Consider the following 58,151-nt stretch of genomic DNA (forward strand, 5'->3'; position numbering starts at 1 on the left):
ATGTCCCCTGCATCGGCAGGCGGACTCTCAACCACTGTGCCACCAGAGAAGCCCTAAAATGTGGGGATTATTTTAGATTATACTTGGATATATTCCACAGGAATAACGTCATGATGGTCATGGCTGAAAATATGAGCACCAGTGGGAAAACAAGGTTGTTTTAGATCAGCAAGTATGTATTCTGAAGATATTTGTTCCATGAACATCAAGTATGATCAGTCCTGTCAACAAATCCTTGTCTCTGAAGCTGGAAAACTGGTTGACAGAATCAAAAAAAGCAGCTTCTCTTATAGCAAAAATGAACAATGTCTACACTGATTTGGAAACTCACCATTTTACATAACAAGAATACAAGTAAATGCAGCATACGTCTATGAAAAAATCACAGGGCAAGTGACTACAGGGTTAAAGCTGAGTTTGTGGGCAGATAAAGTACATGCCACTTTGGAGAATAAAAATAGTGTGTACCTATTAAAAGCCACCTGACAGGGTCAGCAGCCTAGTCACAGAATACTTACCAAGAGCAATTTCAATTTTAATAGTTTTTACTATGTATTTCATAAGCATGCCCATTGAAATTGAGTCATCAAAGCCTCCCAGTTCCTCCAAGACAGATTTTAGCCTGAGAGCTTGGAGTAATTATCCCACTGGATGTTAGCCTGTGTAGCTATTTCAGCCTCGTTCATCATTTCAAACAGCTACATACTCTGCTTGCTAATTTCTTCTGATGGATTAGCTGCTCTCACTTGTCTATATTTTTTATTTCTGGGGGTGAAATATTGCCTTCTTCCCATGTTTTAATAAGCTGAGCAGGCATGCACCACTGCACGGCTCCTGACTCCTATTTCTTTCAGCTCAAAGAATGATCTTCTGGGGGAAGAGCTGGGTGTAAATGTGAAGGTGAAAACTTGGCCATTCCTACCTGCAGCCTGAAACCGGTTGCTTCCAAAAGGACTGAAAACACAGTTTGGAGCTGAGCTGGTCTGCACTGACCTGTGTAGAGTACATTCTAGGCTGCTCTCCCATCACTGAATGACTGTATCACTTACCTTCTGCTTCTTTGGGGCCTGATCATTATTCCCACCCCCCAGCCCCTGTATCTCACCTCTGCTCTGCCTGTGTGCTTTCCATTAGAAAATCACAATGCACAGAACTATTCACTGCAGGATATAACTTCCTCCGTTCTTCACAATAATGACCCTGCTGGAGCTTTTGAATCCTGGGGTTCAATGATTTCTTTATTCTCTGACCTCCCAGGGAGAACACACAATTTCACATGCTGGGATATCACTCCTTCTTAGGGAGGTGGTTTAAAAAAATAGAAAAAGCAGGGGTCCTGGTAACAAATCAACCCAGGTTTTAATCCTGTCTCTGCCACTCAGAGGCTGTGTGACCTGGAGTAAGACAGTCAATCTCTCTGAGCTTCAGTTTTCTCATCTTCATAATAGGGATAAATGCATTTTTCATTCTAGGATATGGTAGCAGAAATTAACAAGTGAGGCCTCCTACCTTATAGGAGGCATCTCAGCACATGGAACTTACTATACTTCCTTTATCCTAGTAATTTAACAAATGGGCTTTTCCCCCTTGCACTTGGTGTTATTGTCAATTAGGGCTGTGACAGCTTTGCAGTGGATCCTAAAACACCAGATGGAATGAAGGCAGAAGCAGACGAGGCCTGCTTGTGAAATTCACAAGCCTCGTCTCACGATTGCCCATCTTCACTGAGAGGGCATCTGAAGCTCTGCAGTGTGTATAGTCTAGGAGACTCCACTAAACACCCTCCCATTATCCCATTTGGGTATCTTGACATCAGTTTGAAAGACACCTATTTTCCCTGGATTGAAAACAGTTAGCTGACCCTGTAACCCAAGGTAAAGAGGACAGCAGATGGACTGCTTCTTCAGATAAAGTCTTCAAACTGACAAAGGCCATGGTAATGGGGGCTCAGCCTTCCAACCTTTAGGAAAGGTCAATTTTCCGAGGGCTGCCAATTTAAGGAAAAGCTTCCTTTACTCTCGGCCCCAGAACTATCCTGTATTTGCTGATAAATTTGAGATGGATACTTTTTATCCAGCTCAGGAGGAAGTGTGAAAGACAGTAATTGGTAATTCTTAGAGACAGTGGTGCAGCTCTCAAGTCCCTCTCAAGAGATTTTTTGGGAAATGTGATATCATTTGGAATTATTTTAATAAGAGCACTACCTGGCATCAGAAACTTGGAACTGGTAGAAGTTTTTTTTTTTTTTTTCTTTCAGAAACATAAAGTATCCGTATTCTTCATTTACACATAAATTATGTAAGTGAGTAAAATCCTCATCATTAGAGAATGACCTTGATGTTAGGAGACATTGATATTATAGGTGATATTCTTCTTTGAAATTCTGCAAATTTTTGACATTAGTTATGGTTCAGTGCCAGAATCAAGGTCATTAGTGTGGAGTCAAATACATTTGTATTCACGAGGTAGTAATTAAAATGAAGTTTCCAACTATTTATATATTTCATCCAATGAGATTACATATATATGTGTGTATTTCTTTTTCAATGTGTCATTATCTCCTTTCCCCACTTTTTGACACTGGGTAAAGTGAAATGGAGAATGTGTATCAGTACTGGCAAAGAAAGGACACAGTCCAAAGACCATATGCTAGGGAAACTCACCCAACCCATGGAGCCTTTGTTCACTTCCTTGAGGAAAATTCCCATAATATGTGTTTGCTCTTTACTTTTATTTTCTTTCTCAACCTAACCACCCACCCTCCACCGATGAAACAAACAATTTCAAAACAATTTTATTATCTTAAGTGAAGAAATAAAACTTAGTGTCAGACAAAATCTTTCCAAAAGGAAGTCACCTTACTTATTCTATAGAGCCTGAATTTCATAGCAGAGAAAAATGGTTAGTACATATGTTTCCCTTTATTGTGAAGGCTGGTGGTTTAATAACTTAAATGAGAACCTATCAGAAGTAGAAAACTATCTCATAAAATATTGAAGCTGTGTCTCATCATCTTAACATATATGAGGTGCTGTTATAAAAGATTGAGATTTTTAAAGCAAATTTATCTGATCCTACATAACCCAATGTGTGTCATCCTTAAAAGTGGCAATTCCACCATCTCTGTCTCCTGTGACTCTTCCTCAGATGCTGCTTGACCAGCTAGCTTGAGTAAGAACCCAGTCTGGCTTTTCTGTCCAGAGAAACTGTGATTTAACACTGCTTCTCATTCCCTTTTCTCTGCCCTCATTGTTAACTTTATAGGAATATAAATAGATATTTTTCTTTTTACAAATAAGCCAATGGAGATAGTTTAGCATTACTAACATAATATTTATAAGCTTAAAACAAATGTACTCGTGGGTGATTAAATGTCATTACTGTTACAGACTTTACAAAACCACAGTGGTTCTCAGGCAATACAAAGTAGAGAAGGAATTGTTTGTTTGTTTGTTTGTTTAAACTGTCAAAAAGGAAACTGAGAGTCATCCTAGACTCAACTTGTGTCCTCAACTCCTGCTTTTCTTCCCACCCCACCTCTCATTTTTAGTCTACTTAATAAATGGCATTTAAAAAAAAAGTGCTCTCTGATTCTGAGGATGCCTACAAAAGGCAAACATCACAAACATGTGGAGTACCTGCATCCTTGACCCAAAAGGACAAGTAAACATTAGAAGGATGCTCTTCATGTATACATCCTGAAATGTGAAGTAAATGAGTCACATTAACTCAATACCTTATAAACTCAGTATTAAAGTCCATAAAGCTTCACTGACAAACACTAATGCTTAATATGAGGCTGAAAGATGCAAGTTCATACAAATGGTTAGAAATTAAGGAAGAAGATTAAACAGAATTGGAATGAATGACTGTACTATTGTTCTTCTCTGATTCAGACATTATGGTTTGTGTTATAAATCGGTTTTATCATAAAGGAGGAAATAGGCATATTACAGAAAAGCTTGAAAAGAAAAGTAAATTAAATGTTCACTCACTGGGGAACCCAGATATAGCATAATAACTATGAGAGTTTGCAAGTTTTCTTTCAGTGTTTTATGTGCACGTATATTTGTTTTTATTCAACAATTTAAATGAAACTTTGCATACCATTCGATGACTTTGTTTTTTCATTTAAGCATTCTCCTTGTTTTTACACAATCATCCTAGTCATTGGTATAAATTAATGTGGTACACTCTTTGGAGAGATGTTGCACAAGTTAGTTATCCTTTCTATTAATGGGCATTACAGGTTTTTTTTCAGTTTTTAAGATTATGAATACTTCTGTGATAAATTCCTTTGTGGATAGTTTTCCCCCAAATTGAATATTATTTCTTAAAATAAATTTTGAGAAAGGGTGTTTCTTTCCTAAATGATAAAGCAGAGAGATTTTTAACCCATTCAAGTTGTAGAAAATCTTGAAAAAGAAAGGTATGAAGATGAAAATAATTATGTACAATCCTACAAACTAGAAACATAAACACTAGTAGCATTGTAGTATGTTTACTCCAATGGTCTTTTGCCTATGTGAGTCCCCTCCCCCCATACATGGTTTGTAAAATTGAAACTTTATCGTGTATAAGAATCGAGTTCTGCTTTTCTTCATTTCACATTGAGTAATCATTTTTTCAGGACATTAGTCTCCTAAATATGATTTTTAATGGATATACAATTATTCATTAGTCATTTCCTTATTGTTGAATTTTTAGTTGTTTCCAAAATTTTGCTGTTATGAATAATATGTCTTTGTATCTTTGTATGTATCTCTGATTTTATTTTTTCCTTTAGGATAGGATACAAGAAGTCATACTGTTGGGCCAAAGGCTGTGCCCTTTTAGAAATTCATATTGCACACTTGCTTTTCAGATAAGTCATATCAAAGTACACTCTTACTGGCAGTGTATGAAGATACATGTCTCATTGAACCTTCCTTAACATTTAATAATATTATCAGATTTTACTTTTTTTTTTTTTTTTTGAGGTACATGGGCCTCCCACTGTTGTGGCCTCTCCCGTTGCGGAGCATAGGCTCTGGACACGCTGGCCCAGCGGCCATGGCTCACGGGCCCAGCCGCTCCCCGGCATGTGGGATCTTCCCAGACTGGGGCACGAACCCATGTCCCCTGCATCGGCAGGCGGATTCTCAACCACTGCACCACCAGGGAAGCCCCAGATTTTACTATTTTTAATTATAGAAGTGCAGAATAACAGCTCATTTTAAAAGTTTTCACTCATTTTATTACTAGTGAAGCTTTCTTTTACCATGTACTTATTTTCCCAAATTGTTTTGCAGAATAAGGATTTTTTCAAAAAAATATACATGCCTAGTATAAGAAACCCAGTTACAAAGGTAAAAATAATTATTGCTAAAAAATGTCTCACCACTCAGATATAATAATCAGATTATATTAAGTGATCATCATTCCAGACAACCCAACGCAAGTATACATTTCTTTAAAAAAAACCATTTTATAGAGTTATGATTAACATATAAAACACTATATATATCCAATGTCTAAACTTGATGGTTAAACACAAGAATCCATCACCACCATCAAGGCCACAGACGTATTCATCATCTCCCAAAGTTTCCTCCTGCCCTTTATGATTAGTGTGTGTGGGGTGGGGTGCTGTGTGTTGTAAGAACACTTAACATAAGATTTACCTCCTTAGATTTTAAACATAGGATAAGCATTGTTAGCTATATAAGCTCTATGCTGTATAGTACATCTCCAGAACCCATTTATTGTGTAACTGAAACTTCATACCCTTTGACCATCACCTCCCTATTTCTCCCTCCCTTTATCCCCTCATAACCACCAACTTACTCTCTGCTCTTATGAGTTTGATTTATATTCTCTTCTACATCTTAATTGACTAAATATCATTGTCCAAAAGTGTTTGTTTGTTTTAAAGTCATAGGCAAGGGTGGCCCCTGAAATTGGAACAATGAGGCAGCAAAAACTTGGGTAACAAACCGCCACCTCTCATTCATAAACGTGACTTCTCTCATTTCCAGGATCCCCAGTTTCCTCTGTGGTTGGTCCTTTTATTCTCATGCTGGAGACCTTGCCTTGAAAGCATGGGATATTCCTAAGCATGTACATTAAGCATGTAATTTACTAGGTCTAAAGCATTGTAATGTCACCCTATGAAAACTTGTCCACCTGAAACAGAGTTGTATCATTTCCCTATATCCCATCCTTTCAAAACATGGAGTAGTTCAACATATAGGTTTTTCTCTGTGTTCATATTAATTTATATAATTACAATAATATCTGCCATTTGTATAGAAGTTTCAAATGATTTCACTTCTGTTCTCATTTTTGATTCCTAATATACTATCATTTACATGATATCATTACATACATAATTTACGATGGCTGAATCAATTGTCCAAGGTCCCATAAACCTACCTCTTTTGCCCTAAATTTGATCTTGTGCTACAACACATCAACCTATTTGGATTTGAAGAGTATTTATTTTCCATATAACTTTAAGATGGATTGCAGACTCCTCACAGATTTTGTCTGCTGTGTTAGTTTTATATCGCACCTTGGACAGTTTATAAAAATTTATACATAGGGCTTCCCTGGTGGCGCAGTGGTTGAGAGTCCGCCTGTCGATGCAGGGGACACGGGTTCATGCCCCAGTCCGGGAAGATCCCACATGCTGCAGAGCAGCTGGGCCCGTGAGACATGGCCACTGAGCCTGCGCGTCCGGAGCCTGTGCTTTGCAACGGGAGAGGCCACAACAGAGAGAGGCCCGCGTACCGCAAAAAAAAAAAAAAAAAAAAAAAAAAAAAAAAAAAAAATCAAGTAATCAGCTCAATAGATGCAGGAAAAGCATTTGAAAAAAGATCAATCATCCTTCACGATAAAAATACCCAGAAAACTAAGAATAGAAATGAACTTCTTAAACTTGACAAAGGGCAATTCTGAAATAAAACTACAGCTAACAACACACTTTATGGTGAAAGATTGAATGATTTCCCCTGAGAGAGGGAACAATGAAAAGAAAACTACTCTTAACCCATCTATTAAATGAGCAGGAGTGTGTGTGTGTGTGTGTGTGTGTGTGTGTGTGTGATTGTGATAAAATTCACCACTGTAATTTTAGAGTGTTCAATTCAGTGGCATTCAGTACATTCACAATACTGTGTAAGCATCACCACTGTCTAGTTCCAGAATTTTTCATCACCACAAAAGGAAATCCTGTACTCCCCATTCTCTGCCCCCTCCAGCCCTAGGCAACCACTAATCTAATATCTGTCTCTATGGATTTGCCTCTTCTGGGTATTTCCTATAAATAGAATCATACAATATGTGGCTCCTTTCACTGAGTCTAATGTTTTCAAAGTTCATCCACATTGTCACATACATCAGTACTTCATTCCTTTTTAGGGCTGAATAATATTTCACTGTATGGAGAGACCACATTTTGCTTATCCAGGCATCTGTTGAGGAACAGCTGTGTGCATTTTAACAGAAAGATAGCCTTTACCCTCAAGGAATGAATCTCTATGGTGGGATTTCAAGCATAACATCAAACTGGAGAAAAGAGAGTTGGGAGCAAGGGCCTTTCTCAGGACTTTCAAGTCACAATTTAGAAATCACTTATGCTGTGACTAGCTCTGTGGGAGTGACAATGAGGCAGGATGTCTAATGGTACATGCTCCCCACAGGTGTCAAGACTTCCAATCCACTTCCGCCTGGTAGGGAGGTTACTACAGGACAGCATCTGGAAGGCTCTTGGAATCAGAGCTTACATCTCAGGCTACTCACCCCCCATTTCACTGGGGGAGGATATGTCATAAGAATAACTAGGTTTCCACACACAGGCTGTTTGCACAAGCATAAAGGAAGGATCTGAGTGATCCCCTGGATAATTTAATCCCCACATAAGCCCAATTGCTGTCTTGGGTTCTCTCCATAACATATATACACACATTAAAATTAATTATGCAACTGCTCATAATGCACCAAATAGGTCTTCTTAAAGGTAGTTAAATCAGTCCAGTTTGAAAACATTTGGCTTGGCAAAGCTTTCTTTGTGAGGCTAAGAAATGTAGTGGTTCAGAACAAAGGTTTTAAAATCAGGTAGACCTACATTCAAATAGTGCCTCTGCTACCATTAGCTCTGGGAATTTAAACAGGAGTTACAACCTCAATTTCTTCACCTATAAGCTGGAAACAATAGCTAACAGTACCAAACTCAGTGGATTCTTACCACCATATGTGAAGAATGCAGCATGGTGCCTAGCAGAAGCAAATTTTAATGTTTTTATTAAAAATCACCATCGTCCACGTTTCCTGAGATTTTATGAAAGGACACACTAAGGATCGCCACTGCCAACTCTGCCTTATTCAATACAATTAAACCATGAGCTGAAATGGTTCCAATTGAGCCCAGCGTCTTACATTCCTATCGATTCCACCCAGTAGCTGAATTTGGGGGAGGCAAAGAAAAAGGACCCACACAAAACTTTCCCAGTTGAAGACATTTTTATTTTGGTAACGCACCTGAGTCCCTGGCAGGATGGGCCTGTCCTCCGCGGGGGCAATGGGGTGTTTGGGAGAGGATGGGGGCCCTGCCCTGAGGGGGCAGCTGGGGGATGAGGCAAAGGGCTTTGCGACCGTGATACGTCACAAAGGGCTTTGGGACCGTGATACGTCACAAAGGGCATCAGAGGATAAATAGGCTGTGCCAGGGGGTTAGGCTGAGAAAGTGGTTACTTCTCTCACTAGGACGGAAGTTCACCACAGCCTCTTGGGGAGATAAAAACCCAGAAGCAGAAGTGAGGTGAGGCGGAGGGCAGCCTACCATAGCTCTCGACACACTTGAAGAGATTCAGCCTGGGCTCCAGGCGCCCTGCAGCGTCCCCGCTGGGATCATCTGTGCCCCTACCCACACCCCTGCCTCTGGGAGACCCTGAGGCAAACGTGGGGGCCTGTGGGGCGGGCTTGGAAGACCTGCCGTGGGGCCGCCTGTGTGCCGCAGGAGCGTCGCAGCTCGCTCTTCTGCCCGTGAGGCCGAGGGAGGGAGGAGCCAGGGACCCGCCTTCACCGCGCTGCCTGTCGGGATCAAAGACAGCCATGAGTGGGGACTCTCTGCTCCCGTATCACACGGCCCGGAGCAGCACCTGGGTGGACCTGTTCCACACCACCACGGGGAAGCTGCAGCGGCAACTGCACAAGGGCGAATACGACATATTCAAGTGCGCAGCCGTATTCGAGAGCGACTTTATCCAGGTCACGAAGAGGGGAGACGCGATTGACGTGCACAACTGGGGCGGCATGGTGACCATGGGCATCACATCCAGCAGCCCCGTCCTCCCACTCCCAGACATCATGCTGCTGGCCCGACGGGCCACCGGCTGTGAAAAGCACGCCGAGCGCAGCCAGGCCACCAAGGGGAAGAGCCACAAGGCTGCAAAGACCTTAGAGCTCACCAGGCTCCTTCCCTTGGACTTCGTGAGGATCTCCACTCACAATCGTGAGAAGCAACAGCTGCGCGTGAAGCTTGCCACTGGCCGCTGCTTCTACCTGCAGCTGTGTCCCCCGCTGGACGCGCGGGAAGACCTCTTCGCCGAGTGGGAACAGCTCATTGACCTCCTGCGACCACCAGTGGACAGCGAAAGCCACACCTATGCCGTTCCCGTCTGGGACATGACCTGCATGCCTGTGCTCGAGGAGGAGCAGGACGGGAGGAGCCCGGCTGTGGAGGATTTCCAAGGAAAGGGGCATCGGGACCAGGTGAGCGTCAGCAGCTTCCACACGTGCCCTGAGGTGGCCGGGGCCACGCCTGCAGCTTCTGCTGGGGGGCACGGAATCCAACTGGACTCCCACCAGCCCGACACCATGCCCGATGTGGCCACTGCGAAAGCACAGCCTACTACACGGCTTGACAAAGCGTCAGCATCGCAGTCAACGACAAAGGTGGAGACAGCACGGGTGGCAGGAGGCACCGCAGCGGGTGCTTTGAGCACGGCAGTGATCAAGTCTCCTGCCGCTGAAGAGCGGAGCACGGCCATAGCAGCCACAGCCAGCGACGGGCCCGGAGGAAGCGAAACCACCATAGCCACTGGGGACACTGCCAGAACATCCCTGAGGAGCGGGAAAACGGCCTTGGCAGGTGCTGAGAACAATTCACAGTATGCTTCCAGCACGTCCACCAGCCTCTCCGCAGGGGCCGGCATGACTGTGGTCGGAGCAGAACCTACCAGCAAGACTGTCAAAGGAAGAGCCGACAGGGAGGATGAGGGGACCCTCGTCTCAAGCTTGCCACAGGAAGGCAAAGTGAGCGAACAGGATGGCAGCTCACAGAGAGTGTCCCAGGCCCGCAAGGGAAGAAGGGAGAGGAGGGAGCACTGGGGAGAGGACAGAGCTCTTACGAGCCCCTCGCTCTGCAGTTCCGTGGAAAGCCACCAGGAGGCAGCGGGGAGCAAGACCATCCCCAAAGCAGCTGGCCCGTGCTCAGGCGGCCGCAGAGCCACTAGAGATGACCAAAAGGCCAAAGGCCACGGCAGCCCGGGGGGCAGCGAGCAGGGCACTGCTCCCAAAGGCATCAACCGTGCTCCCATCACCAGTGAGTCCAAGACCTCGCACAAATCGGGCAGGAGCACATCTCCAGCGCGTTCAGGTCCCACCAGCAAGAGACTCAGCAGGATCAGCGCTTTCTTCAGGAACATGAGAGCCAGACTTACCAGAAAGACAGTGGCCTCATCATGAAATAAACATGGGAGCATCCTGGCGAAGCCAGTGCAAGGGACCCGAATGGAGGCCATCCCAGAGACAGCAGAGAGTGGCCAGGGGCTGGATATCGCTGGTGTGACATCTTAGACCATGGAGCCAGTGACCGTTGAAGGCCATCAATAGGACCTAGAGCTGGGAGCTGCAAAGGGGACCAGGGCTCTGGGAAATACCCCTGGAGAGCCCATTTCAGCTTCCTTACTGCAATTTAAATAAAAAACCATACACTCTGAGAATGCATGCAGTGTTTTGTCTGAATTTCTAGGTCCCGAAGCCCAGCCGTAGCCTCACAGTGGATTCTGTGATGTCAGCTGTGCCACAGTCTGAGACCCAGTGTCCAGGCAAGGGCAGCCCCACCTCACACACATGCTCAGCGCCAACAGCAGTGCTCCATCTGGCTTCGACTCCTTTGTGGCTTTGCCCCTCAGAGCCATGGCTCAAAGTCAGACTATGGTCTGGGAAGCTCTCTTTCACTATCCCCCTATTCTTTTTTTTTTTTTTTTTTTTTTTTTTTTGCGGTACACGGGCCACTCACTGTTGTGGCCTCTCCCATCGCGGAGCACAGGCTCCGGACGCGCAGGCCCAGCGGCCATGGCTCACGGGCCCAGCCGCTGCGCGGCATGTGGGATCTTCCAGGACCGGGGCACGAACTCATGTTCCCTGCATCGGCAGGTGGACTCTCAACCACTGCGCCGCCAGGGAATCCCCCCCCCCCATTCTTTGTATAAACGCTTATTCCCCCGGAAGGTCTGTAAACAGAGCCAGAACAGGACTCACGGCCCCTCGGGCTATTCAGTGGACAGAAATAAGGGTGGCAGTATTAGCTAGCAGTCAGAACAGCAAGCACTCTCATCTAGACTTAGCCGTTCCCTGCCCAGGTATATACCCTGGAGAAACACACATGTTCTAAGAAACAACTCTGAGAATGTTTAGGGCAAAAATAACTTAACAGCAAAACACGGGAAACAGCCCAAATTTCCATCAGCAGAATTAATACAGCAGGATATGAAGAGACTGGAATATTCAATAGTGAAACATAAATGAGCTACACCCATTAGCATAGATCAACTTCTCATGATTTTTAAAAACATCCAAAGAATGGGATACAGTTCCACTCATGGAACCATTCTGAAACAAGCTCAAACAATGGATTGCATAGGGTACATGTTTAAAAACAACGGTAGCTAAAAATGAGGGAAGAGTAAACACAAACTTGAGGACAGTTTTCTCTAGGGTGGAAAGGCTAGGTCAAGGAGGTTGACACAAGGCTGTTAGTGCTGCTGGGAATTGTTCTGTCTCTTAAGCAAGATGGTAGGTACACAGGTGTTGTATTTTTCACATTTTACTCACTCTGAAATCAGGATGGTCCTACGATCACCGTGGCAGTTGTGAGGAAGTTATTGCCAATGCCTCTCTCTTTTCATCACTTGTATTTATGCACAAAAATGATGTCAGAAAGGCTTGGCATCTTTAAATTACATTGATTTCAGGTAAAGTACAAGAACACTTGTTTGGTTATTAGGAAAAGAAGGAACGATATGCCTATTTTACAGATGAGAACACTGAGGCTCAGAGAAGGTAATGGGATCCGCACATTGTCCTTCGCACAATGGGATCTTTGCAGAACAGTGATCCACCAGCCCACTTCTCTATGCAAAGCCCTGTCTGTAGTGTGCGAAGGAAGCAAGCAGACAAGCCTGAGATAGGACCAGCACAGGAACCCGAGGCACCAGCATTCTTACCATCATGTTCCAAAGCTACAGAGATGAGCATCCATTTTTACTAGATTGAGGGGAGGGAGGGGTGGGGGCTGGGAGCCGGCTTTCGAACTTCAGTGAGCTCACAGCTCTTAGCTGGCCTTATCTGGAGAGCATCCATTCCACCCTTGAGCTGTGTCTGGCTCCCAGGCTTCTACCTCTAGCCTCTGGCATGACCCGGGCTGCAGCCAGAAACAGGCTCCCACCTGAAATTCCAGCGTTCACTCCTGGAACGTCCAGCATCCAGTCCTCCTCCGGACACTAATTAAACTTTTGAATGCCCTGCTCAGAAGGGTTTCTCCACACCAAATCTGCAGGAACTTTTTTCTTCTGGGGCTCCAAAACCAAATCCTTAAAGCTCACATGAGGGAGAGTATTTGTTAGGTCAGAGCATCCTTGTTGATTGGACCTTCAGTTTGTGACTTCCACAGACCTCATCACGGGAGGGTGGGGAGAGGTCTCTTCTGTTGGTGGACGGAATGATGGGCACTTGGTGGGGAGCACTGATGAGAAATGGAGACAGCCCAGGACCTACACATCTGCACTCTTTCCCCTGGCCAAACAAGGTTCCTGACCCCAGAATTAACCCAGAGTTTCCGACAAGACTAGGAGCTGCAGGGAGACACAATTAACGGTTTACTCTCCACCAGCTTTTCCTTGGACCCAAGGAGGAGAAATTACAAAAAGATCACATCACACTCCTTTGATCTTATGATTTCCACACAGGCAAGTGCAGGGAAACACTAGTCTGAAGGAAGAAAATGCATTACAAACACGTGCATAGGGACTGCCCTGGTGGCGCAGTGGTTAAGAATCCGCCTGCCGACGCAGGGGACACGGGTTCGAGCCCTGGTCCAGGAAGATCCCACATGCCACGGAGCAACTAAGCCCGTGCGCCACAACTACTGAGCCTGTGCTCTAGAGCCCGCGAGCCACAACCGCCGAAGCCCGCACGCCTAGAGCCCGTGCTCCCCAACAAGAGAAGCCAAAAATAAATAATAAAATAAATTTACAGGAAAAAAAAAAAAAACAAAACACGTGCATAGCCCCTAGCTGTTTATAAAGTTCTTGAATATGTGTGCCCCCTTCCGATTCTCACGTCTTTCCGTTTTGCAGATAAGCAAACGGAAGTTCAGAGCATTTAAAGGACTTGCTCAAGCTGGGAGGTGATGGTGCAGAGAGGGAGCTACCTCAGTGCAACAACTTTCAGACAGTGTGCCACCCCGGTCCCGCACAGAGGTGCACAGATGGTGGAGGAGACAGGCCAGCACGAGTAATGATCACAACTCTGAGGGACAGATACAATGAGAGACGTGTGTTTGGGGACGGGATCTATTCAGAGGAGGGCTTCTGGGGCATGGGAAGGAGTTATGGGTTAGGGAAGGCTTCACAGGGGAATTGGCACTCACCATCGTCCACGTTTCCTGAGATTTTATGAAAGGACACACTAAGGATCGCCACTGCCAACTCTGCCTTATTCAATACAATTAAACCATGAGCTGAAATGGTTCCAATTGAGCCCAGCGTCTTACATTCCTATCGATTCCACCCAGTAGCTGAATTTGGGGGAGGCAAAGAAAAAGGACCCACACAAAACTTTCCCAGTTGAAGACATTTTTATTTTGGTAACGCACCTGAGTCCCTGGCAGGATGGGCCTGTCCTCCGCGGGGGCAATGGGGTGTTTGGGAGAGGATGGGGGCCCTGCCCTGAGGGGGCAGCTGGGGGATGAGGCAAAGGGCTTTGCGACCGTGATACGTCACAAAGGGCTTTGGGACCGTGATACGTCACAAAGGGCATCAGAGGATAAATAGGCTGTGCCAGGGGGTTAGGCTGAGAAAGTGGTTACTTCTCTCACTAGGACGGAAGTTCACCACAGCCTCTTGGGGAGATAAAAACCCAGAAGCAGAAGTGAGGTGAGGCGGAGGGCAGCCTACCATAGCTCTCGACACACTTGAAGAGATTCAGCCTGGGCTCCAGGCGCCCTGCAGCGTCCCCGCTGGGATCATCTGTGCCCCTACCCACACCCCTGCCTCTGGGAGACCCTGAGGCAAACGTGGGGGCCTGTGGGGCGGGCTTGGAAGACCTGCCGTGGGGCCGCCTGTGTGCCGCAGGAGCGTCGCAGCTCGCTCTTCTGCCCGTGAGGCCGAGGGAGGGAGGAGCCAGGGACCCGCCTTCACCGCGCTGCCTGTCGGGATCAAAGACAGCCATGAGTGGGGACTCTCTGCTCCCGTATCACACGGCCCGGAGCAGCACCTGGGTGGACCTGTTCCACACCACCACGGGGAAGCTGCAGCGGCAACTGCACAAGGGCGAATACGACATATTCAAGTGCGCAGCCGTATTCGAGAGCGACTTTATCCAGGTCACGAAGAGGGGAGACGCGATTGACGTGCACAACTGGGGCGGCATGGTGACCATGGGCATCACATCCAGCAGCCCCGTCCTCCCACTCCCAGACATCATGCTGCTGGCCCGACGGGCCACCGGCTGTGAAAAGCACGCCGAGCGCAGCCAGGCCACCAAGGGGAAGAGCCACAAGGCTGCAAAGACCTTAGAGCTCACCAGGCTCCTTCCCTTGGACTTCGTGAGGATCTCCACTCACAATCGTGAGAAGCAACAGCTGCGCGTGAAGCTTGCCACTGGCCGCTGCTTCTACCTGCAGCTGTGTCCCCCGCTGGACGCGCGGGAAGACCTCTTCGCCGAGTGGGAACAGCTCATTGACCTCCTGCGACCACCAGTGGACAGCGAAAGCCACACCTATGCCGTTCCCGTCTGGGACATGACCTGCATGCCTGTGCTCGAGGAGGAGCAGGACGGGAGGAGCCCGGCTGTGGAGGATTTCCAAGGAAAGGGGCATCGGGACCAGGTGAGCGTCAGCAGCTTCCACACGTGCCCTGAGGTGGCCGGGGCCACGCCTGCAGCTTCTGCTGGGGGGCACGGAATCCAACTGGACTCCCACCAGCCCGACACCATGCCCGATGTGGCCACTGCGAAAGCACAGCCTACTACACGGCTTGACAAAGCGTCAGCATCGCAGTCAACGACAAAGGTGGAGACAGCACGGGTGGCAGGAGGCACCGCAGCGGGTGCTTTGAGCACGGCAGTGATCAAGTCTCCTGCCGCTGAAGAGCGGAGCACGGCCATAGCAGCCACAGCCAGCGACGGGCCCGGAGGAAGCGAAACCACCATAGCCACTGGGGACACTGCCAGAACATCCCTGAGGAGCGGGAAAACGGCCTTGGCAGGTGCTGAGAACAATTCACAGTATGCTTCCAGCACGTCCACCAGCCTCTCCGCAGGGGCCGGCATGACTGTGGTCGGAGCAGAACCTACCAGCAAGACTGTCAAAGGAAGAGCCGACAGGGAGGATGAGGGGACCCTCGTCTCAAGCTTGCCACAGGAAGGCAAAGTGAGCGAACAGGATGGCAGCTCACAGAGAGTGTCCCAGGCCCGCAAGGGAAGAAGGGAGAGGAGGGAGCACTGGGGAGAGGACAGAGCTCTTACGAGCCCCTCGCTCTGCAGTTCCGTGGAAAGCCACCAGGAGGCAGCGGGGAGCAAGACCATCCCCAAAGCAGCTGGCCCGTGCTCAGGCGGCCGCAGAGCCACTAGAGATGACCAAAAGGCCAAAGGCCACGGCAGCCCGGGGGGCAGCGAGCAGGGCACTGCTCCCAAAGGCATCAACCGTGCTCCCATCACCAGTGAGTCCAAGACCTCGCACAAATCGGGCAGGAGCACATCTCCAGCGCGTTCAGGTCCCACCAGCAAGAGACTCAGCAGGATCAGCGCTTTCTTCAGGAACATGAGAGCCAGACTTACCAGAAAGACAGTGGCCTCATCATGAAATAAACATGGGAGCATCCTGGCGAAGCCAGTGCAAGGGACCCGAATGGAGGCCATCCCAGAGACAGCAGAGAGTGGCCAGGGGCTGGATATCGCTGGTGTGACATCTTAGACCATGGAGCCAGTGACCGTTGAAGGCCATCAATAGGACCTAGAGCTGGGAGCTGCAAAGGGGACCAGGGCTCTGGGAAATACCCCTGGAGAGCCCATTTCAGCTTCCTTACTGCAATTTAAATAAAAAACCATACACTCTGAGAATGCATGCAGTGTTTTGTCTGAATTTCTAGGTCCCGAAGCCCAGCCGTAGCCTCACAGTGGATTCTGTGATGTCAGCTGTGCCACAGTCTGAGACCCAGTGTCCAGGCAAGGGCAGCCCCACCTCACACACATGCTCAGCGCCAACAGCAGTGCTCCATCTGGCTTCGACTCCTTTGTGGCTTTGCCCCTCAGAGCCATGGCTCAAAGTCAGACTATGGTCTGGGAAGCTCTCTTTCACTATCCCCCTATTCTTTTTTTTTTTTTTTTTTTTTTTTTTTTTGCGGTACACGGGCCACTCACTGTTGTGGCCTCTCCCATCGCGGAGCACAGGCTCCGGACGCGCAGGCCCAGCGGCCATGGCTCACGGGCCCAGCCGCTGCGCGGCATGTGGGATCTTCCAGGACCGGGGCACGAACTCATGTTCCCTGCATCGGCAGGTGGACTCTCAACCACTGCGCCGCCAGGGAATCCCCCCCCCCCATTCTTTGTATAAACGCTTATTCCCCCGGAAGGTCTGTAAACAGAGCCAGAACAGGACTCACGGCCCCTCGGGCTATTCAGTGGACAGAAATAAGGGTGGCAGTATTAGCTAGCAGTCAGAACAGCAAGCACTCTCATCTAGACTTAGCCGTTCCCTGCCCAGGTATATACCCTGGAGAAACACACATGTTCTAAGAAACAACTCTGAGAATGTTTAGGGCAAAAATAACTTAACAGCAAAACACGGGAAACAGCCCAAATTTCCATCAGCAGAATTAATACAGCAGGATATGAAGAGACTGGAATATTCAATAGTGAAACATAAATGAGCTACACCCATTAGCATAGATCAACTTCTCATGATTTTTAAAAACATCCAAAGAATGGGATACAGTTCCACTCATGGAACCATTCTGAAACAAGCTCAAACAATGGATTGCATAGGGTACATGTTTAAAAACAACGGTAGCTAAAAATGAGGGAAGAGTAAACACAAACTTGAGGACAGTTTTCTCTAGGGTGGAAAGGCTAGGTCAAGGAGGTTGACACAAGGCTGTTAGTGCTGCTGGGAATTGTTCTGTCTCTTAAGCAAGATGGTAGGTACACAGGTGTTGTATTTTTCACATTTTACTCACTCTGAAATCAGGATGGTCCTACGATCACCGTGGCAGTTGTGAGGAAGTTATTGCCAATGCCTCTCTCTTTTCATCACTTGTATTTATGCACAAAAATGATGTCAGAAAGGCTTGGCATCTTTAAATTACATTGATTTCAGGTAAAGTACAAGAACACTTGTTTGGTTATTAGGAAAAGAAGGAACGATATGCCTATTTTACAGATGAGAACACTGAGGCTCAGAGAAGGTAATGGGATCCGCACATTGTCCTTCGCACAATGGGATCTTTGCAGAACAGTGATCCACCAGCCCACTTCTCTATGCAAAGCCCTGTCTGTAGTGTGCGAAGGAAGCAAGCAGACAAGCCTGAGATAGGACCAGCACAGGAACCCGAGGCACCAGCATTCTTACCATCATGTTCCAAAGCTACAGAGATGAGCATCCATTTTTACTAGATTGAGGGGAGGGAGGGGTGGGGGCTGGGAGCCGGCTTTCGAACTTCAGTGAGCTCACAGTTCTTAGCTGGCCTTATCTGGAGAGCATCCATTCCACCCTTGAGCTGTGTCTGGCTCCCAGGCTTCTACCTCTAGCCTCTGGCATGACCCGGGCTGCAGCCAGAAACAGGCTCCCACCTGAAATTCCAGCGTTCACTCCTGGAACGTCCAGCATCCAGTCCTCCTCCGGACACTAATTAAACTTTTGAATGCCCTGCTCAGAAGGGTTTCTCCACACCAAATCTGCAGGAACTTTTTTCTTCTGGGGCTCCAAAACCAAATCCTTAAAGCTCACATGAGGGAGAGTATTTGTTAGGTCAGAGCATCCTTGTTGATTGGACCTTCAGTTTGTGACTTCCACAGACCTCATCACGGGAGGGTGGGGAGAGGTCTCTTCTGTTGGTGGACGGAATGATGGGCACTTGGTGGGGAGCACTGATGAGAAATGGAGACAGCCCAGGACCTACACATCTGCACTCTTTCCCCTGGCCAAACAAGGTTCCTGACCCCAGAATTAACCCAGAGTTTCCGACAAGACTAGGAGCTGCAGGGAGACACAATTAACGGTTTACTCTCCACCAGCTTTTCCTTGGACCCAAGGAGGAGAAATTACAAAAAGATCACATCACACTCCTTTGATCTTATGATTTCCACACAGGCAAGTGCAGGGAAACACTAGTCTGAAGGAAGAAAATGCATTACAAACACGTGCATAGGGACTGCCCTGGTGGCGCAGTGGTTAAGAATCCGCCTGCCGACGCAGGGGACACGGGTTCGAGCCCTGGTCCAGGAAGATCCCACATGCCACGGAGCAACTAAGCCCGTGCGCCACAACTACTGAGCCTGTGCTCTAGAGCCCGCGAGCCACAACCGCCGAAGCCCGCACGCCTAGAGCCCGTGCTCCCCAACAAGAGAAGCCAAAAATAAATAATAAAATAAATTTACAGGAAAAAAAAAAAAAACAAAACACGTGCATAGCCCCTAGCTGTTTATAAAGTTCTTGAATATGTGTGCCCCCTTCCGATTCTCACGTCTTTCCGTTTTGCAGATAAGCAAACGGAAGTTCAGAGCATTTAAAGGACTTGCTCAAGCTGGGAGGTGATGGTGCAGAGAGGGAGCTACCTCAGTGCAACAACTTTCAGACAGTGTGCCACCCCGGTCCCGCACAGAGGTGCACAGATGGTGGAGGAGACAGGCCAGCACGAGTAATGATCACAACTCTGAGGGACAGATACAATGAGAGACGTGTGTTTGGGGACGGGATCTATTCAGAGGAGGGCTTCTGGGGCATGGGAAGGAGTTATGGGTTAGGGAAGGCTTCACAGGGGAATTGGCACTCACCATCGTCCACGTTTCCTGAGATTTTATGAAAGGACACACTAAGGATCGCCACTGCCAACTCTGCCTTATTCAATACAATTAAACCATGAGCTGAAATGGTTCCAATTGAGCCCAGCGTCTTACATTCCTATCGATTCCACCCAGTAGCTGAATTTGGGGGAGGCAAAGAAAAAGGACCCACACAAAACTTTCCCAGTTGAAGACATTTTTATTTTGGTAACGCACCTGAGTCCCTGGCAGGATGGGCCTGTCCTCCGCGGGGGCAATGGGGTGTTTGGGAGAGGATGGGGGCCCTGCCCTGAGGGGGCAGCTGGGGGATGAGGCAAAGGGCTTTGCGACCGTGATACGTCACAAAGGGCTTTGGGACCGTGATACGTCACAAAGGGCATCAGAGGATAAATAGGCTGTGCCAGGGGGTTAGGCTGAGAAAGTGGTTACTTCTCTCACTAGGACGGAAGTTCACCACAGCCTCTTGGGGAGATAAAAACCCAGAAGCAGAAGTGAGGTGAGGCGGAGGGCAGCCTACCATAGCTCTCGACACACTTGAAGAGATTCAGCCTGGGCTCCAGGCGCCCTGCAGCGTCCCCGCTGGGATCATCTGTGCCCCTACCCACACCCCTGCCTCTGGGAGACCCTGAGGCAAACGTGGGGGCCTGTGGGGCGGGCTTGGAAGACCTGCCGTGGGGCCGCCTGTGTGCCGCAGGAGCGTCGCAGCTCGCTCTTCTGCCCGTGAGGCCGAGGGAGGGAGGAGCCAGGGACCCGCCTTCACCGCGCTGCCTGTCGGGATCAAAGACAGCCATGAGTGGGGACTCTCTGCTCCCGTATCACACGGCCCGGAGCAGCACCTGGGTGGACCTGTTCCACACCACCACGGGGAAGCTGCAGCGGCAACTGCACAAGGGCGAATACGACATATTCAAGTGCGCAGCCGTATTCGAGAGCGACTTTATCCAGGTCACGAAGAGGGGAGACGCGATTGACGTGCACAACTGGGGCGGCATGGTGACCATGGGCATCACATCCAGCAGCCCCGTCCTCCCACTCCCAGACATCATGCTGCTGGCCCGACGGGCCACCGGCTGTGAAAAGCACGCCGAGCGCAGCCAGGCCACCAAGGGGAAGAGCCACAAGGCTGCAAAGACCTTAGAGCTCACCAGGCTCCTTCCCTTGGACTTCGTGAGGATCTCCACTCACAATCGTGAGAAGCAACAGCTGCGCGTGAAGCTTGCCACTGGCCGCTGCTTCTACCTGCAGCTGTGTCCCCCGCTGGACGCGCGGGAAGACCTCTTCGCCGAGTGGGAACAGCTCATTGACCTCCTGCGACCACCAGTGGACAGCGAAAGCCACACCTATGCCGTTCCCGTCTGGGACATGACCTGCATGCCTGTGCTCGAGGAGGAGCAGGACGGGAGGAGCCCGGCTGTGGAGGATTTCCAAGGAAAGGGGCATCGGGACCAGGTGAGCGTCAGCAGCTTCCACACGTGCCCTGAGGTGGCCGGGGCCACGCCTGCAGCTTCTGCTGGGGGGCACGGAATCCAACTGGACTCCCACCAGCCCGACACCATGCCCGATGTGGCCACTGCGAAAGCACAGCCTACTACACGGCTTGACAAAGCGTCAGCATCGCAGTCAACGACAAAGGTGGAGACAGCACGGGTGGCAGGAGGCACCGCAGCGGGTGCTTTGAGCACGGCAGTGATCAAGTCTCCTGCCGCTGAAGAGCGGAGCACGGCCATAGCAGCCACAGCCAGCGACGGGCCCGGAGGAAGCGAAACCACCATAGCCACTGGGGACACTGCCAGAACATCCCTGAGGAGCGGGAAAACGGCCTTGGCAGGTGCTGAGAACAATTCACAGTATGCTTCCAGCACGTCCACCAGCCTCTCCGCAGGGGCCGGCATGACTGTGGTCGGAGCAGAACCTACCAGCAAGACTGTCAAAGGAAGAGCCGACAGGGAGGATGAGGGGACCCTCGTCTCAAGCTTGCCACAGGAAGGCAAAGTGAGCGAACAGGATGGCAGCTCACAGAGAGTGTCCCAGGCCCGCAAGGGAAGAAGGGAGAGGAGGGAGCACTGGGGAGAGGACAGAGCTCCTACGAGCCCCTCGCTCTGCAGTTCCGTGGAAAGCCACCAGGAGGCAGCGGGGAGCAAGACCATCCCCAAAGCAGCTGGCCCGTGCTCAGGCGGCCGCAGAGCCACTAGAGATGACCAAAAGGCCAAAGGCCACGGCAGCCCGGGGGGCAGCGAGCAGGGCACTGCTCCCAAAGGCATCAACCGTGCTCCCATCACCAGTGAGTCCAAGACCTCGCACAAATCGGGCAGGAGCACATCTCCAGCGCGTTCAGGTCCCACCAGCAAGAGACTCAGCAGGATCAGCGCTTTCTTCAGGAACATGAGAGCCAGACTTACCAGAAAGACAGTGGCCTCATCATGAAATAAACATGGGAGCATCCTGGCGAAGCCAGTGCAAGGGACCCGAATGGAGGCCATCCCAGAGACAGCAGAGAGTGGCCAGGGGCTGGATATCGCTGGTGTGACATCTTAGACCATGGAGCCAGTGACCGTTGAAGGCCATCAATAGGACCTAGAGCTGGGAGCTGCAAAGGGGACCAGGGCTCTGGGAAATACCCCTGGAGAGCCCATTTCAGCTTCCTTACTGCAATTTAAATAAAAAACCATACACTCTGAGAATGCATGCAGTGTTTTGTCTGAATTTCTAGGTCCCGAAGCCCAGCCGTAGCCTCACAGTGGATTCTGTGATGTCAGCTGTGCCACAGTCTGAGACCCAGTGTCCAGGCAAGGGCAGCCCCACCTCACACACATGCTCAGCGCCAACAGCAGTGCTCCATCTGGCTTCGACTCCTTTGTGGCTTTGCCCCTCAGAGCCATGGCTCAAAGTCAGACTATGGTCTGGGAAGCTCTCTTTCACTATCCCCCTATTCTTTTTTTTTTTTTTTTTTTTTTTTTTTTTTGCGGTACACGGGCCACTCACTGTTGTGGCCTCTCCCATCGCGGAGCACAGGCTCCGGACGCGCAGGCCCAGCGGCCATGGCTCACGGGCCCAGCCGCTGCGTGGCATGTGGGATCTTCCAGGACCGGGGCACGAACTCATGTTCCCTGCATCGGCAGGTGGACTCTCAACCACTGCGCCGCCAGGGAATCCCCCCCCCCCATTCTTTGTATAAACGCTTATTCCCCCGGAAGGTCTGTAAACAGAGCCAGAACAGGACTCACGGCCCCTCGGGCTATTCAGTGGACAGAAATAAGGGTGGCAGTATTAGCTAGCAGTCAGAACAGCAAGCACTCTCATCTAGACTTAGCCGTTCCCTGCCCAGGTATATACCCTGGAGAAACACACATGTTCTAAGAAACAACTCTGAGAATGTTTAGGGCAAAAATAACTTAACAGCAAAACACGGGAAACAGCCCAAATTTCCATCAGCAGAATTAATACAGCAGGATATGAAGAGACTGGAATATTCAATAGTGAAACATAAATGAGCTACACCCATTAGCATAGATCAACTTCTCATGATTTTTAAAAACATCCAAAGAATGGGATACAGTTCCACTCATGGAACCATTCTGAAACAAGCTCAAACAATGGATTGCATAGGGTACATGTTTAAAAACAACGGTAGCTAAAAATGAGGGAAGAGTAAACACAAACTTGAGGACAGTTTTCTCTAGGGTGGAAAGGCTAGGTCAAGGAGGTTGACACAAGGCTGTTAGTGCTGCTGGGAATTGTTCTGTCTCTTAAGCAAGATGGTAGGTACACAGGTGTTGTATTTTTCACATTTTACTCACTCTGAAATCAGGATGGTCCTACGATCACCGTGGCAGTTGTGAGGAAGTTATTGCCAATGCCTCTCTCTTTTCATCACTTGTATTTATGCACAAAAATGATGTCAGAAAGGCTTGGCATCTTTAAATTACATTGATTTCAGGTAAAGTACAAGAACACTTGTTTGGTTATTAGGAAAAGAAGGAACGATATGCCTATTTTACAGATGAGAACACTGAGGCTCAGAGAAGGTAATGGGATCCGCACATTGTCCTTCGCACAATGGGATCTTTGCAGAACAGTGATCCACCAGCCCACTTCTCTATGCAAAGCCCTGTCTGTAGTGTGCGAAGGAAGCAAGCAGACAAGCCTGAGATAGGACCAGCACAGGAACCCGAGGCACCAGCATTCTTACCATCATGTTCCAAAGCTACAGAGATGAGCATCCATTTTTACTAGATTGAGGGGAGGGAGGGGTGGGGGCTGGGAGCCGGCTTTCGAACTTCAGTGAGCTCACAGCTCTTAGCTGGCCTTATCTGGAGAGCATCCATTCCACCCTTGAGCTGTGTCTGGCTCCCAGGCTTCTACCTCTAGCCTCTGGCATGACCCGGGCTGCAGCCAGAAACAGGCTCCCACCTGAAATTCCAGCGTTCACTCCTGGAACGTCCAGCATCCAGTCCTCCTCCGGACACTAATTAAACTTTTGAATGCCCTGCTCAGAAGGGTTTCTCCACACCAAATCTGCAGGAACTTTTTTCTTCTGGGGCTCCAAAACCAAATCCTTAAAGCTCACATGAGGGAGAGTATTTGTTAGGTCAGAGCATCCTTGTTGATTGGACCTTCAGTTTGTGACTTCCACAGACCTCATCACGGGAGGGTGGGGAGAGGTCTCTTCTGTTGGTGGACGGAATGATGGGCACTTGGTGGGGAGCACTGATGAGAAATGGAGACAGCCCAGGACCTACACATCTGCACTCTTTCCCCTGGCCAAACAAGGTTCCTGACCCCAGAATTAACCCAGAGTTTCCGACAAGACTAGGAGCTGCAGGGAGACACAATTAACGGTTTACTCTCCACCAGCTTTTCCTTGGACCCAAGGAGGAGAAATTACAAAAAGATCACATCACACTCCTTTGATCTTATGATTTCCACACAGGCAAGTGCAGGGAAACACTAGTCTGAAGGAAGAAAATGCATTACAAACACGTGCATAGGGACTGCCCTGGTGGCGCAGTGGTTAAGAATCCGCCTGCCGACGCAGGGGACACGGGTTCGAGCCCTGGTCCAGGAAGATCCCACATGCCACGGAGCAACTAAGCCCGTGCGCCACAACTACTGAGCCTGTGCTCTAGAGCCCGCGAGCCACAACCGCCGAAGCCCGCACGCCTAGAGCCCGTGCTCCCCAACAAGAGAAGCCAAAAATAAATAATAAAATAAATTTACAGGAAAAAAAAAAAAAACAAAACACGTGCATAGCCCCTAGCTGTTTATAAAGTTCTTGAATATGTGTGCCCCCTTCCGATTCTCACGTCTTTCCGTTTTGCAGATAAGCAAACGGAAGTTCAGAGCATTTAAAGGACTTGCTCAAGCTGGGAGGTGATGGTGCAGAGAGGGAGCTACCTCAGTGCAACAACTTTCAGACAGTGTGCCACCCCGGTCCCGCACAGAGGTGCACAGATGGTGGAGGAGACAGGCCAGCACGAGTAATGATCACAACTCTGAGGGACAGATACAATGAGAGACGTGTGTTTGGGGACGGGATCTATTCAGAGGAGGGCTTCTGGGGCATGGGAAGGAGTTATGGGTTAGGGAAGGCTTCACAGGGGAATTGGCACTCACCATCGTCCACGTTTCCTGAGATTTTATGAAAGGACACACTAAGGATCGCCACTGCCAACTCTGCCTTATTCAATACAATTAAACCATGAGCTGAAATGGTTCCAATTGAGCCCAGCGTCTTACATTCCTATCGATTCCACCCAGTAGCTGAATTTGGGGGAGGCAAAGAAAAAGGACCCACACAAAACTTTCCCAGTTGAAGACATTTTTATTTTGGTAACGCACCTGAGTCCCTGGCAGGATGGGCCTGTCCTCCGCGGGGGCAATGGGGTGTTTGGGAGAGGATGGGGGCCCTGCCCTGAGGGGGCAGCTGGGGGATGAGGCAAAGGGCTTTGCGACCGTGATACGTCACAAAGGGCTTTGGGACCGTGATACGTCACAAAGGGCATCAGAGGATAAATAGGCTGTGCCAGGGGGTTAGGCTGAGAAAGTGGTTACTTCTCTCACTAGGACGGAAGTTCACCACAGCCTCTTGGGGAGATAAAAACCCAGAAGCAGAAGTGAGGTGAGGCGGAGGGCAGCCTACCATAGCTCTCGACACACTTGAAGAGATTCAGCCTGGGCTCCAGGCGCCCTGCAGCGTCCCCGCTGGGATCATCTGTGCCCCTACCCACACCCCTGCCTCTGGGAGACCCTGAGGCAAACGTGGGGGCCTGTGGGGCGGGCTTGGAAGACCTGCCGTGGGGCCGCCTGTGTGCCGCAGGAGCGTCGCAGCTCGCTCTTCTGCCCGTGAGGCCGAGGGAGGGAGGAGCCAGGGACCCGCCTTCACCGCGCTGCCTGTCGGGATCAAAGACAGCCATGAGTGGGGACTCTCTGCTCCCGTATCACACGGCCCGGAGCAGCACCTGGGTGGACCTGTTCCACACCACCACGGGGAAGCTGCAGCGGCAACTGCACAAGGGCGAATACGACATATTCAAGTGCGCAGCCGTATTCGAGAGCGACTTTATCCAGGTCACGAAGAGGGGAGACGCGATTGACGTGCACAACTGGGGCGGCATGGTGACCATGGGCATCACATCCAGCAGCCCCGTCCTCCCACTCCCAGACATCATGCTGCTGGCCCGACGGGCCACCGGCTGTGAAAAGCACGCCGAGCGCAGCCAGGCCACCAAGGGGAAGAGCCACAAGGCTGCAAAGACCTTAGAGCTCACCAGGCTCCTTCCCTTGGACTTCGTGAGGATCTCCACTCACAATCGTGAGAAGCAACAGCTGCGCGTGAAGCTTGCCACTGGCCGCTGCTTCTACCTGCAGCTGTGTCCCCCGCTGGACGCGCGGGAAGACCTCTTCGCCGAGTGGGAACAGCTCATTGACCTCCTGCGACCACCAGTGGACAGCGAAAGCCACACCTATGCCGTTCCCGTCTGGGACATGACCTGCATGCCTGTGCTCGAGGAGGAGCAGGACGGGAGGAGCCCGGCTGTGGAGGATTTCCAAGGAAAGGGGCATCGGGACCAGGTGAGCGTCAGCAGCTTCCACACGTGCCCTGAGGTGGCCGGGGCCACGCCTGCAGCTTCTGCTGGGGGGCACGGAATCCAACTGGACTCCCACCAGCCCGACACCATGCCCGATGTGGCCACTGCGAAAGCACAGCCTACTACACGGCTTGACAAAGCGTCAGCATCGCAGTCAACGACAAAGGTGGAGACAGCACGGGTGGCAGGAGGCACCGCAGCGGGTGCTTTGAGCACGGCAGTGATCAAGTCTCCTGCCGCTGAAGAGCGGAGCACGGCCATAGCAGCCACAGCCAGCGACGGGCCCGGAGGAAGCGAAACCACCATAGCCACTGGGGACACTGCCAGAACATCCCTGAGGAGCGGGAAAACGGCCTTGGCAGGTGCTGAGAACAATTCACAGTATGCTTCCAGCACGTCCACCAGCCTCTCCGCAGGGGCCGGCATGACTGTGGTCGGAGCAGAACCTACCAGCAAGACTGTCAAAGGAAGAGCCGACAGGGAGGATGAGGGGACCCTCGTCTCAAGCTTGCCACAGGAAGGCAAAGTGAGCGAACAGGATGGCAGCTCACAGAGAGTGTCCCAGGCCCGCAAGGGAAGAAGGGAGAGGAGGGAGCACTGGGGAGAGGACAGAGCTCTTACGAGCCCCTCGCTCTGCAGTTCCGTGGAAAGCCACCAGGAGGCAGCGGGGAGCAAGACCATCCCCAAAGCAGCTGGCCCGTGCTCAGGCGGCCGCAGAGCCACTAGAGATGACCAAAAGGCCAAAGGCCACGGCAGCCCGGGGGGCAGCGAGCAGGGCACTGCTCCCAAAGGCATCAACCGTGCTCCCATCACCAGTGAGTCCAAGACCTCGCACAAATCGGGCAGGAGCACATCTCCAGCGCGTTCAGGTCCCACCAGCAAGAGACTCAGCAGGATCAGCGCTTTCTTCAGGAACATGAGAGCCAGACTTACCAGAAAGACAGTGGCCTCATCATGAAATAAACATGGGAGCATCCTGGCGAAGCCAGTGCAAGGGACCCGAATGGAGGCCATCCCAGAGACAGCAGAGAGTGGCCAGGGGCTGGATATCGCTGGTGTGACATCTTAGACCATGGAGCCAGTGACCGTTGAAGGCCATCAATAGGACCTAGAGCTGGGAGCTGCAAAGGGGACCAGGGCTCTGGGAAATACCCCTGGAGAGCCCATTTCAGCTTCCTTACTGCAATTTAAATAAAAAACCATACACTCTGAGAATGCATGCAGTGTTTTGTCTGAATTTCTAGGTCCCGAAGCCCAGCCGTAGCCTCACAGTGGATTCTGTGATGTCAGCTGTGCCACAGTCTGAGACCCAGTGTCCAGGCAAGGGCAGCCCCACCTCACACACATGCTCAGCGCCAACAGCAGTGCTCCATCTGGCTTCGACTCCTTTGTGGCTTTGCCCCTCAGAGCCATGGCTCAAAGTCAGACTATGGTCTGGGAAGCTCTCTTTCACTATCCCCCTATTCTTTTTTTTTTTTTTTTTTTTTTTTTTTTGCGGTACACGGGCCACTCACTGTTGTGGCCTCTCCCATCGCGGAGCACAGGCTCCGGACGCGCAGGCCCAGCGGCCATGGCTCACGGGCCCAGCCGCTGCGCGGCATGTGGGATCTTCCAGGACCGGGGCACGAACTCATGTTCCCTGCATCGGCAGGTGGACTCTCAACCACTGCGCCGCCAGGGAATCCCCCCCCCCATTCTTTGTATAAACGCTTATTCCCCCGGAAGGTCTGTAAACAGAGCCAGAACAGGACTCACGGCCCCTCGGGCTATTCAGTGGACAGAAATAAGGGTGGCAGTATTAGCTAGCAGTCAGAACAGCAAGCACTCTCATCTAGACTTAGCCGTTCCCTGCCCAGGTATATACCCTGGAGAAACACACATGTTCTAAGAAACAACTCTGAGAATGTTTAGGGCAAAAATAACTTAACAGCAAAACACGGGAAACAGCCCAAATTTCCATCAGCAGAATTAATACAGCAGGATATGAAGAGACTGGAATATTCAATAGTGAAACATAAATGAGCTACACCCATTAGCATAGATCAACTTCTCATGATTTTTAAAAACATCCAAAGAATGGGATACAGTTCCACTCATGGAACCATTCTGAAACAAGCTCAAACAATGGATTGCATAGGGTACATGTTTAAAAACAACGGTAGCTAAAAATGAGGGAAGAGTAAACACAAACTTGAGGACAGTTTTCTCTAGGGTGGAAAGGCTAGGTCAAGGAGGTTGACACAAGGCTGTTAGTGCTGCTGGGAATTGTTCTGTCTCTTAAGCAAGATGGTAGGTACACAGGTGTTGTATTTTTCACATTTTACTCACTCTGAAATCAGGATGGTCCTACGATCACCGTGGCAGTTGTGAGGAAGTTATTGCCAATGCCTCTCTCTTTTCATCACTTGTATTTATGCACAAAAATGATGTCAGAAAGGCTTGGCATCTTTAAATTACATTGATTTCAGGTAAAGTACAAGAACACTTGTTTGGTTATTAGGAAAAGAAGGAACGATATGCCTATTTTACAGATGAGAACACTGAGGCTCAGAGAAGGTAATGGGATCCGCACATTGTCCTTCGCACAATGGGATCTTTGCAGAACAGTGATCCACCAGCCCACTTCTCTATGCAAAGCCCTGTCTGTAGTGTGCGAAGGAAGCAAGCAGACAAGCCTGAGATAGGACCAGCACAGGAACCCGAGGCACCAGCATTCTTACCATCATGTTCCAAAGCTACAGAGATGAGCATCCATTTTTACTAGATTGAGGGGAGGGAGGGGTGGGGGCTGGGAGCCGGCTTTCGAACTTCAGTGAGCTCACAGCTCTTAGCTGGCCTTATCTGGAGAGCATCCATTCCACCCTTGAGCTGTGTCTGGCTCCCAGGCTTCTACCTCTAGCCTCTGGCATGACCCGGGCTGCAGCCAGAAACAGGCTCCCACCTGAAATTCCAGCGTTCACTCCTGGAACGTCCAGCATCCAGTCCTCCTCCGGACACTAATTAAACTTTTGAATGCCCTGCTCAGAAGGGTTTCTCCACACCAAATCTGCAGGAACTTTTTTCTTCTGGGGCTCCAAAACCAAATCCTTAAAGCTCACATGAGGGAGAGTATTTGTTAGGTCAGAGCATCCTTGTTGATTGGACCTTCAGTTTGTGACTTCCACAGACCTCATCACGGGAGGGTGGGGAGAGGTCTCTTCTGTTGGTGGACGGAATGATGGGCACTTGGTGGGGAGCACTGATGAGAAATGGAGACAGCCCAGGACCTACACATCTGCACTCTTTCCCCTGGCCAAACAAGGTTCCTGACCCCAGAATTAACCCAGAGTTTCCGACAAGACTAGGAGCTGCAGGGAGACACAATTAACGGTTTACTCTCCACCAGCTTTTCCTTGGACCCAAGGAGGAGAAATTACAAAAAGATCACATCACACTCCTTTGATCTTATGATTTCCACACAGGCAAGTGCAGGGAAACACTAGTCTGAAGGAAGAAAATGCATTACAAACACGTGCATAGGGACTGCCCTGGTGGCGCAGTGGTTAAGAATCCGCCTGCCGACGCAGGGGACACGGGTTCGAGCCCTGGTCCAGGAAGATCCCACATGCCACGGAGCAACTAAGCCCGTGCGCCACAACTACTGAGCCTGTGCTCTAGAGCCCGCGAGCCACAACCGCCGAAGCCCGCACGCCTAGAGCCCGTGCTCCCCAACAAGAGAAGCCAAAAATAAATAATAAAATAAATTTACAGGAAAAAAAAACAAAAACAAAACACGTGCATAGCCCCTAGCTGTTTATAAAGTTCTTGAATATGTGTGCCCCCTTCCGATTCTCACGTCTTTCCGTTTTGCAGATAAGCAAACGGAAGTTCAGAGCATTTAAAGGACTTGCTCAAGCTGGGAGGTGATGGTGCAGAGAGGGAGCTACCTCAGTGCAACAACTTTCAGACAGTGTGCCACCCCGGTCCCGCACAGAGGTGCACAGATGGTGGAGGAGACAGGCCAGCACGAGTAATGATCACAACTCTGAGGGACAGATACAATGAGAGACGTGTGTTTGGGGACGGGATCTATTCAGAGGAGGGCTTCTGGGGCATGGGAAGGAGTTATGGGTTAGGGAAGGCTTCACAGGGGAATTGGCACTCACCATCGTCCACGTTTCCTGAGATTTTATGAAAGGACACACTAAGGATCGCCACTGCCAACTCTGCCTTATTCAATACAATTAAACCATGAGCTGAAATGGTTCCAATTGAGCCCAGCGTCTTACATTCCTATCGATTCCACCCAGTAGCTGAATTTGGGGGAGGCAAAGAAAAAGGACCCACACAAAACTTTCCCAGTTGAAGACATTTTTATTTTGGTAACGCACCTGAGTCCCTGGCAGGATGGGCCTGTCCTCCGCGGGGGCAATGGGGTGTTTGGGAGAGGATGGGGGCCCTGCCCTGAGGGGGCAGCTGGGGGATGAGGCAAAGGGCTTTGCGACCGTGATACGTCACAAAGGGCTTTGGGACCGTGATACGTCACAAAGGGCATCAGAGGATAAATAGGCTGTGCCAGGGGGTTAGGCTGAGAAAGTGGTTACTTCTCTCACTAGGACGGAAGTTCACCACAGCCTCTTGGGGAGATAAAAACCCAGAAGCAGAAGTGAGGTGAGGCGGAGGGCAGCCTACCATAGCTCTCGACACACTTGAAGAGATTCAGCCTGGGCTCCAGGCGCCCTGCAGCGTCCCCGCTGGGATCATCTGTGCCCCTACCCACACCCCTGCCTCTGGGAGACCCTGAGGCAAACGTGGGGGCCTGTGGGGCGGGCTTGGAAGACCTGCCGTGGGGCCGCCTGTGTGCCGCAGGAGCGTCGCAGCTCGCTCTTCTGCCCGTGAGGCCGAGGGAGGGAGGAGCCAGGGACCCGCCTTCACCGCGCTGCCTGTCGGGATCAAAGACAGCCATGAGTGGGGACTCTCTGCTCCCGTATCACACGGCCCGGAGCAGCACCTGGGTGGACCTGTTCCACACCACCACGGGGAAGCTGCAGCGGCAACTGCACAAGGGCGAATACGACATATTCAAGTGCGCAGCCGTATTCGAGAGCGACTTTATCCAGGTCACGAAGAGGGGAGACGCGATTGACGTGCACAACTGGGGCGGCATGGTGACCATGGGCATCACATCCAGCAGCCCCGTCCTCCCACTCCCAGACATCATGCTGCTGGCCCGACGGGCCACCGGCTGTGAAAAGCACGCCGAGCGCAGCCAGGCCACCAAGGGGAAGAGCCACAAGGCTGCAAAGACCTTAGAGCTCACCAGGCTCCTTCCCTTGGACTTCGTGAGGATCTCCACTCACAATCGTGAGAAGCAACAGCTGCACGTGAAGCTTGCCACTGGCCGCTGCTTCTACCTGCAGCTGTGTCCCCCGCTGGACGCGCGGGAAGACCTCTTCGCCGAGTGGGAACAGCTCATTGACCTCCTGCGACCACCAGTGGACAGCGAAAGCCACACCTATGCCGTTCCCGTCTGGGACATGACCTGCATGCCTGTGCTCGAGGAGGAGCAGGACGGGAGGAGCCCGGCTGTGGAGGATTTCCAAGGAAAGGGGCATCGGGACCAGGTGAGCGTCAGCAGCTTCCACACGTGCCCTGAGGTGGCCGGGGCCACGCCTGCAGCTTCTGCTGGGGGGCACGGAATCCAACTGGACTCCCACCAGCCCGACACCATGCCCGATGTGGCCACTGCGAAAGCACAGCCTACTACACGGCTTGACAAAGCGTCAGCATCGCAGTCAACGACAAAGGTGGAGACAGCACGGGTGGCAGGAGGCACCGCAGCGGGTGCTTTGAGCACGGCAGTGATCAAGTCTCCTGCCGCTGAAGAGCGGAGCACGGCCATAGCAGCCACAGCCAGCGACGGGCCCGGAGGAAGCGAAACCACCATAGCCACTGGGGACACTGCCAGAACATCCCTGAGGAGCGGGAAAACGGCCTTGGCAGGTGCTGAGAACAATTCACAGTATGCTTCCAGCACGTCCACCAGCCTCTCCGCAGGGGCCGGCATGACTGTGGTCGGAGCAGAACCTACCAGCAAGACTGTCAAAGGAAGAGCCGACAGGGAGGATGAGGGGACCCTCGTCTCAAGCTTGCCACAGGAAGGCAAAGTGAGCGAACAGGATGGCAGCTCACAGAGAGTGTCCCAGGCCCGCAAGGGAAGAAGGGAGAGGAGGGAGCACTGGGGAGAGGACAGAGCTCTTACGAGCCCCTCGCTCTGCAGTTCCGTGGAAAGCCACCAGGAGGCAGCGGGGAGCAAGACCATCCCCAAAGCAGCTGGCCCGTGCTCAGGCGGCCGCAGAGCCACTAGAGATGACCAAAAGGCCAAAGGCCACGGCAGCCCGGGGGGCAGCGAGCAGGGCACTGCTCCCAAAGGCATCAACCGTGCTCCCATCACCAGTGAGTCCAAGACCTCGCACAAATCGGGCAGGAGCATATCTCCAGCGCGTTCAGGTCCCACCAGCAAGAGACTCAGCAGGATCAGCGCTTTCTTCAGGAACATGAGAGCCAGACTTACCAGAAAGACAGTGGCCTCATCATGAAATAAACATGGGAGCATCCTGGCGAAGCCAGTGCAAGGGACCCGAATGGAGGCCATCCCAGAGACAGCAGAGAGTGGCCAGGGGCTGGATATCGCTGGTGTGACATCTTAGACCATGGAGCCAGTGACCGTTGAAGGCCATCAATAGGACCTAGAGCTGGGAGCTGCAAAGGGGACCAGGGCTCTGGGAAATACCCCTGGAGAGCCCATTTCAGCTTCCTTACTGCAATTTAAATAAAAAACCATACACTCTGAGAATGCATGCAGTGTTTTGTCTGAATTTCTAGGTCCCGAAGCCCAGCCGTAGCCTCACAGTGGATTCTGTGATGTCAGCTGTGCCACAGTCTGAGACCCAGTGTCCAGGCAAGGGCAGCCCCACCTCACACACATGCTCAGCGCCAACAGCAGTGCTCCATCTGGCTTCGACTCCTTTGTGGCTTTGCCCCTCAGAGCCATGGCTCAAAGTCAGACTATGGTCTGGGAAGCTCTCTTTCACTATCCCCCTATTCTTTTTTTTTTTTTTTTTTTTTTTTTTTTGCGGTACACGGGCCACTCACTGTTGTGGCCTCTCCCATCGCGGAGCACAGGCTCCGGACGCGCAGGCCCAGCGGCCATGGCTCACGGGCCCAGCCGCTGCGCGGCATGTGGGATCTTCCAGGACCGGGGCACGAACTCATGTTCCCTGCATCGGCAGGTGGACTCTCAACCACTGCGCCGCCAGGGAATCCCCCCCCCCCTATTCTTTGTATAAATGCTTATTCCCCCGGAAGGTCTGTAAACAGAGCCAGAACAGGACTCACGGCCCCTCGGGCTATTCAGTGGACAGAAATAAGGGTGGCAGTATTAGCTAGCAGTCAGAACAGCAAGCACTCTCATCTAGACTTAGCCGTTCCCTGCCCAGGTATATACCCTGGAGAAACACACATGTTCTAAGAAACAACTCTGAGAATGTTTAGGGCAAAAATAACTTAACAGCAAAACACGGGAAACAGCCCAAATTTCCATCAGCAGAATTAATACAGCAGGATATGAAGAGACTGGAATATTCAATAGTGAAACATAAATGAGCTACACCCATTAGCATAGATCAACTTCTCATGATTTTTAAAAACATCCAAAGAATGGGATACAGTTCCACTCATGGAACCATTCTGAAACAAGCTCAAACAATGGATTGCATAGGGTACATGTTTAAAAACAACGGTAGCTAAAAATGAGGGAAGAGTAAACACAAACTTGAGGACAGTTTTCTCTAGGGTGGAAAGGCTAGGTCAAGGAGGTTGACACAAGGCTGTTAGTGCTGCTGGGAATTGTTCTGTCTCTTAAGCAAGATGGTAGGTACACAGGTGTTGTATTTTTCACATTTTACTCACTCTGAAATCAGGATGGTCCTACGATCACCGTGGCAGTTGTGAGGAAGTTATTGCCAATGCCTCTCTCTTTTCATCACTTGTATTTATGCACAAAAATGATGTCAGAAAGGCTTGGCATCTTTAAATTACATTGATTTCAGGTAAAGTACAAGAACACTTGTTTGGTTATTAGGAAAAGAAGGAACGATATGCCTATTTTACAGATGAGAACACTGAGGCTCAGAGAAGGTAATGGGATCCGCACATTGTCCTTCGCACAATGGGATCTTTGCAGAACAGTGATCCACCAGCCCACTTCTCTATGCAAAGCCCTGTCTGTAGTGTGCGAAGGAAGCAAGCAGACAAGCCTGAGATAGGACCAGCACAGGAACCCGAGGCACCAGCATTCTTACCATCATGTTCCAAAGCTACAGAGATGAGCATCCATTTTTACTAGATTGAGGGGAGGGAGGGGTGGGGGCTGGGAGCCGGCTTTCGAACTTCAGTGAGCTCACAGCTCTTAGCTGGCCTTATCTGGAGAGCATCCATTCCACCCTTGAGCTGTGTCTGGCTCCCAGGCTTCTACCTCTAGCCTCTGGCATGACCCGGGCTGCAGCCAGAAACAGGCTCCCACCTGAAATTCCAGCGTTCACTCCTGGAACGTCCAGCATCCAGTCCTCCTCCGGACACTAATTAAACTTTTGAATGCCCTGCTCAGAAGGGTTTCTCCACACCAAATCTGCAGGAACTTTTTTCTTCTGGGGCTCCAAAACCAAATCCTTAAAGCTCACATGAGGGAGAGTATTTGTTAGGTCAGAGCATCCTTGTTGATTGGACCTTCAGTTTGTGACTTCCACAGACCTCATCACGGGAGGGTGGGGAGAGGTCTCTTCTGTTGGTGGACGGAATGATGGGCACTTGGTGGGGAGCACTGATGAGAAATGGAGACAGCCCAGGACCTACACATCTGCACTCTTTCCCCTGGCCAAACAAGGTTCCTGACCCCAGAATTAACCCAGAGTTTCCGACAAGACTAGGAGCTGCAGGGAGACACAATTAACGGTTTACTCTCCACCAGCTTTTCCTTGGACCCAAGGAGGAGAAATTACAAAAAGATCACATCACACTCCTTTGATCTTATGATTTCCACACAGGCAAGTGCAGGGAAACACTAGTCTGAAGGAAGAAAATGCATTACAAACACGTGCATAGGGACTGCCCTGGTGGCGCAGTGGTTAAGAATCCGCCTGCCGACGCAGGGGACACGGGTTCGAGCCCTGGTCCAGGAAGATCCCACATGCCACGGAGCAACTAAGCCCGTGCGCCACAACTACTGAGCCTGTGCTCTAGAGCCCGCGAGCCACAACCGCCGAAGCCCGCACGCCTAGAGCCCGTGCTCCCCAACAAGAGAAGCCAAAAATAAATAATAAAATAAATTTACAGGAAAAAAAAACAAAAACAAAACACGTGCATAGCCCCTAGCTGTTTATAAAGTTCTTGAATATGTGTGCCCCCTTCCGATTCTCACGTCTTTCCGTTTTGCAGATAAGCAAACGGAAGTTCAGAGCATTTAAAGGACTTGCTCAAGCTGGGAGGTGATGGTGCAGAGAGGGAGCTACCTCAGTGCAACAACTTTCAGACAGTGTGCCACCCCGGTCCCGCACAGAGGTGCACAGATGGTGGAGGAGACAGGCCAGCACGAGTAATGATCACAACTCTGAGGGACAGATACAATGAGAGACGTGTGTTTGGGGACGGGATCTATTCAGAGGAGGGCTTCTGGGGCATGGGAAGGAGTTATGGGTTAGGGAAGGCTTCACAGGGGAATTGGCACTCACCATCGTCCACGTTTCCTGAGATTTTATGAAAGGACACACTAAGGATCGCCACTGCCAACTCTGCCTTATTCAATACAATTAAACCATGAGCTGAAATGGTTCCAATTGAGCCCAGCGTCTTACATTCCTATCGATTCCACCCAGTAGCTGAATTTGGGGGAGGCAAAGAAAAAGGACCCACACAAAACTTTCCCAGTTGAAGACATTTTTATTTTGGTAACGCACCTGAGTCCCTGGCAGGATGGGCCTGTCCTCCGCGGGGGCAATGGGGTGTTTGGGAGAGGATGGGGGCCCTGCCCTGAGGGGGCAGCTGGGGGATGAGGCAAAGGGCTTTGCGACCGTGATACGTCACAAAGGGCTTTGGGACCGTGATACGTCACAAAGGGCATCAGAGGATAAATAGGCTGTGCCAGGGGGTTAGGCTGAGAAAGTGGTTACTTCTCTCACTAGGACGGAAGTTCACCACAGCCTCTTGGGGAGATAAAAACCCAGAAGCAGAAGTGAGGTGAGGCGGAGGGCAGCCTACCATAGCTCTCGACACACTTGAAGAGATTCAGCCTGGGCTCCAGGCGCCCTGCAGCGTCCCCGCTGGGATCATCTGTGCCCCTACCCACACCCCTGCCTCTGGGAGACCCTGAGGCAAACGTGGGGGCCTGTGGGGCGGGCTTGGAAGACCTGCCGTGGGGCCGCCTGTGTGCCGCAGGAGCGTCGCAGCTCGCTCTTCTGCCCGTGAGGCCGAGGGAGGGAGGAGCCAGGGACCCGCCTTCACCGCGCTGCCTGTCGGGATCAAAGACAGCCATGAGTGGGGACTCTCTGCTCCCGTATCACACGGCCCGGAGCAGCACCTGGGTGGACCTGTTCCACACCACCACGGGGAAGCTGCAGCGGCAACTGCACAAGGGCGAATACGACATATTCAAGTGCGCAGCCGTATTCGAGAGCGACTTTATCCAGGTCACGAAGAGGGGAGACGCGATTGACGTGCACAACTGGGGCGGCATGGTGACCATGGGCATCACATCCAGCAGCCCCGTCCTCCCACTCCCAGACATCATGCTGCTGGCCCGACGGGCCACCGGCTGTGAAAAGCACGCCGAGCGCAGCCAGGCCACCAAGGGGAAGAGCCACAAGGCTGCAAAGACCTTAGAGCTCACCAGGCTCCTTCCCTTGGACTTCGTGAGGATCTCCACTCACAATCGTGAGAAGCAACAGCTGCGCGTGAAGCTTGCCACTGGCCGCTGCTTCTACCTGCAGCTGTGTCCCCCGCTGGACGCGCGGGAAGACCTCTTCGCCGAGTGGGAACAGCTCATTGACCTCCTGCGACCACCAGTGGACAGCGAAAGCCACACCTATGCCGTTCCCGTCTGGGACATGACCTGCATGCCTGTGCTCGAGGAGGAGCAGGACGGGAGGAGCCCGGCTGTGGAGGATTTCCAAGGAAAGGGGCATCGGGACCAGGTGAGCGTCAGCAGCTTCCACACGTGCCCTGAGGTGGCCGGGGCCACGCCTGCAGCTTCTGCTGGGGGGCACGGAATCCAACTGGACTCCCACCAGCCCGACACCATGCCCGATGTGGCCACTGCGAAAGCACAGCCTACTACACGGCTTGACAAAGCGTCAGCATCGCAGTCAACGACAAAGGTGGAGACAGCACGGGTGGCAGGAGGCACCGCAGCGGGTGCTTTGAGCACGGCAGTGATCAAGTCTCCTGCCGCTGAAGAGCGGAGCACGGCCATAGCAGCCACAGCCAGCGACGGGCCCGGAGGAAGCGAAACCACCATAGCCACTGGGGACACTGCCAGAACATCCCTGAGGAGCGGGAAAACGGCCTTGGCAGGTGCTGAGAACAATTCACAGTATGCTTCCAGCACGTCCACCAGCCTCTCCGCAGGGGCCGGCATGACTGTGGTCGGAGCAGAACCTACCAGCAAGACTGTCAAAGGAAGAGCCGACAGGGAGGATGAGGGGACCCTCGTCTCAAGCTTGCCACAGGAAGGCAAAGTGAGCGAACAGGATGGCAGCTCACAGAGAGTGTCCCAGGCCCGCAAGGGAAGAAGGGAGAGGAGGGAGCACTGGGGAGAGGACAGAGCTCTTACGAGCCCCTCGCTCTGCAGTTCCGTGGAAAGCCACCAGGAGGCAGCGGGGAGCAAGACCATCCCCAAAGCAGCTGGCCCGTGCTCAGGCGGCCGCAGAGCCACTAGAGATGACCAAAAGGCCAAAGGCCACGGCAGCCCGGGGGGCAGCGAGCAGGGCACTGCTCCCAAAGGCATCAACCGTGCTCCCATCACCAGTGAGTCCAAGACCTCGCACAAATCGGGCAGGAGCACATCTCCAGCGCGTTCAGGTCCCACCAGCAAGAGACTCAGCAGGATCAGCGCTTTCTTCAGGAACATGAGAGCCAGACTTACCAGAAAGACAGTGGCCTCATCATGAAATAAACATGGGAGCATCCTGGCGAAGCCAGTGCAAGGGACCCGAATGGAGGCCATCCCAGAGACAGCAGAGAGTGGCCAGGGGCTGGATATCGCTGGTGTGACATCTTAGACCATGGAGCCAGTGACCGTTGAAGGCCATCAATAGGACCTAGAGCTGGGAGCTGCAAAGGGGACCAGGGCTCTGGGAAATACCCCTGGAGAGCCCATTTCAGCTTCCTTACTGCAATTTAAATAAAAAACCATACACTCTGAGAATGCATGCAGTGTTTTGTCTGAATTTCTAGGTCCCGAAGCCCAGCCGTAGCCTCACAGTGGATTCTGTGATGTCAGCTGTGCCACAGTCTGAGACCCAGTGTCCAGGCAAGGGCAGCCCCACCTCACACACATGCTCAGCGCCAACAGCAGTGCTCCATCTGGCTTCGACTCCTTTGTGGCTTTGCCCCTCAGAGCCATGGCTCAAAGTCAGACTATGGTCTGGGAAGCTCTCTTTCACTATCCCCCTATTCTTTTTTTTTTTTTTTTTTTTTTTTTTTTGCGGTACACGGGCCACTCACTGTTGTGGCCTCTCCCATCGCGGAGCACAGGCTCCGGACGCGCAGGCCCAGCGGCCATGGCTCACGGGCCCAGCCGCTGCGCGGCATGTGGGATCTTCCAGGACCGGGGCACGAACTCATGTTCCCTGCATCGGCAGGTGGACTCTCAACCACTGCGCCGCCAGGGAATCCCCCCCCCCCATTCTTTGTATAAACGCTTATTCCCCCGGAAGGTCTGTAAACAGAGCCAGAACAGGACTCACGGCCCCTCGGGCTATTCAGTGGACAGAAATAAGGGTGGCAGTATTAGCTAGCAGTCAGAACAGCAAGCACTCTCATCTAGACTTAGCCGTTCCCTGCCCAGGTATATACCCTGGAGAAACACACATGTTCTAAGAAACAACTCTGAGAATGTTTAGGGCAAAAATAACTTAACAGCAAAACACGGGAAACAGCCCAAATTTCCATCAGCAGAATTAATACAGCAGGATATGAAGAGACTGGAATATTCAATAGTGAAACATAAATGAGCTACACCCATTAGCATAGATCAACTTCTCATGATTTTTAAAAACATCCAAAGAATGGGATACAGTTCCACTCATGGAACCATTCTGAAACAAGCTCAAACAATGGATTGCATAGGGTACATGTTTAAAAACAACGGTAGCTAAAAATGAGGGAAGAGTAAACACAAACTTGAGGACAGTTTTCTCTAGGGTGGAAAGGCTAGGTCAAGGAGGTTGACACAAGGCTGTTAGTGCTGCTGGGAATTGTTCTGTCTCTTAAGCAAGATGGTAGGTACACAGGTGTTGTATTTTTCACATTTTACTCACTCTGAAATCAGGATGGTCCTACGATCACCGTGGCAGTTGTGAGGAAGTTATTGCCAATGCCTCTCTCTTTTCATCACTTGTATTTATGCACAAAAATGATGTCAGAAAGGCTTGGCATCTTTAAATTACATTGATTTCAGGTAAAGTACAAGAACACTTGTTTGGTTATTAGGAAAAGAAGGAACGATATGCCTATTTTACAGATGAGAACACTGAGGCTCAGAGAAGGTAATGGGATCCGCACATTGTCCTTCGCACAATGGGATCTTTGCAGAACAGTGATCCACCAGCCCACTTCTCTATGCAAAGCCCTGTCTGTAGTGTGCGAAGGAAGCAAGCAGACAAGCCTGAGATAGGACCAGCACAGGAACCCGAGGCACCAGCATTCTTACCATCATGTTCCAAAGCTACAGAGATGAGCATCCATTTTTACTAGATTGAGGGGAGGGAGGGGTGGGGGCTGGGAGCCGGCTTTCGAACTTCAGTGAGCTCACAGCTCTTAGCTGGCCTTATCTGGAGAGCATCCATTCCACCCTTGAGCTGTGTCTGGCTCCCAGGCTTCTACCTCTAGCCTCTGGCATGACCCGGGCTGCAGCCAGAAACAGGCTCCCACCTGAAATTCCAGCGTTCACTCCTGGAACGTCCAGCATCCAGTCCTCCTCCGGACACTAATTAAACTTTTGAATGCCCTGCTCAGAAGGGTTTCTCCACACCAAATCTGCAGGAACTTTTTTCTTCTGGGGCTCCAAAACCAAATCCTTAAAGCTCACATGAGGGAGAGTATTTGTTAGGTCAGAGCATCCTTGTTGATTGGACCTTCAGTTTGTGACTTCCACAGACCTCATCACGGGAGGGTGGGGAGAGGTCTCTTCTGTTGGTGGACGGAATGATGGGCACTTGGTGGGGAGCACTGATGAGAAATGGAGACAGCCCAGGACCTACACATCTGCACTCTTTCCCCTGGCCAAACAAGGTTCCTGACCCCAGAATTAACCCAGAGTTTCCGACAAGACTAGGAGCTGCAGGGAGACACAATTAACGGTTTACTCTCCACCAGCTTTTCCTTGGACCCAAGGAGGAGAAATTACAAAAAGATCACATCACACTCCTTTGATCTTATGATTTCCACACAGGCAAGTGCAGGGAAACACTAGTCTGAAGGAAGAAAATGCATTACAAACACGTGCATAGGGACTGCCCTGGTGGCGCAGTGGTTAAGAATCCGCCTGCCGACGCAGGGGACACGGGTTCGAGCCCTGGTCCAGGAAGATCCCACATGCCACGGAGCAACTAAGCCCGTGCGCCACAACTACTGAGCCTGTGCTCTAGAGCCCGCGAGCCACAACCGCCGAAGCCCGCACGCCTAGAGCCCGTGCTCCCCAACAAGAGAAGCCAAAAATAAATAATAAAATAAATTTACAGGAAAAAAAAACAAAAACAAAACACGTGCATAGCCCCTAGCTGTTTATAAAGTTCTTGAATATGTGTGCCCCCTTCCGATTCTCACGTCTTTCCGTTTTGCAGATAAGCAAACGGAAGTTCAGAGCATTTAAAGGACTTGCTCAAGCTGGGAGGTGATGGTGCAGAGAGGGAGCTACCTCAGTGCAACAACTTTCAGACAGTGTGCCACCCCGGTCCCGCACAGAGGTGCACAGATGGTGGAGGAGACAGGCCAGCACGAGTAATGATCACAACTCTGAGGGACAGATACAATGAGAGACGTGTGTTTGGGGACGGGATCTATTCAGAGGAGGGCTTCTGGGGCATGGGAAGGAGTTATGGGTTAGGGAAGGCTTCACAGGGGAATTGGCACTCACCATCGTCCACGTTTCCTGAGATTTTATGAAAGGACACACTAAGGATCGCCACTGCCAACTCTGCCTTATTCAATACAATTAAACCATGAGCTGAAATGGTTCCAATTGAGCCCAGCGTCTTACATTCCTATCGATTCCACCCAGTAGCTGAATTTGGGGGAGGCAAAGAAAAAGGACCCACACAAAACTTTCCCAGTTGAAGACATTTTTATTTTGGTAACGCACCTGAGTCCCTGGCAGGATGGGCCTGTCCTCCGCGGGGGCAATGGGGTGTTTGGGAGAGGATGGGGGCCCTGCCCTGAGGGGGCAGCTGGGGGATGAGGCAAAGGGCTTTGCGACCGTGATACGTCACAAAGGGCATCAGAGGATAAATAGGCTGTGCCAGGGGGTTAGGCTGAGAAAGTGGTTACTTCTCTCACTAGGACGGAAGTTCACCACAGCCTCTTGGGGAGATAAAAACCCAGAAGCAGAAGTGAGGTGAGGCGGAGGGCAGCCTACCATAGCTCTCGACACACTTGAAGAGATTCAGCCTGGGCTCCAGGCGCCCTGCAGCGTCCCCGCTGGGATCATCTGTGCCCCTACCCACACCCCTGCCTCTGGGAGACCCTGAGGCAAACGTGGGGGCCTGTGGGGCGGGCTTGGAAGACCTGCCGTGGGGCCGCCTGTGTGCCGCAGGAGCGTCGCAGCTCGCTCTTCTGCCCGTGAGGCCGAGGGAGGGAGGAGCCAGGGACCCGCCTTCACCGCGCTGCCTGTCGGGATCAAAGACAGCCATGAGTGGGGACTCTCTGCTCCCGTATCACACGGCCCGGAGCAGCACCTGGGTGGACCTGTTCCACACCACCACGGGGAAGCTGCAGCGGCAACTGCACAAGGGCGAATACGACATATTCAAGTGCGCAGCCGTATTCGAGAGCGACTTTATCCAGGTCACGAAGAGGGGAGACGCGATTGACGTGCACAACTGGGGCGGCATGGTGACCATGGGCATCACATCCAGCAGCCCCGTCCTCCCACTCCCAGACATCATGCTGCTGGCCCGACGGGCCACCGGCTGTGAAAAGCACGCCGAGCGCAGCCAGGCCACCAAGGGGAAGAGCCACAAGGCTGCAAAGACCTTAGAGCTCACCAGGCTCCTTCCCTTGGACTTCGTGAGGATCTCCACTCACAATCGTGAGAAGCAACAGCTGCGCGTGAAGCTTGCCACTGGCCGCTGCTTCTACCTGCAGCTGTGTCCCCCGCTGGACGCGCGGGAAGACCTCTTCGCCGAGTGGGAACAGCTCATTGACCTCCTGCGACCACCAGTGGACAGCGAAAGCCACACCTATGCCGTTCCCGTCTGGGACATGACCTGCATGCCTGTGCTCGAGGAGGAGCAGGACGGGAGGAGCCCGGCTGTGGAGGATTTCCAAGGAAAGGGGCATCGGGACCAGGTGAGCGTCAGCAGCTTCCACACGTGCCCTGAGGTGGCCGGGGCCACGCCTGCAGCTTCTGCTGGGGGGCACGGAATCCAACTGGACTCCCACCAGCCCGACACCATGCCCGATGTGGCCACTGCGAAAGCACAGCCTACTACACGGCTTGACAAAGCGTCAGCATCGCAGTCAACGACAAAGGTGGAGACAGCACGGGTGGCAGGAGGCACCGCAGCGGGTGCTTTGAGCACGGCAGTGATCAAGTCTCCTGCCGCTGAAGAGCGGAGCACGGCCATAGCAGCCACAGCCAGCGACGGGCCCGGAGGAAGCGAAACCACCATAGCCACTGGGGACACTGCCAGAACATCCCTGAGGAGCGGGAAAACGGCCTTGGCAGGTGCTGAGAACAATTCACAGTATGCTTCCAGCACGTCCACCAGCCTCTCCGCAGGGGCCGGCATGACTGTGGTCGGAGCAGAACCTACCAGCAAGACTGTCAAAGGAAGAGCCGACAGGGAGGATGAGGGGACCCTCGTCTCAAGCTTGCCACAGGAAGGCAAAGTGAGCGAACAGGATGGCAGCTCACAGAGAGTGTCCCAGGCCCGCAAGGGAAGAAGGGAGAGGAGGGAGCACTGGGGAGAGGACAGAGCTCTTACGAGCCCCTCGCTCTGCAGTTCCGTGGAAAGCCACCAGGAGGCAGCGGGGAGCAAGACCATCCCCAAAGCAGCTGGCCCGTGCTCAGGCGGCCGCAGAGCCACTAGAGATGACCAAAAGGCCAAAGGCCACGGCAGCCCGGGGGGCAGCGAGCAGGGCACTGCTCCCAAAGGCATCAACCGTGCTCCCATCACCAGTGAGTCCAAGACCTCGCACAAATCGGGCAGGAGCACATCTCCAGCGCGTTCAGGTCCCACCAGCAAGAGACTCAGCAGGATCAGCGCTTTCTTCAGGAACATGAGAGCCAGACTTACCAGAAAGACAGTGGCCTCATCATGAAATAAACATGGGAGCATCCTGGCGAAGCCAGTGCAAGGGACCCGAATGGAGGCCATCCCAGAGACAGCAGAGAGTGGCCAGGGGCTGGATATCGCTGGTGTGACATCTTAGACCATGGAGCCAGTGACCGTTGAAGGCCATCAATAGGACCTAGAGCTGGGAGCTGCAAAGGGGACCAGGGCTCTGGGAAATACCCCTGGAGAGCCCATTTCAGCTTCCTTACTGCAATTTAAATAAAAAACCATACACTCTGAGAATGCATGCAGTGTTTTGTCTGAATTTCTAGGTCCCGAAGCCCAGCCGTAGCCTCACAGTGGATTCTGTGATGTCAGCTGTGCCACAGTCTGAGACCCAGTGTCCAGGCAAGGGCAGCCCCACCTCACACACATGCTCAGCGCCAACAGCAGTGCTCCATCTGGCTTCGACTCCTTTGTGGCTTTGCCCCTCAGAGCCATGGCTCAAAGTCAGACTATGGTCTGGGAAGCTCTCTTTCACTATCCCCCTATTCTTTTTTTTTTTTTTTTTTTTTTTTTTTGCGGTACACGGGCCACTCACTGTTGTGGCCTCTCCCATCGCGGAGCACAGGCTCCGGACGCGCAGGCCCAGCGGCCATGGCTCACGGGCCCAGCCGCTGCGCGGCATGTGGGATCTTCCAGGACCGGGGCACGAACTCATGTTCCCTGCATCGGCAGGTGGACTCTCAACCACTGCGCCGCCAGGGAATCCCCCCCCCCCTATTCTTTGTATAAACGCTTATTCCCCCGGAAGGTCTGTAAACAGAGCCAGAACAGGACTCACGGCCCCTCGGGCTATTCAGTGGACAGAAATAAGGGTGGCAGTATTAGCTAGCAGTCAGAACAGCAAGCACTCTCATCTAGACTTAGCCGTTCCCTGCCCAGGTATATACCCTGGAGAAACACACATGTTCTAAGAAACAACTCTGAGAATGTTTAGGGCAAAAATAACTTAACAGCAAAACACGGGAAACAGCCCAAATTTCCATCAGCAGAATTAATACAGCAGGATATGAAGAGACTGGAATATTCAATAGTGAAACATAAATGAGCTACACCCATTAGCATAGATCAACTTCTCATGATTTTTAAAAACATCCAAAGAATGGGATACAGTTCCACTCATGGAACCATTCTGAAACAAGCTCAAACAATGGATTGCATAGGGTACATGTTTAAAAACAACGGTAGCTAAAAATGAGGGAAGAGTAAACACAAACTTGAGGACAGTTTTCTCTAGGGTGGAAAGGCTAGGTCAAGGAGGTTGACACAAGGCTGTTAGTGCTGCTGGGAATTGTTCTGTCTCTTAAGCAAGATGGTAGGTACACAGGTGTTGTATTTTTCACATTTTACTCACTCTGAAATCAGGATGGTCCTACGATCACCGTGGCAGTTGTGAGGAAGTTATTGCCAATGCCTCTCTCTTTTCATCACTTGTATTTATGCACAAAAATGATGTCAGAAAGGCTTAGCATCTTTAAATTACATTGATTTCAGGTAAAGTACAAGAACACTTGTTTGGCTATTAGGAAAAGAGGGAACGATATGCCTATTTTACAGATGAGAACACTGAGGCTCAGAGAAGGTAACCTGCTCCAGTCGCACAATGGGATCTTTGCAGAACAGTGATCCACCAGCCCACTTCTCTATGCAAAGCCCTGTCTGTAGTGTGCGAAGGAAGCAAGCAGACAAGCCTGAGATAGGACCAGCACAGGAACCCGAGGCACCAGCATTCTTACCATCATGTTCCAAAGCTACAGAGATGAGCATCCATTTTTACTAGATTGAGGGGAGGGAGGGGTGGGGGCTGGGAGCCGGCTTTCGAACTTCAGTGAGCTCACAGCTCTTAGCTGGCCTTATCTGGAGAGCATCCATTCCACCCTTGAGCTGTGTCTGGCTCCCAGGCTTCTACCTCTAGCCTCTGGCATGACCCGGGCTGCAGCCAGAAACAGGCTCCCACCTGAAATTCCAGCGTTCACTCCTGGAACGTCCAGCATCCAGTCCTCCTCCGGACACTAATTAAACTTTTGAATGCCCTGCTCAGAAGGGTTTCTCCACACCAAATCTGCAGGAACTTTTTTCTTCTGGGGCTCCAAAACCAAATCCTTAAAGCTCACATGAGGGAGAGTATTTGTTAGGTCAGAGCATCCTTGTTGATTGGACCTTCAGTTTGTGACTTCCACAGACCTCATCACGGGAGGGTGGGGAGAGGTCTCTTCTGTTGGTGGACGGAATGATGGGCACTTGGTGGGGAGCACTGATGAGAAATGGAGACAGCCCAGGACCTACACATCTGCACTCTTTCCCCTGGCCAAACAAGGTTCCTGACCCCAGAATTAACCCAGAGTTTCCGACAAGACTAGGAGCTGCAGGGAGACACAATTAACGGTTTACTCTCCACCAGCTTTTCCTTGGACCCAAGGAGGAGAAATTACAAAAAGATCACATCACACTCCTTTGATCTTATGATTTCCACACAGGCAAGTGCAGGGAAACACTAGTCTGAAGGAAGAAAATGCATTACAAACACGTGCATAGGGACTGCCCTGGTGGCGCAGTGGTTAAGAATCCGCCTGCCGACGCAGGGGACACGGGTTCGAGCCCTGGTCCAGGAAGATCCCACATGCCACGGAGCAACTAAGCCCGTGCGCCACAACTACTGAGCCTGTGCTCTAGAGCCCGCGAGCCACAACCGCCGAAGCCCGCACGCCTAGAGCCCGTGCTCCCCAACAAGAGAAGCCAAAAATAAATAATAAAATAAATTTACAGGAAAAAAAAACAAAAACAAAACACGTGCATAGCCCCTAGCTGTTTATAAAGTTCTTGAATATGTGTGCCCCCTTCCGATTCTCACGTCTTTCCGTTTTGCAGATAAGCAAACGGAAGTTCAGAGCATTTAAAGGACTTGCTCAAGCTGGGAGGTGATGGTGCAGAGAGGGAGCTACCTCAGTGCAACAACTTTCAGACAGTGTGCCACCCCGGTCCCGCACAGAGGTGCACAGATGGTGGAGGAGACAGGCCAGCACGAGTAATGATCACAACTCTGAGGGACAGATACAATGAGAGACGTGTGTTTGGGGACGGGATCTATTCAGAGGAGGGCTTCTGGGGCATGGGAAGGAGTTATGGGTTAGGGAAGGCTTCACAGGGGAATTGGCACTCACCATCGTCCACGTTTCCTGAGATTTTATGAAAGGACACACTAAGGATCGCCACTGCCAACTCTGCCTTATTCAATACAATTAAACCATGAGCTGAAATGGTTCCAATTGAGCCCAGCGTCTTACATTCCTATCGATTCCACCCAGTAGCTGAATTTGGGGGAGGCAAAGAAAAAGGACCCACACAAAACTTTCCCAGTTGAAGACATTTTTATTTTGGTAACGCACCTGAGTCCCTGGCAGGATGGGCCTGTCCTCCGCGGGGGCAATGGGGTGTTTGGGAGAGGATGGGGGCCCTGCCCTGAGGGGGCAGCTGGGGGATGAGGCAAAGGGCTTTGCGACCGTGATACGTCACAAAGGGCTTTGGGACCGTGATACGTCACAAAGGGCATCAGAGGATAAATAGGCTGTGCCAGGGGGTTAGGCTGAGAAAGTGGTTACTTCTCTCACTAGGACGGAAGTTCACCACAGCCTCTTGGGGAGATAAAAACCCAGAAGCAGAAGTGAGGTGAGGCGGAGGGCAGCCTACCATAGCTCTCGACACACTTGAAGAGATTCAGCCTGGGCTCCAGGCGCCCTGCAGCGTCCCCGCTGGGATCATCTGTGCCCCTACCCACACCCCTGCCTCTGGGAGACCCTGAGGCAAACGTGGGGGCCTGTGGGGCGGGCTTGGAAGACCTGCCGTGGGGCCGCCTGTGTGCCGCAGGAGCGTCGCAGCTCGCTCTTCTGCCCGTGAGGCCGAGGGAGGGAGGAGCCAGGGACCCGCCTTCACCGCGCTGCCTGTCGGGATCAAAGACAGCCATGAGTGGGGACTCTCTGCTCCCGTATCACACGGCCCGGAGCAGCACCTGGGTGGACCTGTTCCACACCACCACGGGGAAGCTGCAGCGGCAACTGCACAAGGGCGAATACGACATATTCAAGTGCGCAGCCGTATTCGAGAGCGACTTTATCCAGGTCACGAAGAGGGGAGACGCGATTGACGTGCACAACTGGGGCGGCATGGTGACCATGGGCATCACATCCAGCAGCCCCGTCCTCCCACTCCCAGACATCATGCTGCTGGCCCGACGGGCCACCGGCTGTGAAAAGCACGCCGAGCGCAGCCAGGCCACCAAGGGGAAGAGCCACAAGGCTGCAAAGACCTTAGAGCTCACCAGGCTCCTTCCCTTGGACTTCGTGAGGATCTCCACTCACAATCGTGAGAAGCAACAGCTGCGCGTGAAGCTTGCCACTGGCCGCTGCTTCTACCTGCAGCTGTGTCCCCCGCTGGACGCGCGGGAAGACCTCTTCGCCGAGTGGGAACAGCTCATTGACCTCCTGCGACCACCAGTGGACAGCGAAAGCCACACCTATGCCGTTCCCGTCTGGGACATGACCTGCATGCCTGTGCTCGAGGAGGAGCAGGACGGGAGGAGCCCGGCTGTGGAGGATTTCCAAGGAAAGGGGCATCGGGACCAGGTGAGCGTCAGCAGCTTCCACACGTGCCCTGAGGTGGCCGGGGCCACGCCTGCAGCTTCTGCTGGGGGGCACGGAATCCAACTGGACTCCCACCAGCCCGACACCATGCCCGATGTGGCCACTGCGAAAGCACAGCCTACTACACGGCTTGACAAAGCGTCAGCATCGCAGTCAACGACAAAGGTGGAGACAGCACGGGTGGCAGGAGGCACCGCAGCGGGTGCTTTGAGCACGGCAGTGATCAAGTCTCCTGCCGCTGAAGAGCGGAGCACGGCCATAGCAGCCACAGCCAGCGACGGGCCCGGAGGAAGCGAAACCACCATAGCCACTGGGGACACTGCCAGAACATCCCTGAGGAGCGGGAAAACGGCCTTGGCAGGTGCTGAGAACAATTCACAGTATGCTTCCAGCACGTCCACCAGCCTCTCCGCAGGGGCCGGCATGACTGTGGTCGGAGCAGAACCTACCAGCAAGACTGTCAAAGGAAGAGCCGACAGGGAGGATGAGGGGACCCTCGTCTCAAGCTTGCCACAGGAAGGCAAAGTGAGCGAACAGGATGGCAGCTCACAGAGAGTGTCCCAGGCCCGCAAGGGAAGAAGGGAGAGGAGGGAGCACTGGGGAGAGGACAGAGCTCTTACGAGCCCCTCGCTCTGCAGTTCCGTGGAAAGCCACCAGGAGGCAGCGGGGAGCAAGACCATCCCCAAAGCAGCTGGCCCGTGCTCAGGCGGCCGCAGAGCCACTAGAGATGACCAAAAGGCCAAAGGCCACGGCAGCCCGGGGGGCAGCGAGCAGGGCACTGCTCCCAAAGGCATCAACCGTGCTCCCATCACCAGTGAGTCCAAGACCTCGCACAAATCGGGCAGGAGCACATCTCCAGCGCGTTCAGGTCCCACCAGCAAGAGACTCAGCAGGATCAGCGCTTTCTTCAGGAACATGAGAGCCAGACTTACCAGAAAGACAGTGGCCTCATCATGAAATAAACATGGGAGCATCCTGGCGAAGCCAGTGCAAGGGACCCGAATGGAGGCCATCCCAGAGACAGCAGAGAGTGGCCAGGGGCTGGATATCGCTGGTGTGACATCTTAGACCATGGAGCCAGTGACCGTTGAAGGCCATCAATAGGACCTAGAGCTGGGAGCTGCAAAGGGGACCAGGGCTCTGGGAAATACCCCTGGAGAGCCCATTTCAGCTTCCTTACTGCAATTTAAATAAAAAACCATACACTCTGAGAATGCATGCAGTGTTTTGTCTGAATTTCTAGGTCCCGAAGCCCAGCCGTAGCCTCACAGTGGATTCTGTGATGTCAGCTGTGCCACAGTCTGAGACCCAGTGTCCAGGCAAGGGCAGCCCCACCTCACACACATGCTCAGCGCCAACAGCAGTGCTCCATCTGGCTTCGACTCCTTTGTGGCTTTGCCCCTCAGAGCCATGGCTCAAAGTCAGACTATGGTCTGGGAAGCTCTCTTTCACTATCCCCCTATTCTTTTTTTTTTTTTTTTTTTTTTTTTTTGCGGTACACGGGCCACTCACTGTTGTGGCCTCTCCCATCGCGGAGCACAGGCTCCGGACGCGCAGGCCCAGCGGCCATGGCTCACGGGCCCAGCCGCTGCGCGGCATGTGGGATCTTCCAGGACCGGGGCACGAACTCATGTTCCCTGCATCGGCAGGTGGACTCTCAACCACTGCGCCGCCAGGGAATCCCCCCCCCCCTATTCTTTGTATAAACGCTTATTCCCCCGGAAGGTCTGTAAACAGAGCCAGAACAGGACTCACGGCCCCTCGGGCTATTCAGTGGACAGAAATAAGGGTGGCAGTATTAGCTAGCAGTCAGAACAGCAAGCACTCTCATCTAGACTTAGCCGTTCCCTGCCCAGGTATATACCCTGGAGAAACACACATGTTCTAAGAAACAACTCTGAGAATGTTTAGGGCAAAAATAACTTAACAGCAAAACACGGGAAACAGCCCAAATTTCCATCAGCAGAATTAATACAGCAGGATATGAAGAGACTGGAATATTCAATAGTGAAACATAAATGAGCTACACCCATTAGCATAGATCAACTTCTCATGATTTTTAAAAACATCCAAAGAATGGGATACAGTTCCACTCATGGAACCATTCTGAAACAAGCTCAAACAATGGATTGCATAGGGTACATGTTTAAAAACAACGGTAGCTAAAAATGAGGGAAGAGTAAACACAAACTTGAGGACAGTTTTCTCTAGGGTGGAAAGGCTAGGTCAAGGAGGTTGACACAAGGCTGTTAGTGCTGCTGGGAATTGTTCTGTCTCTTAAGCAAGATGGTAGGTACACAGGTGTTGTATTTTTCACATTTTACTCACTCTGAAATCAGGATGGTCCTACGATCACCGTGGCAGTTGTGAGGAAGTTATTGCCAATGCCTCTCTCTTTTCATCACTTGTATTTATGCACAAAAATGATGTCAGAAAGGCTTAGCATCTTTAAATTACATTGATTTCAGGTAAAGTACAAGAACACTTGTTTGGCTATTAGGAAAAGAGGGAACGATATGCCTATTTTACAGATGAGAACACTGAGGCTCAGAGAAGGTAACCTGCTCCAGTCGCACAATGGGATCTTTGCAGAACAGTGATCCACCAGCCCACTTCTCTATGCAAAGCCCTGTCTGTAGTGTGCGAAGGAAGCAAGCAGACAAGCCTGAGATAGGACCAGCACAGGAACCCGAGGCACCAGCATTCTTACCATCATGTTCCAAAGCTACAGAGATGAGCATCCATTTTTACTAGATTGAGGGGAGGGAGGGGTGGGGGCTGGGAGCCGGCTTTCGAACTTCAGTGAGCTCACAGCTCTTAGCTGGCCTTATCTGGAGAGCATCCATTCCACCCTTGAGCTGTGTCTGGCTCCCAGGCTTCTACCTCTAGCCTCTGGCATGACCCGGGCTGCAGCCAGAAACAGGCTCCCACCTGAAATTCCAGCGTTCACTCCTGGAACGTCCAGCATCCAGTCCTCCTCCGGACACTAATTAAACTTTTGAATGCCCTGCTCAGAAGGGTTTCTCCACACCAAATCTGCAGGAACTTTTTTCTTCTGGGGCTCCAAAACCAAATCCTTAAAGCTCACATGAGGGAGAGTATTTGTTAGGTCAGAGCATCCTTGTTGATTGGACCTTCAGTTTGTGACTTCCACAGACCTCATCACGGGAGGGTGGGGAGAGGTCTCTTCTGTTGGTGGACGGAATGATGGGCACTTGGTGGGGAGCACTGATGAGAAATGGAGACAGCCCAGGACCTACACATCTGCACTCTTTCCCCTGGCCAAACAAGGTTCCTGACCCCAGAATTAACCCAGAGTTTCCGACAAGACTAGGAGCTGCAGGGAGACACAATTAACGGTTTACTCTCCACCAGCTTTTCCTTGGACCCAAGGAGGAGAAATTACAAAAAGATCACATCACACTCCTTTGATCTTATGATTTCCACACAGGCAAGTGCAGGGAAACACTAGTCTGAAGGAAGAAAATGCATTACAAACACGTGCATAGGGACTGCCCTGGTGGCGCAGTGGTTAAGAATCCGCCTGCCGACGCAGGGGACACGGGTTCGAGCCCTGGTCCAGGAAGATCCCACATGCCACGGAGCAACTAAGCCCGTGCGCCACAACTACTGAGCCTGTGCTCTAGAGCCCGCGAGCCACAACCGCCGAAGCCCGCACGCCTAGAGCCCGTGCTCCCCAACAAGAGAAGCCAAAAATAAATAATAAAATAAATTTACAGGAAAAAAAACCAAAAACAAAACACGTGCATAGCCCCTAGCTGTTTATAAAGTTCTTGAATATGTGTGCCCCCTTCCGATTCTCACGTCTTTCCGTTTTGCAGATAAGCAAACGGAAGTTCAGAGCATTTAAAGGACTTGCTCAAGCTGGGAGGTGATGGTGCAGAGAGGGAGCTACCTCAGTGCAACAACTTTCAGACAGTGTGCCACCCCGGTCCCGCACAGAGGTGCACAGATGGTGGAGGAGACAGGCCAGCACGAGTAATGATCACAACTCTGAGGGACAGATACAATGAGAGACGTGTGTTTGGGGACGGGATCTATTCAGAGGAGGGCTTCTGGGGCATGGGAAGGAGTTATGGGTTAGGGAAGGCTTCACAGGGGAATTGGCACTCACCATCGTCCACGTTTCCTGAGATTTTATGAAAGGACACACTAAGGATCGCCACTGCCAACTCTGCCTTATTCAATACAATTAAACCATGAGCTGAAATGGTTCCAATTGAGCCCAGCGTCTTACATTCCTATCGATTCCACCCAGTAGCTGAATTTGGGGGAGGCAAAGAAAAAGGACCCACACAAAACTTTCCCAGTTGAAGACATTTTTATTTTGGTAACGCACCTGAGTCCCTGGCAGGATGGGCCTGTCCTCCGCGGGGGCAATGGGGTGTTTGGGAGAGGATGGGGGCCCTGCCCTGAGGGGGCAGCTGGGGGATGAGGCAAAGGGCTTTGCGACCGTGATACGTCACAAAGGGCTTTGGGACCGTGATACGTCACAAAGGGCATCAGAGGATAAATAGGCTGTGCCAGGGGGTTAGGCTGAGAAAGTGGTTACTTCTCTCACTAGGACGGAAGTTCACCACAGCCTCTTGGGGAGATAAAAACCCAGAAGCAGAAGTGAGGTGAGGCGGAGGGCAGCCTACCATAGCTCTCGACACACTTGAAGAGATTCAGCCTGGGCTCCAGGCGCCCTGCAGCGTCCCCGCTGGGATCATCTGTGCCCCTACCCACACCCCTGCCTCTGGGAGACCCTGAGGCAAACGTGGGGGCCTGTGGGGCGGGCTTGGAAGACCTGCCGTGGGGCCGCCTGTGTGCCGCAGGAGCGTCGCAGCTCGCTCTTCTGCCCGTGAGGCCGAGGGAGGGAGGAGCCAGGGACCCGCCTTCACCGCGCTGCCTGTCGGGATCAAAGACAGCCATGAGTGGGGACTCTCTGCTCCCGTATCACACGGCCCGGAGCAGCACCTGGGTGGACCTGTTCCACACCACCACGGGGAAGCTGCAGCGGCAACTGCACAAGGGCGAATACGACATATTCAAGTGCGCAGCCGTATTCGAGAGCGACTTTATCCAGGTCACGAAGAGGGGAGACGCGATTGACGTGCACAACTGGGGCGGCATGGTGACCATGGGCATCACATCCAGCAGCCCCGTCCTCCCACTCCCAGACATCATGCTGCTGGCCCGACGGGCCACCGGCTGTGAAAAGCACGCCGAGCGCAGCCAGGCCACCAAGGGGAAGAGCCACAAGGCTGCAAAGACCTTAGAGCTCACCAGGCTCCTTCCCTTGGACTTCGTGAGGATCTCCACTCACAATCGTGAGAAGCAACAGCTGCGCGTGAAGCTTGCCACTGGCCGCTGCTTCTACCTGCAGCTGTGTCCCCCGCTGGACGCGCGGGAAGACCTCTTCGCCGAGTGGGAACAGCTCATTGACCTCCTGCGACCACCAGTGGACAGCGAAAGCCACACCTATGCCGTTCCCGTCTGGGACATGACCTGCATGCCTGTGCTCGAGGAGGAGCAGGACGGGAGGAGCCCGGCTGTGGAGGATTTCCAAGGAAAGGGGCATCGGGACCAGGTGAGCGTCAGCAGCTTCCACACGTGCCCTGAGGTGGCCGGGGCCACGCCTGCAGCTTCTGCTGGGGGGCACGGAATCCAACTGGACTCCCACCAGCCCGACACCATGCCCGATGTGGCCACTGCGAAAGCACAGCCTACTACACGGCTTGACAAAGCGTCAGCATCGCAGTCAACGACAAAGGTGGAGACAGCACGGGTGGCAGGAGGCACCGCAGCGGGTGCTTTGAGCACGGCAGTGATCAAGTCTCCTGCCGCTGAAGAGCGGAGCACGGCCATAGCAGCCACAGCCAGCGACGGGCCCGGAGGAAGCGAAACCACCATAGCCACTGGGGACACTGCCAGAACATCCCTGAGGAGCGGGAAAACGGCCTTGGCAGGTGCTGAGAACAATTCACAGTATGCTTCCAGCACGTCCACCAGCCTCTCCGCAGGGGCCGGCATGACTGTGGTCGGAGCAGAACCTACCAGCAAGACTGTCAAAGGAAGAGCCGACAGGGAGGATGAGGGGACCCTCGTCTCAAGCTTGCCACAGGAAGGCAAAGTGAGCGAACAGGATGGCAGCTCACAGAGAGTGTCCCAGGCCCGCAAGGGAAGAAGGGAGAGGAGGGAGCACTGGGGAGAGGACAGAGCTCTTACGAGCCCCTCGCTCTGCAGTTCCGTGGAAAGCCACCAGGAGGCAGCGGGGAGCAAGACCATCCCCAAAGCAGCTGGCCCGTGCTCAGGCGGCCGCAGAGCCACTAGAGATGACCAAAAGGCCAAAGGCCACGGCAGCCCGGGGGGCAGCGAGCAGGGCACTGCTCCCAAAGGCATCAACCGTGCTCCCATCACCAGTGAGTCCAAGACCTCGCACAAATCGGGCAGGAGCACATCTCCAGCGCGTTCAGGTCCCACCAGCAAGAGACTCAGCAGGATCAGCGCTTTCTTCAGGAACATGAGAGCCAGACTTACCAGAAAGACAGTGGCCTCATCATGAAATAAACATGGGAGCATCCTGGCGAAGCCAGTGCAAGGGACCCGAATGGAGGCCATCCCAGAGACAGCAGAGAGTGGCCAGGGGCTGGATATCGCTGGTGTGACATCTTAGACCATGGAGCCAGTGACCGTTGAAGGCCATCAATAGGACCTAGAGCTGGGAGCTGCAAAGGGGACCAGGGCTCTGGGAAATACCCCTGGAGAGCCCATTTCAGCTTCCTTACTGCAATTTAAATAAAAAACCATACACTCTGAGAATGCATGCAGTGTTTTGTCTGAATTTCTAGGTCCCGAAGCCCAGCCGTAGCCTCACAGTGGATTCTGTGATGTCAGCTGTGCCACAGTCTGAGACCCAGTGTCCAGGCAAGGGCAGCCCCACCTCACACACATGCTCAGCGCCAACAGCAGTGCTCCATCTGGCTTCGACTCCTTTGTGGCTTTGCCCCTCAGAGCCATGGCTCAAAGTCAGACTATGGTCTGGGAAGCTCTCTTTCACTATCCCCCTATTCTTTTTTTTTTTTTTTTTTTTTTTTTTTTGCGGTACACGGGCCACTCACTGTTGTGGCCTCTCCCATCGCGGAGCACAGGCTCCGGACGCGCAGGCCCAGCGGCCATGGCTCACGGGCCCAGCCGCTGCGCGGCATGTGGGATCTTCCAGGACCGGGGCACGAACTCATGTTCCCTGCATCGGCAGGTGGACTCTCAACCACTGCGCCGCCAGGGAATCCCCCCCCCCCTATTCTTTGTATAAACGCTTATTCCCCCGGAAGGTCTGTAAACAGAGCCAGAACAGGACTCACGGCCCCTCGGGCTATTCAGTGGACAGAAATAAGGGTGGCAGTATTAGCTAGCAGTCAGAACAGCAAGCACTCTCATCTAGACTTAGCCGTTCCCTGCCCAGGTATATACCCTGGAGAAACACACATGTTCTAAGAAACAACTCTGAGAATGTTTAGGGCAAAAATAACTTAACAGCAAAACACGGGAAACAGCCCAAATTTCCATCAGCAGAATTAATACAGCAGGATATGAAGAGACTGGAATATTCAATAGTGAAACATAAATGAGCTACACCCATTAGCATAGATCAACTTCTCATGATTTTTAAAAACATCCAAAGAATGGGATACAGTTCCACTCATGGAACCATTCTGAAACAAGCTCAAACAATGGATTGCATAGGGTACATGTTTAAAAACAACGGTAGCTAAAAATGAGGGAAGAGTAAACACAAACTTGAGGACAGTTTTCTCTAGGGTGGAAAGGCTAGGTCAAGGAGGTTGACACAAGGCTGTTAGTGCTGCTGGGAATTGTTCTGTCTCTTAAGCAAGATGGTAGGTACACAGGTGTTGTATTTTTCACATTTTACTCACTCTGAAATCAGGATGGTCCTACGATCACCGTGGCAGTTGTGAGGAAGTTATTGCCAATGCCTCTCTCTTTTCATCACTTGTATTTATGCACAAAAATGATGTCAGAAAGGCTTGGCATCTTTAAATTACATTGATTTCAGGTAAAGTACAAGAACACTTGTTTGGTTATTAGGAAAAGAAGGAACGATATGCCTATTTTACAGATGAGAACACTGAGGCTCAGAGAAGGTAATGGGATCCGCACATTGTCCTTCGCACAATGGGATCTTTGCAGAACAGTGATCCACCAGCCCACTTCTCTATGCAAAGCCCTGTCTGTAGTGTGCGAAGGAAGCAAGCAGACAAGCCTGAGATAGGACCAGCACAGGAACCCGAGGCACCAGCATTCTTACCATCATGTTCCAAAGCTACAGAGATGAGCATCCATTTTTACTAGATTGAGGGGAGGGAGGGGTGGGGGCTGGGAGCCGGCTTTCGAACTTCAGTGAGCTCACAGCTCTTAGCTGGCCTTATCTGGAGAGCATCCATTCCACCCTTGAGCTGTGTCTGGCTCCCAGGCTTCTACCTCTAGCCTCTGGCATGACCCGGGCTGCAGCCAGAAACAGGCTCCCACCTGAAATTCCAGCGTTCACTCCTGGAACGTCCAGCATCCAGTCCTCCTCCGGACACTAATTAAACTTTTGAATGCCCTGCTCAGAAGGGTTTCTCCACACCAAATCTGCAGGAACTTTTTTCTTCTGGGGCTCCAAAACCAAATCCTTAAAGCTCACATGAGGGAGAGTATTTGTTAGGTCAGAGCATCCTTGTTGATTGGACCTTCAGTTTGTGACTTCCACAGACCTCATCACGGGAGGGTGGGGAGAGGTCTCTTCTGTTGGTGGACGGAATGATGGGCACTTGGTGGGGAGCACTGATGAGAAATGGAGACAGCCCAGGACCTACACATCTGCACTCTTTCCCCTGGCCAAACAAGGTTCCTGACCCCAGAATTAACCCAGAGTTTCCGACAAGACTAGGAGCTGCAGGGAGACACAATTAACGGTTTACTCTCCACCAGCTTTTCCTTGGACCCAAGGAGGAGAAATTACAAAAAGATCACATCACACTCCTTTGATCTTATGATTTCCACAC

At 51.9% G+C, this 58,151-nt stretch overlaps 9 pseudogenes across 9 annotated transcripts; all 9 read left to right on the forward strand.

Annotated features, from left to right (window-relative positions):
* Positions 1 to 8,885: 8,885 nt before the first annotated feature.
* On the forward strand, positions 8,886 to 11,029 carry LOC309800836 (Golgi-associated RAB2 interactor protein 4-like; annotated as a pseudogene). Its single transcript has one exon. The product of its transcript is annotated as a Golgi-associated RAB2 interactor protein 4-like (transcript).
* Positions 11,030 to 14,505: 3,476 nt separating this feature from the next.
* LOC309801143 (Golgi-associated RAB2 interactor protein 4-like) lies at positions 14,506 to 16,643 on the forward strand (annotated as a pseudogene). The gene has a single exon. The product of its transcript is annotated as a Golgi-associated RAB2 interactor protein 4-like (transcript).
* A 3,483-nt stretch (positions 16,644 to 20,126) lies between these two features.
* Positions 20,127 to 22,264, forward strand: LOC309799647 (Golgi-associated RAB2 interactor protein 4-like; annotated as a pseudogene). The gene has a single exon. The product of its transcript is annotated as a Golgi-associated RAB2 interactor protein 4-like (transcript).
* Positions 22,265 to 25,748: 3,484 nt separating this feature from the next.
* LOC309800394 (Golgi-associated RAB2 interactor protein 4-like) lies at positions 25,749 to 28,271 on the forward strand (annotated as a pseudogene). The gene has a single exon. The product of its transcript is annotated as a Golgi-associated RAB2 interactor protein 4-like (transcript).
* Positions 28,272 to 31,368: 3,097 nt separating this feature from the next.
* LOC309800763 (Golgi-associated RAB2 interactor protein 4-like) lies at positions 31,369 to 33,512 on the forward strand (annotated as a pseudogene). Its single transcript has one exon. The product of its transcript is annotated as a Golgi-associated RAB2 interactor protein 4-like (transcript).
* Positions 33,513 to 36,990: 3,478 nt separating this feature from the next.
* LOC309801144 (Golgi-associated RAB2 interactor protein 4-like) lies at positions 36,991 to 39,134 on the forward strand (annotated as a pseudogene). Its single transcript has one exon. The product of its transcript is annotated as a Golgi-associated RAB2 interactor protein 4-like (transcript).
* A 3,449-nt stretch (positions 39,135 to 42,583) lies between these two features.
* Positions 42,584 to 44,721, forward strand: LOC309799648 (Golgi-associated RAB2 interactor protein 4-like; annotated as a pseudogene). The gene has a single exon. The product of its transcript is annotated as a Golgi-associated RAB2 interactor protein 4-like (transcript).
* A 3,473-nt stretch (positions 44,722 to 48,194) lies between these two features.
* LOC309800487 (Golgi-associated RAB2 interactor protein 4-like) lies at positions 48,195 to 50,332 on the forward strand (annotated as a pseudogene). The gene has a single exon. The product of its transcript is annotated as a Golgi-associated RAB2 interactor protein 4-like (transcript).
* A 3,473-nt stretch (positions 50,333 to 53,805) lies between these two features.
* LOC309800942 (Golgi-associated RAB2 interactor protein 4-like) lies at positions 53,806 to 55,949 on the forward strand (annotated as a pseudogene). Its single transcript has one exon. The product of its transcript is annotated as a Golgi-associated RAB2 interactor protein 4-like (transcript).
* Positions 55,950 to 58,151: the final 2,202 nt, after the last annotated feature.

Source organism: Mesoplodon mirus, assembly GCF_964341445.2.
Source record: "Mesoplodon mirus genome assembly, chromosome: 3".
NCBI lineage: Eukaryota > Metazoa > Chordata > Mammalia > Artiodactyla > Ziphiidae > Mesoplodon > Mesoplodon mirus.